This window comes from Pelophylax lessonae, assembly GCF_965119305.1.
Source record: "Pelophylax lessonae genome assembly, chromosome: 10".
In the NCBI taxonomy this organism is placed as follows: domain Eukaryota; kingdom Metazoa; phylum Chordata; class Amphibia; order Anura; family Ranidae; genus Pelophylax; species Pelophylax lessonae.
This window is the reverse complement of record NC_138777.1, coordinates 56,470,874-56,542,962: the sequence shown is the minus strand read 5'-3', so window position 1 is coordinate 56,542,962 and position 72,089 is coordinate 56,470,874.

Sequence of the window (72,089 nt, the reverse complement as noted above, 5' to 3'; positions counted from 1 at the left end):
TTTTCACTTTTACCCCACAAATCCCTGAATATCATATCAGGAACAGACTATTTGTAACCAACTAATACATTTTATTTTCATATGACTATTATAATAACTCATTAGAGACAGGGTCACTTGATATAATATCTGGGCTTCAAAACACAAAACAAAAGGGCTCTTATTTTTTTACCATGAAAAGACCGTATTCCCACTGGCATCAGATGAACACTTTGCACACTGATATCAGGCTATTTTATACTAACTTTAGAACAGGTTAATGAATTAGTGTCCAGACTGACATTTTTTTCAATTTACTGCTTGAAATGTGTAGCTTAACCTATCTCAATATTATGGGGTATTAATCCTTTATTCCATTTTGCAATGAGAAGCTTATGGCTTATACATATATATATATATATATATATATACACACTGTATATGTACATTTTGTAAAACAGAATATCATCAAAAAGGTAAGTTGTCTCAGTAATTCAATTCAAAGAGTGAAAGTTATGTATTATAGATTCATTACACACAGAGTGATAGATTTCAAGCATTTCTTTCTTTTAATTGTGATGCTTATGGCTTACAGCTAGCGAAAAAACATCAATTCAGTATCTCAGAAAAATATATTACATGTACACTATAGTATGCACTCAATACTTGGTCGGGGCTCCTTTTGCATGAATTACTGCATCAATGTGGCGTGGCATGGAGGTGATCAGCCTGTGGCACTGCTGAGGTGTTATGGAAGCCCAAGTTGCTTTGATAGTGGCCTTCAGCTTGTCTGCATTGTTGGGCCTGGTGTCTCTCATCTTCCCCTTGACAATACCCCAAAGATTCTCTATGGGGTTTAGGTCAGGCGAGTATTTCTGGCCAATCAAACTCAGTGATACCATGATCATTAAACCAAGTATTGGTACTTTTGGCAGTGTGGGAAGGTGCCAAGTCCTGCTGGAAAATTAAATCAGCATAAAGGTGGTCAGCAGAGGGAAGCGTGAAGTGCTCCAGAATTTCCTGGTAGAGGGCACTTTACTTTGGACACCAGCAGATGACATGGCTCCTTAAATCATCACTGACTGTGGAAACTTCACACCGGACCGCATGCAACTTGAATTCTGTGCTTCTCGAAATTCCTCCAGACTCTGGGACCTTGATTTCAAAATGAAATGCAAACTTTACTTTTATCCAAAAAGAGGACTTTCGACCAGTCTCCTTAGCCCAGGTAAGATGCTTTTGACGTTGTCTTCAGGAGTGTCTTGACACAAGGAATGTGACAGTTGTAGCCTATGTCCAAGATACATTTGTGTGTTGTGGCTCTTGAAGCACTGACACCAGCCATAGTCTACTCCTTGTAGATCTTCCCAAATTCTTGAATGACCTTTGCTTCACAATCCTCTTCTATCCCTGTTGCTTGTGCACCTTTTTCTACCACACTTTTTTATCCACTCAACTTTTCATTAATATGCTTGAATACAGTAACAACAAGTTTCTTTAGCAATGACCTTTTGTGACTTACACTCCTTGTGGAGGGTGTCAATGACTGTCTTCTAGACAACTGTAAAGTCAGAAGTCTTTCCCATGATTGTGTAATCTGCTGAACCAGACTGAGAGACCATTAAAAGACCTTTACAGGTCTTTTGAGATAATTAGCTGATTAGAGTGTCACACCACGAGTCTACAATATTGACCTTATTCACAATACTCTATTTTTCTGAGATACTGAATTTTGGGTGTTCAATAGCTGTAAGCCATAATCATCAAAATTAAAAGAAAGAAATACTTGAAATATATCAACTTTTTGATGATATTCTAATTTTTTGAGATGCACCTGTATATGTATATATAAAAAATACACCACTGTTCTATGCTTTCAAACTCTACTGTGACCGAAATAATGGGTTGTTGAACAATAACTTATTGATCTAAAGGTCATGCACAAACTTGAGTATGATAAAATGGAATCCAAACCTCATTACCTCATGGGTCATTTTGATCTCTGGACCCAAATGGAAGTGATGGTCTAATAGTGGAGTACCATGGCCAAATATGATTCTCACTGCTAACAGTGCAGTTTGCTTTTGACAGGACTGCAGGGGGTTAAATAGTAGTAATATGGTTAAATAGTAATATGGTCCTCTAAACAAACAAACAGCCATGTCTTTACAAAATGTTATGTGGCGGGGGAGGAGATATTCAACACACCTGAAAGTTTGGAAATACCTTTAGTGGCTATGAAGCAGCAAAGCAGCAACTTTTGAAGAGATTGGCAGAAATGTAATGCAGAAAGTATTATTTTCAGTTTAAATGGAGAGGCTTGAAATGGGCCTGGGAGCAAAAGACAAGGTGTCCCTTTTTAGCTTTTGGAGCACACGGCTTACCGGTCTTGACAAGAGTCCTACACTGGAACAATGACTGCATTGTGAGATTTCAGAAGCACTTAAAGTTCTGGAATGTCTCCCCCTAAGTGCTTCCTATGCCCTGGCCCCCACAGTGAAAGGTTATGTGTCCGTGATGCAGAGGTGGGGGACTTGAGTCACATGACTTGACTTAAGTCAGACTTAAGTCACCAGTTTGAGGACTTGAGACTTGCTTGACTAAAATTAATAAAAGACTCGACTTGACTTTGACTTGGCATTCATGACTTGAGACTTGACTTTGACTTGAGACATATGACTCGAAATGACTTTACTTCTAAGTTATTAAATATTTGCATTTTCTCAAGAAGCGTTAAAGCAAAATTAATGTGCCTGTTATGTTTCTGACACCACAGTCACTTAACCCCCTTAGCGGTATCCCAGAGCGTGACTCGGGGTGGATTTTCTATGCTAGGATCGGTATCCCCGAGTCACGCTCGAGGTAGATGTGCAGAGCGTGCAGTGCTGTCCCTTACCTTCTCCTGGCGATCCAGCGATGATCTCCTATTGCTGTGATCGCCAGCTGAGATCCCCGCCGCTCATCCGTCGGTCTGATGACTTCCTGGATCCGTTCCCTGCAGCAGCAATGCTGCATGGGAGAGGAACTGGGAGGGAAATTCAAACGTTGCACAAAACACAAACACATAACATTTATATTATATATAATATATATATATATATATATATATATATACACACTATATATATATATACACACACAAACACACACACATATATATATATATATATATACATATATATATACACACACACACACACACATATATATATATATAAAATATATAACGCATGAATTATAATCTAATCAATAATATAATTTTATTATATAATATAATATATATATATATTATATTATATTTTATATAATAAAATTATATTATTGATTAGATTATAATTCATGCGTTTGTGTTTCAAATTTATCACATCTGGGATGTCTACTAGAGTCTTGTTTTGGTCAGGTTCAAGTCAGTAATTACTAAGAATTGTAGGCCTATAATACATAACGCCAAATTTCCATGCAAAAAATTTTACCGCTTTTGGTACATAATTCCTGACATAATCATACCGCCAGGAAGGTTAAAACACCTATGTGTGTTCTAATTTTTAGGACACTGGCTGTTTAACAATGGAAATACTTAACATGTTTTTAGTGTCTGTGGTGTTGAAACATGACCGGACGAAGGATTTTGAGCTGTTTGGGCATTCAAAGTGTTTCTTTATTATGCTAAGAAAAAAGCACTAAGCAATTTTGTTAATGTTGAAAATAAAAAAAAAACCTTTCCTGACCACTGACTTTTAACTGATTTAAAGGTGAAAATTGCACTATGTGGACTCTGTGAAACGCCGTTGTGATATCACTACTTCCACTCCAATGGAACGTCTCTGCAACACGATAGATAAACAGACAGGATATATCTCCTCGATATACACTATCCTACACGATGATGAACTCAAGTTGCCTTACATGATATGTTGGGAGAGGGACCTGGGGGAGGAACTTGATAGAGCTGAATGGAATACGTTGGCACAATTTAACTCAAAATCTTTGGTTAACACGTCACTAATAGAGGCCAACTACAAAGTGTTCTTGAGGTGGTACATGGTCCCGGTCAGATTGGCTGCAGTAGTCCAAGAGGCCTCCCCACAATGCTTTAGGGGGTGTGGACAGCGGGGCACGGTCCTGCACATATGGTGGACCTGTCCTAAGGTCGGACGGTTCTGGATAAGAGTTTATAATTTTATATACTCTCTCACCCTCATTAACCTGGTCAAATCGCCCCTCCAGGCGCTTCTCGGTAAACCAATCGAGAATACCTCAAAACATATGAAACGCTGGTGACATTCATTTTTACCGCAGCCAAAATAGCTATAGCCCCCTCCTGAAGATCTCCAGTGGTGCCATTCGAGTTGCTTAAGGCTAAGCTGACCTGGATTATGATCAACGATAGGATGGTGGCCATCCTCCAGGATAAACTACGCCTCTTCGAAAAGACTTGGGACCCCTGGGTGTGATACCTGGCGGGTTCCGGATAAAGGGGATCACCCCCCCCCTAATGGGGGAACTGGGTGGCCTGTGTGGGCTACCTGAGCCCTCCTTCTGTGGGCCTGGACACCAACTTTCTATCTCTTCCTCTTTCTTTTCTTCTACTACATCTCAACCTGTCCCTTGTTTTTCCTTCTTTTCTGTCTCTTTCGTTCTCTACCACACTGTGACTTAGGGTTATGTGATTACCTAGGGCTGTTATTGCCTTTTGCTACCACCTGTTGTGGCTACTATAGAACTTACCTGGTCTGTGATTTAGCGCCATCTATTTCGGATGAGCAGCTTTTCTATATATATATAAACGGTCTAGTGGGTTGGAGACAGGGTGTTCGCTTCCTCCCTCGAGGCGCAGTGTGTTCCCTTGGGGGGCGCTGGAGGGAGCGGGGCGGGGCGTGGTCCGGCTCCAGCCCACGATAAGAGCCACTGACCAACTATCTTTGGGTTTTTTTTGTTCAGTTTGCCATATTCCTGCTTTCCTCTGTTGACCTTGTTACATATTGCTAATTGTATGCTACTTCCCATGGTGATTATTGCCTGTTTATACCATGAGTGTTTCTCTTTTTTCATAAAATCAATAAAAATATTGAAACCTAAAGGTGAAAATTGGGGTAGATCAGTATTTTGACTTGATTTGTGACTTGACCAAAATAAATGACTTGACTTGACTTGCTTGACTTCTAGCAGCGACTCGACTTGACTTGCTTGCTTTTCTCCACGGTAACTTGGGACTTGCTTGAGACTTGAAGGTTAAGACTTGAGACTTGCTTGTGAATTGCACATGTGTGACTTACTCCCATGTCTGCCGTGATGGGCTGGTGGAGGAAGGAGGCGTTTACAGTGTGTCATGGCAGAGGACAAGAGGTGAAGCATGTGGCAGGCGCAGCACTATGAAGTGCCTTGTGCGCTGTGGCATTAGAAGAACTTGATCTCTCTGACTTCAGTCTAACCAGACTGTCTGTTACTCTATAAATTCCTCTAATACCGTTCTATGGAAAGCAGTAGGTTTAAAGAGCACACCAAACGCTTAAGATATCTTCTTTATTAACTTCAACTTTTCTTCATAGATAACACTGACACTTTTGCAGCAGACAGTCCATGTACAACATGTGCTGAATACAGTATAACAAAATGGTGGATATATTTCTCTCTCTATTGCTGTTTGATATTTGATAGTTTGTTTGTGTTCGGGTTCGATTTAAGTTTGTTAGTTTGTGTTTACTAGGATGTATGGATTGTTTGCTATGACGTTAGAGTTTGGTGGAGCTACAAGTGAACATATAACTAGTTCAGTATACAGTTCTAATCACATTACTTACAATAGGAACATATATAACTGTATTAATTACCTATTTTTGGCCACTTGCTTCCATAAAACTGCTCTGTGGATCTGTGTCTGTACAGATCTCCTTTCTCTGGTGGAATGAGAATGCTAGCAATGTGTGCATGAGACTTTAGAAAAAAAAATGGGTGTAAGGCTGGCTGTAATTGGTCAAGACTGCTGCTAAGTGTGAGATTTGCTGTGATTGGCCACAAACTCCTTATGGGTAATAAAGTTTAACTTCTGCTGTGTCTGAGCTTACCTTGCAGGCATATAAATGAATCTTACAGGCATATTTCCTTTTTGGTTCTGTGAACACAACATACAACTGTTATATGACATCCAAACATAAAGTCACAGTAAATAACTGCTTTTGTCTCTCACATATAAACATATGCACTGTATTAAGGTTTTTAGCAGGTCTAGCTGTATATGCATGTAACTCATATTAGCAACCTAGGACAGGTTATAGCTGGCCAGCTACAAAGCAAGTCAGAGGTGGAGCAGACACCCTCTATTCTCACTCATGCTGTGGTTTGAGCTAAAGCACTGTAAAATGCTGGGGAAAAGCAGAGACTGAGTGGCATTGCAATGTATCAAAACACACCCAGCCAAGGGGAGCCAGATGCTGGGAGGTGCTGCAGGGTAAATGTATGCCTCTTTGGAGCAGTAGGTAGGCCCCTTTGGAGCTGCGCAGAGGTGTCGTTTCTGTTATTGACAGCTTAGTAATTACACATATGTGGCAGGCTGGCAGTGGTAGCATTTTACTACTTGTAGGGGACAAATGCCTACTGGGGGTTGGGCCCACCAAAAAATTCCCTGGCCCTTTGGTGGACCATTTCAAGCCTGGTTACATACTACGGTGGGAGGAAAAGGACCAAAATGCCGTAAGCAGCCCTTGCCCTTATCAGGTTGATTCACAAAGAGTAAAACAGGAGAGTTTTTATTTATAGTTCAGCTGGTTCACATTCTTAGCTGAATTCATATAGGCCGTATCTGGCTTTTGAAATCCAAGCATAGATGCCCAACCCACATGGGTAGTGATTTAGCATATCTAAATGCATTTATAACATTGCCAAAACAATTCCTTTATATATAAACATACCTTATATATAACTGCAGTATATATATAGACCTTGGGGTCAAATGCCCTCTGTCCACCTCTTGCCAGCCTTCTCTTTCCCCACTTCGATGTTAATATTAAATATCACAACAGACAGACTACTGTATCTTTGTCACATCCAGGCTTCCTCTTGGTATATTTCAAGTGCAGTTAGCCACAAGCAAAGGATCTGGTCGCCCCATGCTAGATTTGCTCCATTTCTCCCAAGAAATCTATGTACCATAAATAATGATAGTTTCCTAAAAACCCTCCTAAGGACAGGCTAACGTTAACCGTCACAAAGTGGATCTTCTCAATCTGAAACCGAGTCATCATCTCAAGTCTCGCTGATGGAAGGCAGCAGTTGAGAAAGCCTTTGGTATCAGTCTCCAATTAGTAAATTTATTATAAAGATGTTGTATGTCAGGATAGCAAGTCTTGTTCCTGGCATTGACACTAAATGGTGGGCACAAGATATGACTTGGGGAAAACATCACTGACCATCTGCTTGGGCTCGCTCATGCACTGATAAATAACTCACTCCCTCGAGGTCAGTAAATCCATGTGCTTCTTTTGCTGTCTGTTTGATGTCACAAATTGAGGTTGAGAAACAGATTGAAGTTACTATTAGAAAAAATATAGCTACACACATAGACTGACCAGTTGGCTAAAAAATGTTATACAGTAATCCGCAGATAAAAATGACTTTTATTTGTCAGTGTTTTCATTTTCAAACACATTCAAAGGTATTGTATGAACAGTGAGCCAATAACAAATAATCAAGTTTTAAAAGCAAGTAAACATAAATTGTGAATTGGTTGCATTATTTAAAAAATATATATATATTTTTTAGGAGAAATTATGATTTTTAAAGTATACCTTTCAGGAGAATTTTTGGTCTGGGAGGCAAAATCAGCCAACTGACTACTGTGGTCAGTTTTTTTGTGTGCTAAAAACACAAAGTGTGTCCTGATGCTGCAGTAATTGGTGGTCATGATGAAAGTTAGGTGTTGTATTAACCACTTGCCTGCAAGGCACTTTCACCCCCTTCCTGCCCAAGCCAATTTTCAGCTTTCAGTGCTGTGGCACTTTGAATAACAAGTGTGCGGTTATGCAACACTGTACCCAAACAACATTTTTATCATTTTTTGAGACAGATAGAGCTTTCTTTGGTGGTATTTATTCAGTACTGTGTTTTTTATTTTATGCTAAACAAACAAAAAAAAAAACCACTGACAAGTTTTTCTTAGTTCCTGTTATAAAATGTTGTAAATAAGTAATTTTTCTCCTCCACTGATGTGCACTGATGAGGCTGCACTGATGGGCACTGATGAGCTGACACTGATGGGAATTGATGAAGCGGCACTGATGTGCACTGATGTGGAGGCACTGATGAGGCTGCACTGATGGGCACTGATAGGTGGAAATGATGAGCACTGGTAGGTGGCAATGATGAACACTGATAGGCGGCACTGATGGGCACTAATGGGCACTTATGGGCAATGATAGGCGTCACTGTTGGACACTGATAGTGGACACTGAAAGGCGGCACTGATGGGCAGTGACAGACAGCACTGATGGGCACTGTTGGGGCTGCACTGATTATCAGGACACTGATCAGTGCCCTGATTTATCAGTGTAGATATTCACTGTGTGGACTGCCGCTTTATGGCTCCCCCCTCCTCACGCGCTGTAAGCAGGAGGAAAGGGCTGCCGATAACCTGCAAATGTTCTTTAAACTGTTATCAGCTGTGATTTTAAACAATTGATCATATGGTAAAGAGCTGCTGTGAGTGTCTTTTTACCCCGATCACAGAGCACTCCCGATGTGTGCCCGGGGGTGTGCAGGGAGGCAGGGTCAGGGAGGACGTCAACAGATGTCCTCCCAGAAATGTGCAACCACGCTGTAGCCCTCATTTGGCTATAGCGTGGTCGGGAAAAGGTTACAGAAAAATTTGGTTGATTTACTAAAACTGGAGAGTGCTAAATATGGTGTAGCATAGAAACCAATATTTTACATATACGTACTGTATATGATGTATCAATATATCATGAATCATGGGCCAAAAAGTTACTACATCCGTCGATACATTTTTAAACTGACTATATCGGTATAAATGGAGACAAATTTAACCACTTGCCGACCACCAGCAGTACATATACGGTGGCAGGTCGGCTCTGTCTCGTGAAACGACATACGCGCGCGCACCCATTCGCTACAGGAAAAGCCAATTCGCGGATCCGGCGGCCACCATTGCTGCTGGGTACCCACGATCACTCCCTGTGGAGACAGAATGGCGGACTGTTGTTGTAAACACAGCAGACCACTGTTCTGTCAGTTATGGACACAGGAATCCTGTGTTCCTCTCATTTAGGGACACAGGTCTCTGTGTTCATGCAGCAAGCCCACCCCCCCACAGTTAGAAAGCATCCCCTAGGGTAGGGGGTCTCCAAACTATGGCCCTCCAGTTGTTCAGGAACTAAAATTCCCATCATGCCTAGTTATGTCTGTGAATGTCAGAGTTTTACAAGGCCTCATGGGATGTGTAGTTCTGCAACAGCTGGAGGTCCGTAGTTTGGAGATCCCTGCCCTAGGGTAACATTTAACCCTTTGATCTCCCCTAGTGTTAACCCCTTCCCTGCCAGTGTCATTAGTACAGTAACAGTGCATATTTTTAGCACTGATTACTGTAGTAATGTCACTGGTCCCCCCAAAAATATCAAAAATGTCAGTTAGGTGTCCGATCTGTCTCAGTCCCGCTAAAAATCGCTGATCGCCGTCATTACTAGTAAAAAAAAAAAAATAAATAAAAATAAAAATGACAAATGTAGACGCGATAACTTTTGCGCAAACCAATCAATACGCACTTATTGGAATTTTTTTACCAAAAATATGTACCAGAATACAAATTGGCCTAAAATTATGAAAAATTCGATTTTTTTTTTTTTTTTTTTATTGGGAATGTTATATAGCAGAATGTAAAAAATATTTTTGTTTTTTTTTCAGAATTGTCGCTCTTTTTTTGTTTATAGCGCAAAAAATAAAAATTGCAAAGGTGATCAATTACCACTAAAAGAAAGCTCTACTTGTAGGAAATAAAGGACATCAATTTTATTAGGGTACAGCGTTGCACGACCGTGCAATTGTCAGTTAAAGTAGCACAGTGCAGTATCACAAAAAATGGCCTGGTCATTAAGCGGGTAAATCCTTACGGTCCAGAAGTGGTTAAAATGTAATCATTTGTAATAATAATAATCTTTTAAAACATATCTGGACCGAATGGGCCTAAAAAAGTCACACACTAATTCACCATACTTTATGAAAAAAACTTAATACAGCGCCTGTGGATATAAATGGAGGGGGAAATTATGTGTTTTGACCGCTGCCACTCCAAATAATGGTAAAAACCAATAAACAATGATTAGAAAAAAAAAAGAGAGTTTCAGCACTGGTCTATATTGCCTTTTGTGACTAATGTGAGTACAATTTTAATCCTCTTATAAACATGTGCAAGAAAATTTTTTTTTTTTTTGTTATGACGTAATCAATTAAATCCAAAGTGTGCAACACTTTATATACACAATGACTTCCTATAAGCAATATAGGCAATATCTAGTGTAGCACTGCCCCCTTGAGGGTTGCTGGTAATGACATGTTCTTCTGTGCCGTTTTGACCCTGTGAACTGTCCAACCCACCTGACAATCTAGGTTCAGACATGTTGTGTATACCTTTAAATGACACACTGACACAATGCAAATCTGTTTTAACTCTTAGATTTACTACTTTACTCAAAAAAGGAAGGCTTAAAGGAGGTATAAATCAACTAGGTCCTATGTAAGCCACCAGCACTCAGCTGAAACAGTTAAATAACCATTTATAGTACCAAGCAAATAACACTAATACACACATTATCAGACAGTAAGTGAATGAATCTCTCAGAAAGCTATGTATTGCTATATGAACTACTCCTACCAAAGGGGAACCCCAGGCTGACCTACAGTACCTGTATCCTAATGAGGTAATCTAGATACCAGTAGCGTGTCCCCTTTAAAAGCAATAAAATAGCAATGTTCAAAATTCCAGGCCTTGCTATTATTTTCACTGGCAGTTGGAGCTAAAAGAACAAATGATTCCTGTGTAGCACAGTGTGAGACAGGCATTGCTAGCTGGTTCCGATTAACACTTTGCCGACCGCCAACAGTAATATTACTGCGGCAGGTCGGCTCCCCTGGGTCCAGTGACGTAGGCCTACGTCACTGGACTCCTAGTGATTCCGGACGCGCTCGTGTTTAGACACAGCGGGAGTCCGGCCATGGGAGAAGTGGCTCTGATTGCCACCTTCCTCCCACGATCGTCAGGGAAATGGTGAGAAGACCCGCCTGCTTATGTAAACAAAGCAGGCAGATCTTCTCAGTGACAGACAGGAAGAGATCAGCAGATTCAGCTATGCTGAACCTGAACCTGCGATCTCTGTGTCTGTCACAGAACCCCCCCCCCCCCCACACATGTCAGTAAGCATGAGGCATACATTTAACCCCTTGATCACCCACAGTATTAACCCCTTCCCTGCCAGTGTCATTATTAGAGTAACAGTGCATATTTTTAGCACTGATTACTGTAGTAATGTCACTGCTACCCCCAAAAGTGTCAAAAATGTCAGATCTGTCCACCGCAATGTTGCAATCCCGCAAAAAATCGCAGATCGCCGCCATTACTAGTAAAAAAAAAAAAAAAAAACAATAAAAATGACAAATCTTTCTCGTAGTTAGTAAACGCAATAACTTTTGCAATCGCTTATTGCAATTTTTTTTTAAACAAAATTATGTAGCAGAAAACAAAATGGCCTAAAATGTGAAAAAATTTTGATTTTTTAATTTTTTTTGGAAATGTCAAATAGCAGCATGTGAAAAATATTGTTTTTTTTTTTCAAAATTGTTGCTCTTTTTTTGTTTATAGCGCAAAATTTAAAAATCGCACAGGTGATCAAATACCACCAAAAGAAAGCTCTATTTGTGGGAAAAAAAGGACGTAAATTTCATTTGGGTATATCGTCGCACGACCGCGCACTTGTCTGTTAAAGAAACGCAGTGCCGAATCGCAAAATAGGGCCTGGTCAGAAAGGGGGCAAATCCTTCTGGGTTAATGATGATCCACTAACTGATCCAAATGTAAGGTATCTGTATACAGTGTTCAAGAGATGCTGTAGCAAATGATAACTGGACTTTGAGCAGGTGCTCTCTCACCAATCCTGGTGACCCTCTTATAACAAATGGAAGGACAAGCAAAGTCAACTCTCCACACCGTGAGACACTGAGATGGTCATTGTCTGCTGATTCAGAGAGTCCCACTGAGTCCGACATGATCAGCGATGCTGCAGTGATGTCCGTAACGTGGCGTGTGTCGTCTGTCCTGCCTGGGCTGAGTCTGCAGATGGCTGGGGTGGCGTGCAGTAGTCGTCAGTCCTCTCTCTCTGCGGCAGACCGATGCACACACAATGGATCCCGGGAAGCAAGAGCGCGTGGGCCTGGTCAGCCCATTCCTTTTATAGTCCCTCCCAACATTCTCCTTCTGGAGCGAATGGCCTGCTGGGAGGGGTAGACCACAAACAGTTCAGCAGTGCAGTAATACCTTTCAAGGCACTACTGTTCCCACAATGCTCTCTTCCAGTCTCAGGAGTATGATGTATAAAAATCTAAGTCCAACACTAGGGGAGCACAGAGAAAGTCTGAGAGAGCAGAGAATAAATCTGCAGTGTCAGATAACTGTAGTCCACTCCCGGCTACACTAGCATACAAGTAGAAGGCAAATATTATACAAAACATGCAATATAATGCAAACTGCAAAAAAATAAATAAATAACTGTTTTTGTGCAAAATAGCAAATGAAAGTGCTCAAAAGTGCATCATGGTTGTTCTTCTGGAAGGTTCTCCTCTCTCAAAAGAGAAAAGCTAAAGCTCTGTCAGGGTGACCATCAGGTTCTTGGTCACCTCCTTGACTAAGGCCCATCTTCCCCTATCGCTCAGTTTGGCTGGGTGGCTCGCTCTAGGAAGAGCCCTGGTGGTTCTAAACTTCTTCCATTTACGGATGATGGAGGCCACTGTGCTCATTGGGACCTTCAATGATGCAGGAATGTTTCTGTGCCCTTCCCCATATCTGTGCCTCGATATAATCCTGTCTCAGGGGTCTACAGACAATTCCTTGGACTTCTTGGCTTGGTTTCTGCTCTGACATGCACTGTTAACCGTGGGACAGGTGTGTGCCTTTCCAAATCATGTCCAATCAACTGAATTTACCACAGGTGGACTCCAATCAAATTGTAGAAACATGTCAAGGATGTTCAGTGGAAACAGGATGCAGTTTAGCTCAATATGAATGTCATGGCAATGGCTGATTTATGTACATGTGATTTTTTTTTTCTTTCTTTCTTTTTAATAAATTATCAAAAATTTTAGACAAGCTTCTTTCATGTTATCATTATGGGGTATTGTTTGTAGAATTTTGAGTTAAATAATGATTTTAATCCATTTTGGAATAAGGCTATTACATAACAAAATGTGAAGCTATGTGAATACTTTCCAGATGCACTTTAAATCCTACATAATAATATTAATAATAATAATAATAATAATAGTGCGGTTTTTTACAGTGCTTAGGGGACAAGGGGGAAGTTAGAGTGAATTACATGTGTTTTCTGATGGCTTTGGAGGAGTGAGGAGAGCCGACTGCTGTACTGTAATGCCTAGTACATACATTGGAGGTGATTTACTAAAATGAGAGTGCACAATCTGGTGCAGCTGTGCAAAAAAAAAAATGGAAGCTTATTGGTTTCTATGCAGAACTGAACCAGATTTTTCACTCTCCAGTGTTAGAAAATCAACCCCATTGGGTTTTTTCATTCAACCAAGTTGGCTGAATGAAAGCAAACTGAGAGATCGATGTACTAACTAAGCGATGTTAATGCAGTGATCTCTTCCGCTGTGCCTTTGTGTTCTGACAGACACACTAATCAGCCATTGGCTGCGAGTGCTGATCTGATGCTGGTTTTCCAGCATGTCCCTTCAACAAAAGCCAGTCCTTAGACCAGCTTTGATCGGAAGGACAGGTGTACACATGGTCTGAATGTAGGCTGGTTCCTGCTGAAATGGCCGATATTTGGACTATGTGTAGCCAGCTTAAAGCGGAGTTCTGGCCAAATTTTATGTTTTTGCTAAAAATACCCCTAGGACAGTCAGGGCTAGTGCATTTAAGCAACGATAGCCTCTGAAATGTCCCCTGCTTAGTGTACCTGTAAGAAGAAAAACTTACCTTGAAAATTTCTTGTCCAGTGCTGCCATCTCCGGTGTGGGCAGCTGAAGCCGTAGCGTTCCTCTTTGTGTCCCTCTTCCTGGATGTCGGAGTCCCAGAATGCCATGCTCGTCACTTCCGGTGCAGGCGCGTCATCCCGCAGCTGGTTCTGCGCATGCCCAGAAGCTGTTCTAATTCATTCAGCAGACACGCCTTCACCGGAACTGACGAGGGACACCGGTGCAGGCACATTGACTCCAGAGATTAATGATACTCATCTCCCAGGAGTCAATGCAAAGGAGGAAGTGACATCGGGGGCTGCGGCCGCATAAAGAGGAAGAGGAAGGAAGGTAAGTTAATTTTCGTTAAAAATAAGGTAAGTGAAACAAACGAAAAAAAATAATTATCCAATTCTTTTTCATGATGTTTTCATCTAACTGAGGGTGTAAAGTTCAAAAATAGGGTGGAACTCCGCTTTAAGTGCCACATGGTCTCAACATAGAAATTCCAAAAATTACCTCTGGAACCTAAAAATTATAATGTTAAACTCGAGGGACAAAATTTTCATTTAAGTACCTTCGTTAATAGCCACAAAGAATGTAAATTTACTTTGTGTGCACCAAATAATTGCCAACCAAGTTATTACTTTGTAAAAGTGGTGACATCGGGCTCCATTCACAGAATGAACTCACGTGAGATATTTAGGTGTCAGGACACATTTTTCCTAAATATCTCATGCGATCTTGAAACTGTCAATTTACTAGGTCGTTTGTGCAAGAAAAGCTGAAAATGCTAAGTAAATACAGCATGAACAGGCATTAAAATCCATCAACAGAAGGAGACAAATAATTAAATGCATGCGGAAATTAGGTAGTGGTCCAGACATGCAGTATTTGTGGAATATGTACCGGTTGTTAAGGAGCGGGTGGCTACCCACTCCTTAACAACCAGTAAACATCATAGTTGTTAAGGAGCAGGTGACCACAGTGTCCTTAACAACCAATACATTATTAGCTGTCAGCGGGATTCTCCGCAGAAAATTTGCGCCAATAAAAACATTGGGGAAAAACCGGTGTGGGGTCCCCCCCCCAAATGCATACCAGGCCCTTCAGGTCTGGTATAGATTTTAAGGGGAACCCCATGCCAAAATTAGAAAAAATATGGCATGGGTTCCCCACCAAAACCCACACAGGCCCTTATCTGAGCATGCAGCCCGGCAGGTCAGGAAAGGGAGGGGTCGGGTGAGCAGCCATTTTCAAACAATTTGCACTTTAGCAAAAAAGTCAGGAATGCAAAAGTCCCTTTTTTTTAGTGTAGCACTACCCCCGCAGGGGCCGCTGGTGAATATTGGGATCTCCCACCCTGCACAGCCAGGCACACACATTTTCCACTCTCTCTGGAGACAAGAAACAGTCCTTGCAGCTTTGTTTTTTTTTTATTTAGGGGGATTAAACTTGGTTGGGGAAGGGTTTTTATGGGATGCCCACTTGATCAGTAAGAAATCTTCAGGGACTCAACTATATACAGTATATCTGGTATATACACACTTCTTCTTCTACCTCCAGCATAGACTTGCTTGTAGAACTACTACTCCCAGGACCAGCTAGCACGGACAGGTTAGTCTAACACAATCTCGGTTAGAGCGAATGTCCTTTGCAGGCAGGGCTTGCAGGTCCCTTTAGTAGTGCAGGAAAAATAGAGGCCTTTGGTGCTAGCTGTCTTTTTCCTGTGACTACTGCTCCTAGTACCACCTCTTCAGGCACTGCCAGCCCGACTACTTGCACCCAGTCCCTTCAGGCATGCCTCTTAGTCCTCTGACTGCAACACCCACCAGCACTCTTGGCTGTCTTCCTCCCATTGAGATTTTCCCGGCAGTGTGCTCCTGCTGTCCTCTACTTGCTCCTGTGCCTCCTGGTCAGGATCCCTCTTTGTGTCATGAGAAGGGGTCCCTTTCACACCCGGGCCCAGGCCTGAGATCACACCACCCAGACTGGGGTGCTACTCTCAAAGGCCCCGACAGCCTAACACTCCATCTTCCACCCAAACTCCACTGCCCCAGCTGGGCTGACCCTGAGTTTTTGAAGAGGCCTGCCCCCTGCCAACCCATCTGTTGGGGATTGGTCAGGGTCCTCAGAACACTCCAGCCAGCTCCTCTTAGACCACTCCCATTTGCTTCTGGAATATTCTCCAAGTTCCCATCCATCAGGGAGGAGTCACCAGACAAGCTACTGCTGAGTCATTCAGCCTACCTGAGTCACTCAAAACCCCGACCCAGAAAACACCCAGGCTTGGCTGCCAGCCTGACAATTTACATACACTAAACAACAATCCTATTCTTAGCACTCCAGCCATGCTAGGGGGTGCTACATTAGCAACTGGGTTCAGGCTCTGCTAACCAAAGTCCAAAAACCCAAAGGAATAATATGGAGTCCACTCAACTGGTGCCTGCAGTGACACCACCTCTGCAGCATCAGGAGTAACACATCCTCTTAACCTTTAGAAACTTTTAGAAGTTCCTTTAGATGAGCCATCATCTTCCCCTAAGAGCACTGCTCAAACAACATCTCCTGAAAGCTAGTAACAGCTGCCCCCTGCATCGGGCAAACGTTCAATTCTTGTAGATAGAGCATGAAGAACAACAACTTCACAAAGGCCTCCTCTCCTTTGGGTACATTTCTTCTTGGGGCAAGTCATCGCCCGAGCCTACAGCATTGACTCACCCAGACTTACTTTGACAGAACAGGTTGCAGACTTGAGCCAAAGTACCCTGACAATTTACATACACAAAACAACAATCCTATTCTTAGCACTCCAGCCATACTAGGGGGTGCTACATTAGCAACTGGGTTTAGGCTCTGCTAACCAAAGTCCACAAACCCAAAGGAAAAATGTGGAGTCCACTCAACTGGTACCTGCAGTGACACCACCTCTGCAGCATCAGGAGTAACACAGCTCTTAACCTTTAGAAACTTTTAGGAGTTCCTTTAGATGAGCCATCATCTGCCCCCTAAGGGCACTGCTCAAACAACATCTCCTGAAAGCTAGTAACAGCTGCCCCCTGCATCGGGCAACCGTTCAGTTCTTGTAGATAGAACATGAAGAGCAACAACTTCACAAAGGCCTCCTCTCCTTTGGGTACACTTCTTCTTGGGGCAAGCCATCGCCCGAGCCTACAGCATTGACTTACCCAGACTTACTTTGACAGAACAGGTTGCAGACTTGAGCCAAAGTACCCTTCCTCTTCATCACAGGAGGGTAAAGAAGTAGTTTAGGACCAGGGAGTTTCCCCCTTAAAGCGTAACTCCACTTTTGTTGAGAAAAAAACATTCCCCTCTGGGTGATCTCTGTACATTGCAGGGGTTTTAACAAACTTTGTTGCAGATTCCTACCTTTTGTTATTCTGAAGAAATCATTGTTTGTTCCTCTGTGCCTCTATGCTGAGTGGGTCCAATGGGAGTGGTTTCATAATTTTCTGTCAGCTGTGGCAGCTACAGAGCTCTAATGAGGAAATCTGCATCCCTTTAGATGTGCTCCTACTGGGAGTATCTCACCAAAAATCACATTTTATTACAGGGAATGACAGAAATCTGACTTGCATCTTAAGCAGACTTCTGGGAAAATTGGTGAGCCAATCACAAAAGCAGGAAATTATGTTTCTGGGTGTGGTCAGTATACATTCTGTGTACAGAACACCTCCAGGTAGCCATATTGCATTGCAATTTCAGAAAACTACCACAGCTGCAGATTAAAAAGGAAAGGTCATTTTATTAACTTTTAATTACAATATGATTTTTGGCACAATTGTATACGCTATACATATGGAAGTAAAGTTACCCTTTAAGTTGAAGCTTGAAACAGATTGGAGAAGCTTTTAATAAAAGTCTGGCACATTACTTGAACATTAGTGAGCAACTATCCTCTGACACACCAGCAATCACATAAACTTAGCTTAGTAAAGTTAGTGGCTAATTAGTCAAAGGTCTTCGCAAAGTGTCCTTTATCTGTCACTTTATCGCAAAGTGTCCAGTAATAAAGTATCTTCGCAAAGTGCCCCTTTAAGTTGCAAGGTTGTTACCCCCTCCAGGTTGCAGTCCTGGGTGTGAACAGGAGAAGTCCTCATAGTAGAAGTTTTTTTTTTCCTGGAACATAGAACAGACCCCAGATACCCATCCTTCAATTTGCATGGATAGACCGAAAGGGGATTTGGGAATTATGGGGATTGCCCCCCCCCCCGGTAAAAACAAAGAACACTTGAACGGATGATTCTTCCTAAACAAATGCTCTAGGCATGACAGCCTCTTACCTTAACAGAACAAAACAGGGCTTCTCCAGGGCAGGCAGGAACAGCTTGATTATGGTTCAACAGTAAAAATCAGGGTGAGAAATCTGAACCATTTTCCCCTCAGGGCCCCAGATGTTGCTGGACCACACTAGACTTTTCCATCCAGCCCTGTCAACCACCACTCAGTCCAAGTGGATAGATCTCCTCAGACTCCAATTCTCCTTGACTGAATGGAATTCCTTCCAGAGATGGGGTTTGGATCTGTTGCGCAAGGGTTTAGGGATGTACATGAAAATCCACACTGCTTCCTCGCACCAGGAAACTCTCTTAACCTCTATATCCTCCATCATTTCCCTAGGGGTAATCTACCCATATTCTATTGCCACCTAATCGCCAAACCAATCTCTGAAAGCAGGAAAACTTTGGTAGCTTCTGCTTGTCGCCACTCGCAGGTGGAGCATATGGGGTTTCTGCTTTAGTGATCAGCAGGCTGAATGCCTCACATTGAGCATGGGCCTGAGCATAATTATGAGGCGGGATAAATCAGGCCTTTTAGTGGCATAGGCCTCACATAATCCAAGGTTTCTTGCACACTGAATGAGGATTGCCTCCTTTTCACTGTTCTCATTCTGCAGGTCAGAAAACAAGGAATTTTGTCCCCTCTTCTGCCTCACAGTCTCATTCTGTGCCGACCTCTGACCCCCAATCTCTTGCAGCCTTCATTCATAAATTACTGTTAAGATTAAATGTAAAAACTTAATCTTTGCTTTGGTGCCAGAGGACCTTGTTTTGGCCCCGTTGGCAGCAGCTTGTCGAATGTTAGAGGACCTTGGCTTGGGCCTGTTGGCAGGAGCTGGTTGGGAAATCTATATCATACTTCCAAAATCTACTCCACACTTTACTGCTGAGTCACTAACCCCACACTGCTCAAATATTGCTGATTTGCTGGAAAATACAAGTCTTGGCCTCCTTCAGCCTAAAATAGATAGTAACATCAAGTTATAGCTTGCACATCATAGCTAAATACATTATCTGAAATCTAACTTCTGGTACATATATGTGAATTTTTTTATATTTATTTGTGAAATACAAAGCTCTTCTACATAGCTTACAATTTAGCTTTCCTGGAACTTTAAATATGGAAATGAATGATCCAGCTTTTGGCACAAGTTGCTATGTTTATTTATGTTAATGTAAAGAAAAAATAAATCTTGGCACAGAGTGCGCTTGCCAATATGGTCATCACATGTTGAGCCCCACTGACATTCTGGATTCATGGTCCTTTTTCTCTTCTTCATTAAAACAGTTGAGGTTGGACTGATGGGGCTGCCGGCTGCTGATGAAGGAAGGGGGGAGATGCTGAATAAAATACATTCCACAGCTGTACCTGCCCTAGTCTACATGCCAAGCGCCTTTCCACCAGTCTGTTCCTCACTGATTCCTGGTCATAGCCCATCTGTCTCTGGATCTGCAAAGTGCTGAGGAAACCACACATCTGAGCAGATTAGAAGCAGTACGTGGAATGCAGATAAAATTCTGATTATGAAGCCGTATCGATGTGAAGCAAGCAGACACAGACTCATAAGTCAACATTCCACTGACGCAATACCAAATTTAGGAGCTTCTGTGCAATGTGGCTAGGAGAGTCTTGCTGCATGGCTGAAAGGTATGATAAGGGAAGTTCAAATTCAGAATCATATTATATATATAGATCACTATCAGAAGTAATATTTGCTCTAGTCCACTCTATTTTCTCATGGTTAGAGATTTTGAGGTGGAGAATATCATCTAGTATTTAAAGAGAATCTTTGTCTTCACCAAGTTGAATGTGTGCCTGCGGCTGCAGGCTGTTTCTTTTTCTGTTTGTTTCTTCTGCTGAGGCATACCACATCTGGAATAGCCAAGATTGGTCTGCAATTAATTTACCACGAGTGGTACTGCACTCAGTCCCTTTAGCGCAATTGCGCTCTTCAGTTGGTAATTTTTGCTTTGACTTTCAACAGTAATTTGTACCCATAACTACTAAGACTTTACAGTCCCTTATTTGGCTTTACAATTATCATGTACTCCACTCACCTCTGCATCCGCAGTCAGATTTACTAAGCCTACATATCAGCGGGATGGCCTGTCAGTTGGGTGATAGCACCGTGGTCTCTCTCTGGTTATCTCCTATCTTTTATAATATATTGCTGCCTAATATCAATACCTATAGTATTGTGGAACGTTAGAGGGGTGAACAATCCTTTAGAATGCACTTTGATATCCACGTGCCTCTGGAAGTTCCACCCTGCCATAACAGGCTTGAAAGAAACTCATCTGACTAAGGAGACGACAAGATGTTTTCAATACTCCTGGGGATGCAAAGTGTATCACTCTACCCACACCTCCTATTCCCGGGGTGTCAGTGTATTGATCCACAGGCCCCTGATATTTCAGGAACTGGACTCGCGGGTAGATACAGAGGGTCGTTATGTATTCATTTACTGTAAATTGTATGACTTAAACTTGATACTAGCATTTCTCGAGGTTCTGCAAATTTTGATGACTTATTTAACTGACAAACCAGATCTCCCGGTACTAATAAAGGGAGACTTCAATTGTTATCTCGACCCCCTCTTACACTGCCATCCCCCATTAACCAGCCAAGGAGGGTCAGGGGCTACGATTCTGGGCAGATTTCTGTCAGAGGTTAGCCTGCCTGACATGTGGCGTTTTAAATTTCCTACTACTAAGCCGTTCTCCTGTTTTTCCAAAATGCATTTGTCACTGTCCCGGATAGATCTTTGTGTGGGCAATGCTCTTATACTTGGGCGGATGTCTACTATTGCATATCATACTCGAGAAGTTACCAACCACTCCCGCTTGTTGCAGAACTTGCGGTCCGCCCTCCGACAGTCCTTCCTAGAGTGCCCTGGAAATTAAATGCATCCTGGCTACAGTTGTTCATGTCACATGACAGCATTGAGTGCCAGATTACAACATTTTTCCAAGATCAGGCTTCTTATACAGACCCTCTTCGAAAATGGGAGGTGTTTAAAATGGTACAGGATATTTTTTTTCGGAAATTCAGGCAGTTAAAAAGAGATCATCTGCACTCCCTTCTCTTATGGAGGAGCAGGCTAAGCGATCTGAATTAGCTTATGTGTTGCAGCCTTCTGATTCTGCTTTGAAGGAATCTGCTATGGGGAAAGCGCACACCAAGAATCAAACTGGAACAAATACAATGGCTCAAGGATGAGGGGGGCCTTGCCCTTCCTAACCCCTGGCTCTATTATATATCAGCGCAATTGCAGCAGCTAATTGGTCCAAAGTTTGTCCCTACACAAGGTGTTGAAGAATGCATCCCATTCACGACCCGCATTATGCTTGCCCATATCCAGAGAGACTCGGTCTCAGAGGGTCTTGAGGCCCTTGGCTTTAATAAACCTAAAATTGCTCTTACTGACGTAGGACCTCATTCAAAAAATATGGAATAAAGCTAAACACTTACAACGTGTTAACGGATATACAAAGTATAGTCTGATTTGGCGTAATGATAATTATCCGGAGCTTGCCAAGTTGGTGCATGGTGTTTGGTGGAAGATGTATTGGATAGATATGTCCCACATTTTTGGGACGGAGTTCTGCTACCTTTTGCCTCACTGCAAGCCACATACTTTTTACTTGCGCATATGCATTTTTATTATTTGCAACTGTGGCATGCCATCAGGGCACAAGGGGGTGTGCGGGAATGGCATATGTCTCATACCCCTATTTTTATTCTTTTATTATTCCACAAGGGCTATCCTAACAAGGCAGGGTCACTCTGGGAGAGAGACCTGGAACCAATGACAGGTGACCAATGGGAGGAAGCATATCAGTCTGTGGTAACCTATTCCATAAATGTAGCCCAGAAGCTCTCTCAATTATTTATTCTCCTATGCTCTCATTATACTCCCCTAAGTCCCTGTAAGTTACTGTTAGTGAGGTGGAAGTGGCCAGATCCCCTACACACAAGTCCTGGGTGTGTCCACTGTATGCCAGGTTTTACTTCTGAAAAAAACATATTTTCAGACGCCAGGGTTGCCCTGGCAAGTTTGAAAAGGTATGGGAACTATGGTTGGACTCCCCGGGTCTCAGCCCACGGGAACTGGTATACCAGAGAATATTATGCTGTTCAAATAGGCCACAGTTATTGTTTTGCCTTTTATATTGGACTGATAGGATGTCTGTTTATTACAATAAACATTTTCCTGATTTAAAAAAAAAAAAGAGGATCTTTGTCTGTAACAATAATTTTGCAAGCAGGATTTTTTGTTTAGTGCAGATTCAACAGACTATAACTTTCTGCAGAAAAAGCTTCACACTGTCCTCTTTGCAAAAATCCTTTCATGTACACTGAGTTGTGCTTGCAAAGCTCAGTGTACATTCTGTTGCATACATTTGCCAATACATTTGCTTTGGCAAATGTGTGTAAGAAACCAGTTTAAATAGACTTTTTGTGCTGATTATCTGGAAAATGTGCTGGCGGTTTATTGTATTGTTCACTAAGGACACAGCACAGTGCAGAAGCTTTTTTCTTTCAGACTCTCTCTCTCTCTCTCTGTCAAATTAAAACTTTTTACAGCCCAGTCTAGTTAGAGTGGGCAGGGAGACTGGCCTTATACTAGTAGAATTTCATTAGACATTTTTTGGTTTTAAGAACATGAATTCAATTTTCTAATCATTAGTGGGGTCAACCCAATGTTCTTTTTTGACTACAGTGACATTTCAGAACATTTGAAGAACATTTCAAGAAGCATGGTGAAAGGTTTTTCTTGAACAAATTTCTAATGGTGCATGTAGTCTTTGTTAGTGAAATTGCATTATTTCCAAAATTGAATTTTAAAAGCAAACTACATTTTTTAAGTGCTTTTAAATGACATTCATCAATTAATCACGTATACTGAGAATTGTTAAATAAATGTTTGTACGACTATTCATTCCATAATCTAATAGTGTATAGCCAGTTTTAGGAAAACTTGGAAAATGGGTATTGGGATTTTTTTGGTGCTTTACATCAAACGATACTGAATTATATTAAAAGTTCATCATTTATTTCAACATAAACTAAAACTTGTATTTAACTCCAATAAAAAATATATTTGCACTTAGGGTTAATTTCATATTGGTCTTGCTTTACACAATTATACTTTGATGGCAAATTTCCGACACGTTTTGCCCACAGGGCTTCTTCAGGGGATATTTTGTCCATATAATGTTCAATCAAACAAACATACAGTGTAAATATAGTATACACAAGGGAAAAAAAGGAAAAAGAATATACACAGTACAAATGCCATTATATTCAGTGGTGCCACATACATATGCTTACCCCATACAGATTATTTTGCTACTTAAACAAATTGGCTAGATAGTTCAAAGAAAAGAAGTCAGGATTTTGCCATCAAAGTATAATTGTGTAAAGCAAGACTGATATAAAATGAACCTTAAGTGCAAATATATTTTTTTATTGGAGTTAAATGCATGTTTTTATTGATGTTGAAATAAATGATGAACTTTTAATATAATTCAGTGTCCTTTGATGTAAAGCACCAAAAAAATCCCTATACCCATTTTCCAAGTTTGCCTCAAATGTATGGCATGTGGTGCATTGATTAATTGGCAATCCACCCACACTTATTTTTCCTATAGCAAGCTTTAGTTTCAACTAAGATACTGTGTTCTGCAAACAGGCTGTTTTCAGCAAAGGCAAGAATAGCAATGAAAACATGAAAATTTTCCTAGAGCTCCCCTGCTGGCTGGAAATAACACAAACATAGGTATAATCAATATCTCAGTTTTGCCTGACTTAAACATTTTTTTTTTATTACCTTTAGTAGAAAACAGTCACTGTCTAGCAGTAGCCGTGTGTTGACTCTCTAACATGAAGAAAACCCAAACAGGTCTAAAACCTGCAAGATGGAGAGTTGCCTGGGCTCTTTTGAACACTAGAGATGAGCTATAAGTTCTGCTTGTTCAGAGGTCCTGCAAACTGCCAAACTAAATGGGTTTTCGGCCAAGCCAAGTTAAATAGTTAGCAGTGGTATAAGGAAAATACGGATTGAACAAAAGAAAATGACTTGATTTCCCCTTCCCCACACTCAATATGGATGGGGGAATCTCTCCCACTATGCTATTGCATTCTGACAGCGGGGAGATTTCCCTACCGTCAGTACACACTGATCAATACCACCGGCTATAAGATGAACCAGTTGAATTTTGATCCATGTAAGGCCTGTTTTAGTAACTCTGGGGCAGCTCAGATGAATGCATATTCAAGAGATGACTGTGAGGCTGATCCTGTATTTATTTCCTCTTCTGAATGATTCTTTAAGGAGAAGAATTGTAAAGAAACCAAAGTCCAAAGTGTGTAAAAAAAAAAAAAAAAAAAAACATAAAATAAAAATTAAAAATAAACAATAAAAAATAAAGAAAAAAAGAAATAAATAATAACAAAATCAAGATTTGCCAGGGTTAGTGTTAGGGTCAAGGTCGGGGTGAAAGGTCGCAGTCAGCATATTTGGGTAGGATTAAAAAAAATGTAAATTAATATCAGTGTCAGTTATTGTCAGCGTGTTTTACACAGGATAAAAAAAAATCTGCACCAGTACTACGGATATAAACAACAAATAACATACACACATGTGATATCGCTGCAATTGTCAGGAGCAAGAGAATTTATTTTGGGTTTTGGGTTGGGTTCTTTGGTGATAAATTATGATAATAGCAAGAAATATACAGCTAAATGTAAAAAAGAAAAAAAAAAATAGTTTCACTATTTTGGGCCAGTTTTCCTTTGTTAATAAAAAAAATAAATAAAGAGATATCCGTTACCATTTACCACTAAAAGAAAACCCAATTTGTTCTAAAGAAAACACGGTATAATCCATCTGGATACACTAAGTAGTTGTGATGATATATACAGTTTTACTAACTCATGTCAAACTTGCAAAATTGTGCTTAGGTATTTCGATTTGTTTTACCATTAGGTGTGAAGGGGTTAATAGGGAACAGATATATGTCACTGTATCTTGCAAACAGAAGCAGTAGTGCTACTACCCATACAGCTCACCAATGAAAGAGCTCCTGGGTGCCCGATCCACAGCTGTTTAACTGAGTGCATATGTAAAAAGATGATCTGCACATCGGTAATTGTTTTTAAAAAATCTTCATCTTTATTCAGGAACCACATAACACAACTGCTGATAAGATCAGTTGACGTGTTTCAGCCTATGAGGCCTTAGTCATAACTCACTGTATCTTGTATGCCTACCTTGCAATGTGTGTACACAAAATGTTGTAGTTGAAAGGCTTTACTGTAACAGTCACAGCAGCACGAACTGAAAGGAGAAAGGTACATTTTGCTGCTTTTAAAAATTTCTTTGAAATGGAAGGGGAGATTGATGGGTACCTTGCCGATTTTGAACGGCAATGTGCCCTACACCGGGTGCCCACAGAAGAATGGGTTACCATTTTGTCTGTGAAATTGTCTGGCCAGGCCAGTGAAGCGTTCAGGGCCATCCCAGACGAGGATATTAGGAACTATGGGCTGGTAAAAGAAGCACTTTTGGCCAGGTATGCTGTCACACCGGAGGCGGTTCCGAGAGACTAGCAAGCAGACTGGAGACTCATATACAGAGTGGGCCTACACCGCACGGCATCTCACTGGGTCGCTGGATGCCAAGCAGTATCCGGGGGAAGAGGTGCTACAGCTTTGACAAGCTGTCCCCGGAAGTCAGAGAGTGGGACCGAAAACCTTGCACCTTGCCTGAAGCAGCTTGTCTGGCGGACGAATACACTTTCATCTGCATATGCTATTGTAATCAGCCAGAGGGGAGGGATTGTGTACACTGTATAAGAGTGTAAAACTCTGTTCCTATGGGATTGTGAATGGCACGTCCAGTCTTCAACAAAGCCCACCTGGGCAGTAACCTTGTGGGTGAAAACTGTATGTAAGTCTGTTTCTTTTTTTATTCTATATTGTTCTAGAGTTACTTCACCCTCAATCTAGAGTCTCTTACTGGGGGAATATGCTACAAGGGATTGCTATGGTCTTCCATACTCCCTTAGATAATCACTAAGCTCTTGTAAGAGCTTGTGTAAGAGCTTGTTTTGCTGAACTCTCTGGGGAAAGAGGTTCACCCACGGGAACCTGGAGCCTTGTCGTAGGTCCAAGGTGGGTAGGAGATGGCGAGCCCCTAACCAGCTAGCGGCGGTTTGTGGGGTCTGAAGTGGTTACGGTGTCTGGTGGAGTGCTTGGAGCCCTCGGGAAGCACTAGGAGCATCTGTCAACGGAGGTACCCGGTCAGGGTGCTGGTTGATCCGTTACAGTTACTTTAAAAGACAATTCGTGCAATACTGTCCCAAAATAAAAATAGAGCTTTCTTTTGGTGGTATTTGATCACCTGTGCCATTTTTATTTTTTGCGCTATAAACAAAAAAAGAGCGACAATTCTGAAAAAAAAAAAAAATAATAGTTCTCACATTCTGCTATATAACACCCCCCCCCCCAAAAAAATGTTTTTTTTTTAATCTAAATTTCTTAACATTTTAGGCCAATTTGTTTTCTGCTACATATTTTTGCCAAAACAAAACACAATAAGCCTATTTTGATTGATTTGCCCAAAGGGTATCGCGTCTACTAACTACAGGAAAGATTTACGTCATTTTTATTTATTTATTTATTTTTACTAGTAATGGCGGCGACCTGCGATTTTTTGCGGGACTTCGACATTGCGGCAGACAGATCAGACCCCTAACTGACATTTTTGACACTTTTTGAGGGACCAGTGACATTACTACAGTAATCAGTGCTAAAAATATGCACTGTTACTGTACTAATGATACTGGCAGGGAAGGGGTTAACACAGTAAGTGAACAAGGGGTTAAATGTGTACCTAGGGGCAATTTTCTAACTGCATGGGGGCGGGGTAGAAGTATCACAGGCACTCTGTGATCATTTCAGAGAGAAGAATGGTCAGCTGTGTTTACAACAGCTGACCGTTCTTCTCTCTCAGCGGGGAGCGATCACAGGTGGCAGGAGGCAATCGGAGCCACCTGCCCCGTGCATTGAAGTCCTCGCTGATGAGTGGGGGCGGGAGTGCGCCGCCGGCGGTGCGCGCTCGCCCCCTGGCTGCAGGCACGCGACCGACGTAGACCTACACCGGTTCACGCATGAGGGGCTGCCTGCTGCAGTAAAACCGCGGCGGGCGGTCTGAAAGCGGTTGTAGAAATTTTGCACTTGTAATCTTTCACTATAAGCGTTACTAAAATTTCCACTCCACTCCAAATTAATTAAAAACATTATTTGATACATGTCCCCCAGGGCAGTGCCCAGCTCCCACACCATTTGTTTGAGAATCCCTCGCCGATTAGACTGGAAAATGGCCATTATTGATTTATAAAATGTGGCTACCATTGACTTTTATGAGGTTCTGATTGGGCATTCCTACTTCAGAAAAATTCTCTGAATTCTTCCTGAACTAAGCCCAGGTAAGTCTGTCTCATCAATACTAAACACAAAAAACATAGAAGCCCCCTATGATATTTTTTTTTATTCTATATGTTGTCAAAGCCTTCCATTGCACTGGGAAGACAATAAGAAATACCCCAAATCCTCTCCAAAGGGATTTAAACTAAAGTAAATATAAAGAGACCTCTACCTATGCCACATCCCAAATATTATTAGAACAAAAAAGGGGCAGAACCCTGTTCTGCCAAAGGTGGACTTTACTGGCATTAGCATGAGACCAACACACTTAAGTATAAAAGTATCAAATACTTTATTTTAACATGTAATAATAAAACAGGATGTTAGAATGACATCCAAAAACACAACAACAAAGATACAATAAAATCATTGGGACAACATTGAAATATAGGATGAGGCCCTAGTGCAGCATAACCATAGCTCAAACATTTTAATGTCAGTTCCCAAAGGGGGGGTGTTTCCTGTACTCGGTCGCCTCCGCTGGTCAACGCGTTTAGCTATAATGCGTGGCTTCCTCAAGACCAATTTAGGACGAAATCAGCAAGGTCAGCTGGATCTGTAGCAGGTCATAATAAGCATGTCTTTTGGGTGGGCACAGGGACCTCAAAGTATCCTATCTATAAATGCACTATTGTTTGCAGGTAACTGTCTCTAAAAACGTCATCTCTGTCCTTCAGGCATCAAATAGAGTGTATACCGTGACCACTAATCCTTTCTGTGGATGGTGCGAGGCAAACAAAAGTTGATCCAATGCTTAATGCTTTGTATTTAGGGTAATGGGGACACATATTCAACTTGTCTTAGTAGAGCCCTCTATACAGAAAGGAAGAGAACTCACTGCTCTAGGTGATTCCAGAAGCCTGATGATACACCGGTGCACGCCTCGGCTCGCCTCAGTGGATAATCAAATGTAGAAGAAATTGCTGCACTCCAGGTGTGATCAAAATTCAGGTTTATTAGCTGAACATCCCAATGTGACAATGTGGCAAGGTAGACGCGTTTCACACACTAGTATGTGTGCTTAATCATTAATGATTAAGCACACATACTAGTGTGTGAAACGCGTCTACCTTGCCACATTGTCACATTGGGATGTTCAGCTAATAAACCTGAATTTTGATCACACCCGGAGTGCAGCCATTTCTTCTACATTTAGTAGAGCCCTCTGGTCGTGGCCTAGAAAAGGATCCGTCAGCTTGATTCTACTGCCTCACAGCCAGATCCCCATCCATTCAGACAGGATGAACAGACGGGGATCTGGCTGTGAGGCAGTAGTGGCCCTTTAACTTCAACATTTTTTTCTAGCTTTGGATAGAGTGTGAAAGGATTACACCTGTTTATGTTTTATTGTTGTTTGTGTCCTTGCTCAGCAGATTTCTTCTCACTTCTTGCCCCTAAAGTTCAACAGGAAGTGGGAAGAAATCTCCCCAAAGTAAGGGAAAAGCCATATTTGACCATGGCCACCAGAACAAGTGTCCCTAGTCTTATATTTCCCTGTTAATGATTTACAATTTCATATTACCCTTTACTCCTTGTCCAAGGGACAATAAAGAAAGAATCTCCAAAATGGAACCTGAGAGAGATTTTGTCTCTTCTTGACTCTGTCCAAAATTGGGGGGAAAAAAATCATATGGTTAGAGTCCCACTTTAACTCTACCAAAACTATCTGGTACTAAATGACCCTAATAAGCCACCAGAGGCATGTTGTTTCCATCAAAGCACGTGTAGAATTTACTACAGGACAAAATATTTTTTTCAGAGCTGTCTTCAAGTTTTAGCTGTATTTTCTACATCAATAGGTTGATCCTTCTTTTTTCTTCTATATTTTTCTTTGGCCTTCTTTTTGTTCCTGAACTTGCTTTCTTTGACTTTGATAAAAGGATTTAAGATTAGGAGGCTAATCGTGTTTAAGATAAAATGATGCACATGGATGAGCCCAGCTTCAAAAATAAAACTGAAGTAATAACAAAAACAAATTGGGCCATTTGATTCCATCTTTGGTTAAAGAAAGCTACAGCTAGCACTGGAATAAGGACACTTGAATGGACTAAATCTCCTTTTCTTCTTTTGAAGTAGAGGGAATACATCCAAATACTGTCTGGTGCTGTAACTCAACAATACAGCTTTCTAACCACATTGACTGGTTTATGCCATCTATATACTGCCCTTGCCTTGTAAGAAGGGTTAAAGGATAAATTCACCTTTACAAAAAAATAATAATAAATGCACCAAAAAAATATGCATTTAATATTATTTTTTGGAAGGAGCCTGTAAAGCATGGTACCGATTCATGCCACAGTCCTGCAGTCTCTCTATGTAGCTGTCTGCCCTTACCTGCGATATGGACAGGCAGTTACACTTTGACAGGAAGACTCAATGGACTACAAGAGGGCTAAACAGCACCCTAATAGTTTATTGAGAACTACAACCGACAATCTTGGGGGGTATATTTGTATGATAAATTGCAGAGCTATTCGTCCTGTGAAACAGCATGTACATTCTGTGTAAATGGTGTCAAAATGGAATGCTACTAAGCTATTTTCTCTCCATGTTCTTCATTTAACCACTTAAGGACTGCCCGCCGCAGTTATACTGTGGTAGGCAGCCCCTCCTGCACAAACCGTCGTAGGTATACGTCGGTCGCGTGCCTGCAGCTAGGGGGCGAGTGCACGCCGCCGGCAGCGGGCTCCCGCCCCCACTCGGCAGTGGAGACTCCGATGCACGGGGCAGGCGGCTCCGATTGCCAGCTGACACCCACGATCGTTCCCCGCTGAGAGAGAAGGACGGGCAGCTGTTGTAAACACAGCTGACCGTTCTTCTCTCTGGAATGATTACAGAGCGCCTGTGATCCTGCTATATAGGAACACAGGTCTCTGTGATCATTTCACAAGCCCTGCCCCCATACAGTTAGAATCGCTCCCCTAGGCTCACATTTAACCCCGTGCCACCCACAATGTTAACCCCTTCCCTGCCAGTGTCATTATTACAGTAACAGTGCATATTTTTAGCACCGATTACTGTAGTAATGTCACTGGTCCCCCCAAAACTGTCAAAAATCTGCCCGCCGCAATGTCGCAGTCCCGCAAAAAATCGCAGATCGCCGCCATTACTAGTAAAAAAAACCAATAAAAATTACATAAATCTTTCTAATAGTTTGTAGACGTGATAACTTTTGCGCAAACCAATGAAAATACACTTATTGCAATTTTTTTTTTAACAAAAATATGTAGCAGAAAACAAATTGGCCTAAAATGTTAAAAAATTTTGATTTTTTAATTTTTTTTTTTTTTTTTTGAAGAATGTTATATAGCAGAAAGTGAAAAATATTGTTTTTTTTTTTTTTTTCAGAATTGTCGCTCTTTTTTTTGTTTATAGCCCAAAAAATAAAAATCACAGAGGTGATCAAATACCACCAAAAGAAAGCTCTATTTGTGGGAAAAAAAGGACATCAGTTTTATTTTGGTACAGTGTAGCATGACCGCGCAATTGTCCGTTAAAATAACACAGTGCTGAATCGAAAAATATGGCCTGGTCATTAAGGGAGAAAATCTTCCGGTCCAGAAGTGGATAAACGTTGCATTTATTCTCCTTTTTAGGTGTAAGAACATTTTCCGCAAGTACTGAAAATAGGGACTGATCTTGCCTGAAATGCAGTGCCCTGGTCACTTCCTGTGAGATAAACTGAAAGCAAAAAAAAATAAATGCCATTAAGCGCCCATTCAGACTGGCGTGACACGACTTGCTGGGGTGACCTGTGAAGTCACGATGCACAGCGTGCACCGTGACCTCGGCGCGACTTGCAGGGACTTCATACAATTGAAGTCAATGCAAGTCGCCTCCAGGTCGCCTCCGCTCCTATTAGAACGGGTCCTGTACTATTCAATGGCGAGCGACCGACCGCGACTTGTCAGGCGACCAAGTCGCCTGACAAGTCGCGCTAGTGTGAATGGACCCTAATGGTCATGTGCGTGTAAAGGCAGGCGTCCCAATACTTTTGGCAATATAGTGTATGTTAAAGTGGGTGACTCTGTCTGTGGTTCTAAATTTTAAATTAAGGAGAGGGGGAGCCCACAGGGGAGTGTGTGTGTGTGTGTGTGTGTGTATGTGTTGGAGTCTTATATCTAAACAACGGCTGCAAAAAATGTTCAGGGTTAGGAAGATCATCTGTCAAAGTGCTAAAAAATCTGCTTATTTAATACATTTGACAATTAATGAAAAATATGTTTCGGAAGTAACAGACCCTCCATAAGAGCCCCTTAAAACAGCTCTACAGATTTAAAAAAATGCTCTGTAATTGCACAAGCCAAGCAATTGACTAGTTCTAGGCATTAAGCATAAATCATAATGGTAATTCATTAAAGCACACTGCACACTGATGTCTACTTTCAGGGAAATGGCATATCTATTACATTATGAGGGATGAGAATCTTCACTAGATTACCAGTAAAAGTCATTACACTCCACAGCTCCCTGTGTCTTCGTGTTATTCTTATTATTTATGGGAGGTGATTTGTACGCACAGTTCATTAACAATCACTTGCCAGAGGTTGAGAAGCTAATTCACTTTTCACATTCTAAGGCAAATAAAGTGGTAAGGAATGATTCCGCCAGAATCTGCCCATCCAGAGCCGTCTCACAAACACACTATTTAGTTGGTGATCGATGAAACAGCTTTTAAGTCAAACAATGAATTTGTCATTTTTTTTTGCTCTTTGTTCTAGTGTCAGCCAAATATTGACTTTCTGAAATTTCTCTTTTAAATCTATATTGTTCCAGACCATTATTCTCCCTGGCAGTGGATTCAACAGCACCAGTTATAGTAGTAACTCATTCAGGCCAGAATTATTTTCCAAAACCAAGGTGATTATAGCTTGGCAGCTTTAACTGCCAGCCTATATATCTGATAGGATTTGCCATATATTGATGCTGGAGAACCACAAATATGTCTCTTTTTTTTTGCAAGTTTTTATTATTTTCAAATTACAAAGGCGTAGGTTCAAACTTAATGCCATTGTCACGTACAAATAATAAATTTTCAATCACAACTGAGATATAAGTAGATGCAGGACATGGTGTAGATAAGAAAAATGGTCTGGTTTTAGTCCACAGAGCCACTACACATGTGCCCTGAATAAGCAGACTGGGCAAGGGAGTATGCAAAAGTTGAGGTTAGTGTGGAACACCAGAACCTGAACAAGTCTGGTAACACCAGAGCTACAAAACCAAGAAATAGAGGAAGAGTAAAGGAGAGTGGGAAAAGACAGGATGTTATTACATGGTAGAGAAATAAAGTAAGGACGGGAGTAGGCAAGGGAACCGAAACCCCCTTGCTTTCATCAGCAGCTAAAAAATATCAACATCCTGTCCAAATCTGGAGACATATAATGAGTGATCCATGGAGTCCAAATTTTATGGAATTTATGTATCATGGAGTAGAGTTGATAGCTTTTCATTTGTTACCATGACATTTTCGGCTTGACTTGTAAAACAGTTGGTGTGGTCAAATCCTTGCTATTGTCAGGGTCTGATTAGCTGCTGTGAACATAAAGGTTATAAGTTGGAACTGAGCAGTGCTGTAGTTCTTCATCTTTAGGCTTAATAAAAAAGCCCAGGAATACTTCTGTATGCTTCTGCCTAAAATGGTATTGACGGGTTGATAGACCTAAACCAAAAATGTTTGATTTTTGGGCAGTTTCACCAAATATGTAGGAGTGTGCTTGTAATTGTAACAAGGCATCCACAAAACCAGATGGGAAAAATGTGGCTATTCTTTGGGGGGACCTCCTCAGCAGTAATTTATAACTGACTTCTACCGCTATTGAATTAAAAGAGCAGTGGGCCGTGGTGTCCCCAATCTGGGCCCAGTCAGCTGGATCAAAATATTTCTGTAAATTTCATTCCCGTTGACTGATATATAACAAGGGGATTGCTCCTTTCTCAGTGGAGTCTTGCAGACAAGAATATTCCAGTGAGTGGTTTGAGTAAAGGGGAATTAAAGATTGACTCTTAAACGTAGCTCTTGATTTCAAGATATGTAAAGATGTCCGATGATGCCAATTTATAAGATTTTCATAGAGCTTCAAAACTCAAAATAACATCAAGAGATCATTGAAGAGCTAAGTTAGATGAAGAACTACTTTTAGTTTTAAGAGGCAGTGAAGCCATCTGGGCTGGGGCATTTGCTAGGTTCTAGGAATCTATTTGTAGTTTCTATTTATATAGAGCTTATCAGTGATTCGACAGCATGATATAGCGTTTCTGGGATATTCAGGAGACAGAGATCAGTGAAGAAGCTGGTTGCTTCAGTTTCACCAAACTTTATAGTGTAGGCTGCAGATTTGGCCTAGTCCTGCCAGATTAGGGCTAAACAGCTTAACCAATAGTTCTGGCCTGCGGAATGTGATTGCTAATAAAGTGTTGGGTTCATTACCCTTGACATAAAATTTTTTTTTTTTGGCAGTTTCAGTTAGGAATAAATTCAATTGGATTTGTATATCCTCAAAATTGCTTTTTTAGATGGAGGTTGGGATTGGTTTAGAGTTGGAAAGATTGGGTATTATCGGGGGCTTCTTTGACTCTTTGATATGTTCGAGTCTCTTTTTTTGAGAGGCTAATTTAAATATTTTCTTTTGGATTACTGCTTTATGAGCATTCCACAATGAAACAGCTCACAGATTATGTGTTTAAGATTAATTATTTATTCAGGTAGCTAAGAAGAGAGTCATTAAGGGATCAACAATCCTTACATGATGTTTGTAAAAGAAAGAGTGGAAGGAAACCACAAACACATTTTAATCCAACCAAGGTACTAAAAGGATGTTACAGGAACAATTTGAGGAATCAGGGTATGCAACACAAAGACATGATCAATTCATGAAAAACTATTGTGAGGGTAGGACAAGTAAGTATAATCCTGCTTGGTGGGCTTCTTTTTTCTCCAGCATTGAAAAGGTTAGCGTTGTATGAGTAAGACATTGAAGGCTCGGGAAGAGGGGTCTTGCAAGGATTGGAGTGGAAAATTAGGGAAAATCTTTCTATCACATGATGATTTAATAGTAATATAGGAGTCCCTACATAGTAATAGGGTCCTTTGCTTGGTGGGTTTCAGTTCTTTCCATCATTCCAACAGTCAGAAATGAGTGTTGTATGAGTAGATAATGAGTAAATTAGGGAGGTCCTTCTTGTAAAGCAATGATGAAATAGTAATATTGAAGTCCCTGCATAGTACAAGGCGGGGGGGGGGGGGTTCCTTGAAAGTGGATATTAATCAATTGGAACAAATGTTTGAAAGACAGGATTTGGTAAATATTCGGGGCATAACACACAATTGTAGCCCAGGTCCCACCAAAAGAAGGTCTCTGACTGGGTCAGGGATCTCCAGGGCACAGAAAAGCAGGGTTAAAAAAAATGTATTTGAATAGTTACATAGTTGATCTGGTTAAAAAAAAGTTCATCCAGTTCAACCAACAATTGTTGTGTATATTTGTGGGTACGCAGCTGAAAGGTAACCTTCAATTGTTTAGGGAGTTTAACCACTGCAAATTCAATGTAAGTAAATTTAGGGTCCTATTTGATATCGTAGAGAAAGATAGGTCTGTTGGCTCTCAGTCAGTAGCATTCAGGTCATGGGGTGACCTAGATACAGGACAGGGTGTGAGAGGGATGGGGCAGGGGAGTGACCAGCCAAGGGAGTATAAGATAGCTAGAGAAAAGAAATAAGATGAAGAAAAGAAATGGGGATGCACAAAGGAATCATAAATGGGGTACAGCATCTAGTGTAGCAAATCTAGAATCGCCACTGTCACGGATGGCAGCATTAATTGACTTTGGGATTAAATGTGTCAACCATCTGCCAAGAAACCTGGCATAATATAGAAAAACAGTGGTAAACATAACAGTATAACGTGCCTAATAAAAACTTTCAACAGCAAACAGAAAACATGCCTTCTGAAAAATGGATTAAAAGTGAAGAGAGAGGGACCCCAGGTTCTGTTCGATAATGATAGTTATGGTGAAATGCAACATAATGCTGTTAAGATGGTGTGATTTGCACTACTAGATAAGGGCTATGTTAGCATAAAGGCAATATTAGAATAGTGTGGTACATAAAATACCCATAGTCCAACATGCCACCCAACCTGGGTACAGGAACACGAAGGATTACACCCAGGGACACTAACCACAAGAAACAATCCCCATAAATTCAAATACAGAAAAAATATCAAGTACGTAATTCAACCAAGCAGAAGTAGAAAGTCTCAGGCATAAAATAACTATACTTTTCATTTAACTGCTGAATATAGTGGTGGTCTAGTCAGTTACTTTCGTTTTCAGTGGTAAGACCAGTTTTGTGTATGAATAAACACCACTGACCACAAAACTAGATAGTTGGGGTAGCCAAGCAATTACAGGTAGGGGGATTGGGAGCATCAAATTACACCGGATGTGACTGATCAGTACTGTATAGGTGACCTCCCTGAGAGCAGACAGAGCCACAACATCTTCTCTACTAGAGGTGGGTTGCAAGATTAATGTCACGTTAACCAATTCCCGATCACTCCAGTGGAAACTAACCATGTACTATTCATTCAAGTTTAAGCCATGCAATGATACCCAGAGACAACAAGTAATAAGAACACGTAAACTAGTGCATGGATAAAAGTCTACTTGGGCCAGTAAGTGGGGGCTGAGTGAAGCATTTCCCAGAGATTCCAAAAGCAGAAGTGCAAACCATAAGGCTGTCATGGAGCAAGCAAAGCAACATTTTTGGCAGTTCCTATGGTTAGTGCACTGGATTCACTGCTTGGTCATCTCACAATTCAATGTGTCCCAGATGTGTTCCAGAAGTGGTGCGAAGAGTTTCATTAGCGGTATCAAATTAGCAAATGGCAGTGAACCCAGTGGTAAAAGGGTGTCTTCAAAATGGGTAACAATTCGAGTTCTTAAATTAAGTGAAAGCTTGAGCTAATGCCCAAGTTCCAAAAGTGGGAAGATTTGTATTACTGCATCCCACATGTGGCTTTGGAGTTCCTGCTAGTTATCCAAAATAAAACCAACATCTTGAAGTATAAATACTATATGCCTAAAAGTTTATGGACTCCTACCATGTACAGTGGGTACGGAAAGTATTCAGACCCCCTTAAATTTTTCACTCTTTGTTATATTGCAGCCATTTGCTAAAATCATTTAAGTTCATTCTTCTTCCTCATGAATGTACACATAGCACCCCATACTGACAGAAAAACACAGAATTGTTGACATTGTTGCAGATTTATTAAAAAAGAAAAACTGAAATATCACATGGTCCTAAGTATTCAGACCCTTTGCTCAGTATTTAGTAGAAGCCCCCTTTTGATCTTATACAGCCAGGAGTCTTTTTGGGAAAGATGCAACAAGTCTTTCACACCTGGATTTGGGGATCCTCTGCCATTCCTCCTTGCAGATCCTCTCCAGTTCTGTCAGGTTGGATGGTAAACGTTGGTGGACAGCCATTTTTAAGTCTCTCCAGAGATGTTTAATTGGGTTTAAGTCAGGGCTCTGGCTGGGCCATTCAAGAACAGTCACGGAGTTGTTGTGAAGCCACTCCTTCGTTATTTTAGCTGTGTGCTTAGGGTCATTGTCTTGTTGGAAGGTAAACCTTCGGCCCAGTCTGAGGTCCAGTGCACTCTGGAGAAGGTTTTTGTCCAGGATATCCCTGTACTTGGCCGCATTCATCTTTCCCTCGATTGCAACCAGTCGTCCTGTCCCTGCAGTTGAAAAACACCCCCACAGCATGATGCTGCCATCACCATGCTTCACTGTTGGGACTGTATTGGACAGGTGATGAGCAGTGCCTGGTTTTCTGCACACATACCGCTTAGAATTAAGGCCAAAAAGTTCTATTTTGGTCTCATCAGACCAGAGAATCTTATTTCTCACCATCTTGGAGTCCTTCAGGTGTTTTTTAGCAAACTCCATGCGGGCTTTCATGTGTCTTACACTGAAGAGAGGCTTCCGTCGGGCCACTCTGCCATAAAGCCCCGACTGGTGGAGGGCTGCAGTGATGGTTGACTTTCTACAACTTTCTCCCATCTCCTGACTGCATCTCTGGAGCTCAGCCACAGTGATCTTTGAGTTCTTCTTTACCTCTCTCACCAAGGCTCTTCTCCCCCAATAGCTCAGTTTGGCCGGACGGCCAGCTCTAGGAAGGGTTCTGGCCATCCCAAACGTCTTCCATTTGAGGATTATGGAGGCCACTGTGCTCTTAGGAACCTGAAGTGCAGCAGAAATCTTTTTGTAACCTTGGCCAGATCTGTGCCTTGCCACAATTCTGTCTCTGAGCTCTTCAGGCAGTTCCTTTGACCTCATGATTCTCATTTGCTCTGACATGCATTGTGATCTGGAAGGTCTTATATAGACAGGTGTGTGGCTTTCCTAATCAAGTCCAATCAGTATAATCAAACACAGCTGGACTCAAATGAAGGTGTAGAACCATCTCAAGGATGATCAGAAGAAATGGAATGCACCCGAGTTAAATATATGAGTGTCACAGCAAAGGGTCTGAATACTTAGGACCATGTGATATTTCAGTTTTTCTTTTTTAATAAATCTGCAACAATGTCAACAATTCTGTGTTTTTCTGTCAGTATGGGGTGCTATGTGTACATTCATGAGGAAGAAGAATGAACCTAAATGATTTTAGCAAATGGCTGCAATATAACAAAGAGTGAAAAATTTAAGGGGGTCTGAATACTTTCCGTACCCACTGTATGTATATACTGTAAGCTTTTTGGAGTGGTCATTTGTTTGGTGTTCCCCCACTTTGTCAACAGGCTCCATTCTTCTAGGAAGTCTTTTTACAAGATTTTGGATTGTATCTATGGAATTTGTGCCTATTTGGCAAAACAAAAAAGCTTTTATGAGGTCAGGTAGTGATGTTGGGTGAAAAGATTTAGATAATAACTGGCAATTTAATTCATCCTAAAAGTGTTTACTAGGGTTGAGGTCAGGCCACTGAAGTTCCCCCACATCAAACTTGGCTAACCATTTCTTTATGAAATTGGTTCTGTACACTGGGTCCAGCTGGAACAGAAATAAAATGGCAGTCTCCAAAGATTTGCCACAAGGTTTGAAGGGCCCAGTTATAAAAAAATGTCTTTGTATGTTGTGGTATTAAACATACTCATCCCTGGGAATACCTACATAGTTACATAGTTTGTGAGGTTGAAAAAAACACCAGTCCATCCAGTTCAACCAATGATGTGTGTGTGTGTTTGCTGTTAACCGTATATTGTATACCCCTTTCTGTTGTGGTCTTTAAGGGGCCCATCTAATAGTTTTTCGTAACTATCGATGCTCCCTGCTGATACCACTGCTTGTGGAAGAGAATACCACATCCTTACTGCTCTGACAGTAAAGAATCCCTTACGTATTTTAAGGTTAAACCGCTTTTCCTCTAGTTTTAGTGAGTGGCCACGTGTTTTATTGTATTCCCTTTCTCTGAAAAGATTGTTCCTTATGCTAGGGTCATCACCAGTACAGTATTTGTACATTGATATCATATCCCCTCTCAAGCGTCTCTTCTCCAGAGAGAATAAGTTCAATGCTTGCAGTCTTTCCTTATAGCTGATGTCCTCTATTCCTCTAATCATTTTTGTTGCCCTTCTCTGGACTCTCTCAAGTTCCAGCACATCCTTCCTGAGGACCGATGCCCAGAACTGGACAGCATACTCCAGATGTGGCCGGACCAGGGTCTTGTAGACTGGGAGAATAATCTCTTTATTTCTGGAGTGAATCCCTTTTTTTATACATCCCAGTATTCTGTTGGCTTTGCTTGCAGCGGCTTGGCATTGCATGCCACTGCCAAGCCTGGTGTCCACTAGTACCCCAGGTCCTTTTCCATCTCAGATTCACCCAGAGGTTTCCCCCCCCCCCCCCCCCTAGCAATAAGCTTGTTTTCGTGTTTCTAACGCCCAAGTGCATTACATTTTTCAACATTAAACCTCATCTGCCATGTAGTTGCCCACCCCATTAATTTGTTCAGGTCTGCTTGTAAGGTTTCCACATCCTGCATAGAAGATATTGGCCTGCTTAGTTTAGTATCATACGCAAATACTGAGATTGTGCTAGATATCCCCTCCTCTAGATCATTTATGAATAAATTAAACAGGATTGGTCCCAGGACAGATCCTTGGGGGACCTCACTTTCCACACCCGCCCAATCCGAGTACTTCCCAAATTTAAATAGATTTCACTAATATGGAGTGGGTTCACATACTTTTGATCATATAGCGTTTAGCACTCAGTTGTAATTGGAGATATTCTTGCAATATTACATTATTGTCCTTTAACTTTTTTTTTTAATAATGAATGGACTTGACAGAAGCACTTAGAAGAAGCAAAGGTATTATAACAACACAGTAAATAAAAAATCTTAACCAAAGGGTATCTAGGATCACAAAACATGTTTTAATTATGGAAAAGAGGGATGCAAACTCTACAATACTAATCCATATGAGTAAGCACTTCTTTATCTTATGGTTTATTGCAAGGACATTATTTGTTTATTGCTTCTATGTTAAATTTACTGAGCAGAGTAAAATTTGTCATACATGTCTTTTCAGCATTCATAATAAAATTAATTATTTGGAACCAAGCTTTGATTAATTTTTCAATTGACAAGCATCAAACATTGAACCACACTTAGAAAACTGGGATAATAGAATGTCCGACACACAGATACATTAGTTCTATAGAAGAGGAAAGCTTAGGGATTCCATAGCATAGGCTGCTGAGCGAGGTGCATAATCAACATATTTACCTATTTTTAAATTTGAAATTGAAATGATAGATTACAGACTTAAGTCGGCTTGGGCCAGCCTTTTTTAGGGTTCCATACTATTAAAGTTTGGTATAGACTGACCTGACCTGTGCCATTTTAACAACCTTCTTATTTTGCTACATAATACAAGTATATACATTTATTTTCCATTATATGAATTGGTGTGTTTTTCTAAGAGAGAAAATAATTTCCAGCTCTTAGAATTTATCAAGAGATCTTAACTATTTTCATAGGAAAACATTTCCATTCTGTAGAAGTTGAAAAGTTCTATTATCTTGCTCCAGTGGGAATTTATATACTTAGGTGTCCACCTATTGCTCATAAGCCAACAAATGGGTGTTTTTAATGGTATATCCAACAATGAGGTACAGATATTTAGAGAAGAAGATCTTGTTTCAGCATTTACATTTACAGCAGGGATCTCCAAACTTTATAAACAAAGGGACAGTTTACTGCCCTATACACTTTAGGGGAGCTGGTCTGTGACCAGTGGGAGTAGAATATTGTATCACTGGAATGAATAGTGCCCCATTGATGATGTTAGTGAGAAGAATGGTGTCCTATCTTTGTTGCCAGTGTAAGTTTGTGCCACATCATTGATGGCAGTGGGAGGAATAGTGCCCCATTGTTGGTGTCAGTGGGAGGAATAGTTCCTCATCATTGGTGTCAGTGGAATAGTACTACATCTTTGGTGTCACTGGAAGGAATAGTGCCTTATCGTTGGTGTCAATGGGATGAATAGTGCCTCATATCAGTGGAAGAAGTAGTGTTCCAAGGGTCGGATAAAGGTAAGCAAAGGACCTCATCTGGCCCATAGGTTGTAGTTTGGAGACCACTGATTTACAGCAATTAAAATAATAAACACAACAACTTGGTTTCTGCATATAATTTTACTTTTTATCTCTTTAATACTGCAAGTAGTTTTTACCTTTGTGACCAGAATTATACCAGTCAAAAGTATTCAGCAGTTATTTATTATTTTGGATACATGGGGATACTAATTATTGTAGTAAACCCAAAGAAACAAACCCAGTAGTATATTAATGTGCATTTACTAAACATGTATGATGCATAAACAAACTACCTACAGTTACAGGAAAACAATACAAGACATACAGAGTGATACAAATATGCCTACATACACACATGCACACTCTATCTTTCTTTCCCTTGTGAATGAATTGGCACTTGGCAATAGTCTGTATGCAGTAGTGAATCATGGATCAGCTATAACAGAAGCTAAGTGGCTTTTATGCAAGTCTCGTGTTTTTTTTTCTTTAAAATACAAACATGTTATACTTACCTCCCCTGTGCAGTTGGTTTTGCACAGGGCAGCCCAGATCCTCCTCTTCTTGGGTCCCTCTTCACTGCTTCTGGCCCCTTCCTCCTTTCGAGTGCCCCCACAGCAAGCAGCTTGCTATGGGGGAACCCAAGCTGAGTTACAGCTCTGTGTGTCCATTCAGACATTGAGCTGCCTTTTGCCCCTGCCCCATCTCTCCTAATTGGCTAATTGATTTTGATTGACAGCAGCAGGAGCCAATGGCACCACTGCTGTGTCACAGCCAATCAGGAGGGAAAGTCCTGGATGGTCGAAGCACTCATGGACATCACTGGATAGAGAGGGGGCTCAGGTAAGTATTAGGGGGTGCTGGGGTGGCTGCTACACACAGAAGGCTTTTTATCTTAATGCCTTTACAACTCCTTTAAGTGTAGTAAAGTAATTTCGCTTCTGTTACGGCTGCTCCACGATTTCCTTAGCAAACAGGACTCCAAGCTTTAAGATACTGCAGAAAAAATGGGTTCTTGATCTTTGACAGCTCTTCCTCTTGCAGTGTACCTCTAGTGCTATCTCATGGTAGAATCCAACTTTCAGCTTTGGTGCAGGCTTTTTTTTGTCTTGGAAAGTTTGTGGCCCTTCCCGCTTCTCAATGAGGAGAGCATTTCTCCTACAAACTCTTCATGGCACTATAAATGTCACAGGACAGCCATAAAAAACAAAACAAAAAAAAACATCCTGTTAATTATTTTTGACACAGCTGCTACTAAACTTGTTTCCAAAAAAAATGTTTCCATAAGAAAACTGAATTTTTTAAATATATACTGTATATATTATTGCTGTACAATAGAAAGGCATGTATAGATACAATTGAAATACATACCGCATGTGAATTATTTTACTTGCTAATTTTTTTGTAGTTCTTCTCTGCTATATTAGAGATTTATTCACCTCTATCAGCCAGCACAGACAGGTTCATTATATCACTTTTTTTACACTGTAGGGTAAAAAAATACAGCTCGATCATATACTTTTTCCAGCTTGTTATTGGATAGTGAAGATCAGCAACATGCTGAAGTGGCCTTTATTCTACTCTATCCTTGTGTCCTGGTTTACAGGGGATTACAGAAGTTTAAAATATAGACAGATTTAAATACTTTTTAAAACCTAATTGAATGATTTTTTAATAAATGCATATTTATACTAAAGAGGGGGAATTTTATATCTGTGTACACTTTGAATTTAGACTAAACCTAGCAGTAGATATATGTTTTCATATTAATTGCATGCATGCTAGGTGCTGTACAAGTATAACAGAAATGACAGTAATAATGCCTTCATCTGCTTTTTTCTTCAGAAGGATGATGCCATTGTTGCTTACGCGTCATCCACTCACATCTACATCCTGAACTGTGAGTAAATGGCTGTGTTCACAAATGTACGATACAGATCAGTTCATAGTTGCTGTTGGTAAGCTTGGTGACTTGCTACAAATAACAGTCATAGCTCCCAAATTTATGAGATGGGAATGAGGGACCCCTATTAGCAAAATAATATAGGCATAGGACACACCCCCTAGCCACCCCCCCCCAAGTAGAATTGTACACAAAAAAATGATTGGGTAAACCCAAAAGTACTTTACCACTACTATTCCTTTATATTGGCTTTTGGAATTTACAAATGTGGAAATTTAGAATTTGGATGAAAGGTTTAGCACTGGGAAACACTTTTTGAAAGATAAAAAGTGCACTTTATTTACAACTATATGTAGCACCTTACAGGTAGGTGCTAAGTAAAATATATAGTGGGCCTTGTCTGCCTAACAGCAGGGCTGTGATTTAGGTAGGGTGTCAGGACTTCCAGATGTGCCTGCTGAGGGGAGAAGTATCCCCATTGGCTCCTGTGAGAGGCTTCTCATAGGGCAGTGTGGGAAGCCCAATCAGGGGACACATCCCAGCTTGTAACTACCCCAGAAGGCAGATTAGGTTGCAAAGGATTCTGGGAGTGGGTAAAAGTTTGGGGGGAGGTGCGTGACAGATTGTCTTTGGCGGGAGCAGAGTCCCAGGAAGGAGAGTGCGGCTGTCTCTCCTCCTGTCTGAGGAAGGAGGATATCTCGGGGTGTCGCCTGGGTATCCAGAGAGTGCTGAGTTGAGCTGAGGGGATCCGGTGTGCCGAGAGGCTGCGGAGAGAGAGAGAGGGGTCCAGTCTCAGGAAAACCTACACAGGTCGTGAGTACTGAGGATTGCCCCTGGAGTTCGCCTAAAGTGTTAGAGGGGACCACTCCGGAAGAAGTTCTGGGATCCAGTGTCAGCTAGCTGTAAAGGGGGTGCCTCGGTAGAGGACCCTGAAGTTGTAAAGGGGGTACCGGCAGTCTGGGCCCTGAATTGTACAGAGAGTGTCAGTGAAGCGACAGTTACACAAAGTTCTACAAGATACTACCTGAAGCTATACCTAGCGGGGGACAGTATTTATTGACTTCCACAGCACAGCAGTGTCAGAAGTTCTACAGTTCAGTCTTGGATCTACAGGACTATAAGTCGGGGATTCTACACAGAGAGTTCTCAGAGTCAGTGAGCGTTGGCTGGTGCCGACTGGGGTCGAGGAAGCGCCAACGGGCATTTTTCAGTAACAAAGTACCATGTGTATTTAGTTTGAGCCGCAAGGAGTATCCCACTCATTCCCTTCTCCCATCCCCTTTAAATCAAATAAAAACCACAAACAAAGATGCGGGAGTTGTCGCTGCTTCAGGTGTCACACCCAGGGCCCCAGCTCACATGGGCTGGAGAGAGTACCGGTTCTAATGGCAGACCCACATCAGGCCACAGGCCTAGAAACCTTGCTACATATATACACTGAACAAAATAATAAATCCAACACTTTTGTTTTTGCCCCCATTTTTCATGAGCTAAACTCAAAGATCTAAGACTTTTTCTATGTACACAAAAGGCCTATTTCTCTCAAATATTGTTCACAAATCTGTCTAAATCTGTGTTTTTGCATGGCCAGCATACTCACCAGACATGTCACCCACTGAGCATGTTTGGGATGCTCTGGATTGGCCTATACGACAGCGACTTCACACCCATTGAAGAAGAGTGGACCAACATTCCACAGACCACAATCGGCAACCTGATCAACTCTATGCGAAAGAGAAGTGTTGCACTGCGTGAGGCAAATGGTGGTCACACCAGATACTGACTGGTTTTCGGAGCCACCCAGACCTCCCAATACAGTAAAACTGCACATTTTAGAGTGGCCTTTATTGTGGCCAGCCTAAGGCACACCAGCGCAATAATCATGCTATTTGATCAGCATCTTGATATGCCACACCTGTGAGGTGGATGGATTATCTCTGCAAAGGAGAAGTGCTCACTAACACAGATTTAGACAAATTTGTGAACAATATTCGAGAGAAATAAACTTTTTGTGTACATAGAAAAAGTCTTAGATCTTTGAGTTCATGAAAAATGGGGGCAAAAACAAAAGTGTTGCGTTTATAATTTTGTTCAGCGTAGCTCAGACCAAAATGAGGGACAAATGAGGAGGAAAGAAGGACAGAGGGACTTTGCACTGAATGAGGGACAGTCCCTTGAAATCAGGGACAGTTGGGAGTTATGTACGTGTACTAGTCTGATCATTAGGCGAAAGTAGACTAAGGAAATGCCTTCTCCTGTCTGCAACACGCTAAAGACATCATCTCAGTCTGGGCAAAGTCACTGGAATAGAGCTCAAGGACTGCTTTTGAATTACAAAAGGTATGGCTCTTTTTTATATTGTGACATTCAGGGAATTTATTCATGTAGACATGTAAAGTTTCTGAAAGGTCCACTTTAGGTAACACTTTTTTGTCATGTGATCATTGTCAAATGGCAGTATTCACCATCAGTGAGTAGATTGGATCAGCTCATTGCCCCTTTACTAAGACAATAACTATTAACTTCCTAGTCAGAACAACCATTCAGAACATTGAGCGTGCACTTTTGCTTGCTAATTCACAAGCGCACATCTGTATTTGAACCCACCGGCATGCATAGGAATCTGTATACATGTGCACGTGCATATTCACATTGTATTTACGTGACAAGTAACACTGAATTACTAGAAAACATCCACATCCGGGTGAGGGAAGGTTCCTCAGATATTGCCTGTAACGAGGTAAATTTCATTCTTGTATGACTGTCTAGTGTCATAGTAAACACATTCATTTTTGTCGTCCTTTAATGTTCAGTAGAAAATTAAAGGGTGTTTGAGTCATAGTCAAAGATTTAGCAGCAAGCGGGTTAATATTCTAATTGCCCCTTCAGAATTTTATTTAAAGCGAAAGGAAGGAAGAAAGTGTGATTGTTCTCCATATTATGGAGAATTTCATGGCACTTCAGTCTCAAGTGGTTATTATAAAGAGCACTCCGGAAGCAGTGAGGCTCTCAGTCCCACTGACTCTCCAGAATGAATGGAGAGCTGATAGTCGTATTGTTTAAACACAGTCTCATCTTTGCTTGAGCCATCTCAAGGGCCCTTCACTAGAGTTCAAGTACTGGTAAAAGTTAAAGAGTCTGTGTATTGATGTGGCCACTGAGAGAAAACCCAAACACATTATTAGATTAATTGGAAGGAATACGCCTGCCATTGCCAGATAAGCAATTGAATTAACTAAGCAATTCATCTAGAGATGGGCAACTGAAAAGATGGAACCCAAGTGGAGACTTGTTATTGGGATGATCCCACTGAAACACTAGCTCTACACCAGTGGATTAGAAAGGGCAACCAATCTTTGTTAGATCTGAAAGGCAAAAATCTACAGGATCTCATTAATAATAACCAGTCACTGAAGTAATCAACAAAAAAATACTGAAAAAGCGATAGCTAATACTCCTTTCAAACCTCATATCTCTTTTGTTGCTATATTTTTTTATATATCAACCTTAGTAACTGTATTGTAACCTACAAATACATTTATATTTAAGGAATACTGTAACTGATGCAGTTCTCTAACAAAAAGTCCAACTTTTTGTAGAGAACTGCAGCTTCAGAAGAAAATATGGCTTCCGTAATTATTCTGAAGTAGGCACTGTGTTCTGACCCTTTCAACTGGCAGGGTGTTGGCATGAAATGTTGGAGCTAATGCAACACTTGATTTCAACCACATCTGAGAACATAAAAAATATATAGAGCACAATACTTCATACTTCAGCAACCTTTTGTTAGCATTTCTTCCTGGTACCCCAGGTGCCCAGGCCACTGCTGTCTGCCATGTTTACTTTGCTGCTGCAGATTAGACAAACGTGTAGTGGATCTGCTGAGCACAAACTTAACTGTATAAGCGGGATGCAGCTGCATGTGCACAAGTGGAGAAGCCCGTCACCACACACTGCAAGCATTTAAAGGTTAAAAGGGCTGGTTCAGGTGCTGGAAAGGAGACAGCTTCAGAGAGTGAGGGGTACAGAGGCTGCAGAGGTAGGCTGAGGCAGAGTGGTGAGCCTTGGATGGGGGGGGGGATGCAGAGATGAGCTGAAGTGGGAGGGAAGAGATGATCAATGTAAAGGGGTTCAGGGGTAAGCTGGAGCAAGGGATGTGGGGATCGAAGTTGTGAGCAGTAGAAGAGGGTAATAAGTTGAAATGTAGATAGGGGGTGCAGAGATGAACTGTGGGGGGGGGGGGGGGGGGGAGAGAGCTTTGGATGTGTGTGTGTAGAAAACCTGTGGATGGGAGTGTAAAGACGAATAATGAATGAGAGTACAGATGTGAGCTGTGGGCGGTGGTGCAGAGATGAGCTGTGGACTTGGGGGGGGGGGGGGGGCAGAGATGAGCTTTGTATGTGCTAAAAAGCATATTTTTAAAAGGGGAGGTAAAAAAAAAAATAAAATAACATAGAGGTGGGCACTGCCCTGGGAAACCAATGCAGAAAAAAAATGTAACAATTCTATTCGGCCAGGAACAGTGCATTTTTAAAAGCATAAGATGAAACATTAAAAATTGCCAATTACTTTACATACTCTATATTACCAAAAGTATCGGGACGCCTGCCTTTACACACACACACACATGAAATTAATGACATCCTAGTTTGTCTGTAGGGTTCCATATTGAGTTGGCCCACCCTTTGCAGCTATAACACCTTCAACTCTTCTGGTCTTCTGGGAAGGCTGTCCACAAGGTTTAGGAGTGTATCTATGGGAATGTTTGACTAGACAGAAGCGAATTTGTGAGGTCAGGCACTGATGTTGGTGAGAAGGCCTGGCTCACAGTCTGCGTTCTAATTCATCCCAAAGGGGTTCTATCAGGTTGAGGTCAGGACTCCTCTCCAAGTTCCTCCACCCCAAACTCCAAACCTCCTCCCTCCCCAAGTTCCTCCACCCCAAGTTCCTCACCCCAAACTCGTCCATGTTTTTATGGACCTTGCTTTGTGCACTGGTGCGCAGTCATGTTGGAAGAGGAAGGGGCCATCCCCAAACTGGTCCCACAAAGTTGAGAGCATGAAATTGTCCAAACTGTCTTGGTATGCTGATGCCTTAAGAGTTCCCTTCACTGGAACTAAAGGGCCAAGCCCAACCCCTGAAAAACAACCCCACACCATATGATTTGGACCAATGCACAAAGCAGGGTCCATAAAGACATGGATGAGCAAGTTTTGGGTGAGGGAACTTAACTGGCCTGCATAGAGCCCTGATCTGAACTCTATAGAAGACCTTTGGGATGAATTAGAGTGAGAACTGCAAGCCTGGCCCTCTCTCCAACATCAGTGCCTGACCTCACAAATGCGCTTCTGGAAGAATGGTCAAACATTCCCATAGACACACTTCTAAACCTTGTGGACAGCCTTCCCAGAAGAGTTGAAGCTGTTATAGCTGCAAAAGGTGGGTCAACTCAATATTGAACCCTATGAACTAAGACTGGGATGCCAATAAAGTTCATATACATGCAAAGGTAGCTGTTCCAATACCTTTTGTAATATAATGCCTGAGGGTGTCCCAATTCTGATTGTAAAGGGGCACACCTCTTTAATGCATAGAAAGTGCTACAGCAGCACTGGTTGCTATCCACACCAGTGCCAGGATCACCAGAGGCAGCACAGTCAGCACCAGTGTTTCTGATTGCTAGCCACACCAATGCCAATGTCATGAGAGCCATTGCAGCCAAAAACAGTGTCCCTGATCACCGCCACACCAGTACAGTGTCACCAAAGCCAGAGCAGCCAGTAACACTGTTCCTGATCACTAGCCACACCGATGCCAGTATCATCAGACCAGTGCAGCCAACAACAGTGTTCCTGATTAAAAACCACACTCACCAGAGTGTCACCAGAGCCACTGAAGCTAGGTAGTCAGAAAATTAGATGTGTAATTTATGTCCCTTGAAAGCCTGAATGTGCTCCTTGCATTTCTAGCCCTTTCTATGTAGGTAGTTTCTGAAAAAATGCCATGTACTCTGGAGGAGTAGCAGGATGTGTTTTGTTATGTGTTTTGGGGTGCATTTCTAAGTATGCCCATGCTGTGTGTTAGAAATATCTTTTAATGACAACTTTGTGTAAAAAATACATTTTCATTCTCTTTTCGCATTTTCTAAAAACTTGTGGCAGAAAAAAAAAAATGAAGTCTTGAAAGACTTACCATATGTCTCTTGAAACCCTGAAGGTGCTTTTTAGATTTTGGGCCCCCTCTATGTGTCTAGGCAGCAAAAAATGTCAAAGAAAGAGTATAATAGTATGGATTTTACTGGCACATAATATCAAAAAGACAAAATAGATATAAAAGCAATCTAAATGTATTAAAGTACTCATCTTAAAATGTTTCCGTTTCAGAAACAAATACAATCATCACAACATACAATTTCCACACATATAGGCACAAATAACAGCGCTATGCAGATGGATGCCGACTACCATTCTTATATCACACATAGATAGACAACATAACTTTCCTTCATGTATCCATTCAGGATCAATATAGTGACAAAAGGAATGATTTAAAAAAGCTGTGAATTTTTGGTAGTAGGCCATGACCATCGCTTGACGTCTGTATAATCGCTCAGACTCTGGTCGCTCAGGCTCGACATGTTTTGCACTTACGTGCTTCCTCAGGGGCCTGTCAATGAGCGCAATAGAGGAGCAACCATATGCCACAATCCAAGAAAGTTGAGAGTGGGGACACATCCATGGACAGTAGTTCATAAATGAAGATGTCCTGCTTGTGGCAAGGATTCCTCAGGCCCTCTGTGAGGCATATAAGATCCCTCAGAGTGGCTCCTGTTGGTCCGTGAGACCATGGGGGAACCCACACCTCCCCTGCACGTCCACCAGACAGCAAAAAAGTCACACATGTGGTATCCCCATTCTCGAGAGGAGCAGCAGAAATGTGTTTTGAGATGTAATTGCAAGTATGTCCATTCAGTGTGTGAGAAATAACTTGTTAAAATTACAACTTAGTAAAATAAAAAGTTTTTATTTACCTTCTTTATTTTTTTAAAAAAAGTGGCAAAATAATACAACTTGAAAAAAACTCAACATGCCACTTACTAAATATCTTGGCCTGTCTACTTTCTAAAAATTAGGTAATTTTGGGGGTGTTTATACTATCCTTGCATTTTAGGACCTCAAGCAGTCAGAAAATTAGGATTGATAAAATTCAAATACATATATCATCGTTTCTAGACTTTCACACAGACTAAATAATATACCATAAAAATGTAGCAAAATACATTGCACTGGAAATCGTGCGACTTTGGAGTCGTACTAGTGTGAATGGACTCTCAATTTATAAAGAAGTTTATTTATCTGCAAAGTTTTTTAACAGCAACTAAAGGAAACAGTTTTTTTCCTCACAATTTTTGGTCTTCTTTGTTTATGTAGTAAAAAAAAAAAAGTGCGTACTTGATACCAGTGAAAAAAAAAATCATTATCTGTCTCAAAAAATCAATATAAAATAAGTTGGGTACAGTGTTGCATGCACGTGGCAACTTTCAGGCAATGTCTACCACTTATGATGGATAAGGAATCTAACAAATGATCTAAAGCTGTTGCCAAAACAAAACATGACTTTGAGTGACCACTTGAATTCAGTCGATGAACTGGGCAATAAATTGACAGCTTCAACAGAAGTTATTAAATTGATCGACCATGGCAATTTGGTTGAAAGCAATCACAGTTTTTGCCAGGTTTGAATAAAGCAATTTTGATCCAATTTCCTTCCAGTCAATCAAAACCAACATATTATGTTTCTGACCACTTTGTAATTTTTCCAAAAAAAATAAAAAATCTAAACTACAAGGACCATGTGTATGGTCATCCTAAAGAAAATCCATTGGATAGAGTAAAACGATCTGAAAACCAGACGACAGATCGTTCATTTTTCTTTGCATGCTAGTTGCATATAGAAAATTAAGAATTTAATAAAGTTACAAAAATTACCGTACAACAGATTAAAAAATCTGAAGTGATGTCATGTGTTGTAGTGTACTTGTATTGTATTTTTGAACAGCAACTGTACCGATTAACCTCCCTGGCGGTATGATTCTTTTGGATTTTAGGTGCTGAAAGCGGTACCATTATTTTGCATGTAATTCTTGTGAATGAGCAGCCCAAACCATCTGTATACATTATATATATATATACGTATATATATATATATATATATATATATATATATATATACGTATATATATATATAATGTATACAGATGGTTTGGGCTGCTCATTTACAAGAATTACGTATATATATATATATGTATACGTATATATATATATATATATATATATATATACATATATATATATATATATATATATATATATATATATGTATATATATATATACGTATATATATATATATATACTGTATATATATATATATATATATATATATATATATATACATATACATTTACATAAAAAGTACAGTAAAACTGCAGGAAAGGGCACTGGGGGACAGTCTAATATGATTTTTTTTTTATTTTGAATGGTATCAGTGTGTTTGGTGTGTTTTTATATTTGAATTTGCCGCCGGTTCCACCCCCCTGCGAACGTCACGTCGCAGGAGGCGGAAGCCGGGGCACGGAGACGATCGGGAGGAAGAACCGCCGCTAGACACCGCCGGACACATCGTTGGATCCCGGTGACAAGGTAAGAAACCTCTTTTACAGGATCCAGCGATGCTTCTGGTGGTACCCCGAGTGTGGCTCGGGTTTACCGCTTTTGGCTCTGAAATTTAACCCCGAGCCACGCTCGGGAATACCGCTAAGAAGGTTAAACAAAAATCGTACGATCTGGTATGGTACGAGAAAATTTTTTGTGCTTGTCAAATCGGATAATATTGGCTGAACTGTCGTGATCGGCTCTCGAAAGCTCTGTACTTATGATCAGATTATTGTACGATTGTTTCGAAAGCTGTATTTTTCCTCCAATTTTTGGATTGTGTGTACGGGCCATAAGGAAGGGTTATAATCTCATCAGGTTTTTTGCCATCTATGTCCCACTGGGTATATTTCCCTTCACTTCCCATCCCACAGCCAAAACAGGAAGTGAGAGGAAATCCCTACAAAGTGAGGGAAATCCCTGATTGTCACTAGGGACACCCATTCAGAGATTTCCCCTCCATTTCTGTTCTGGTGACAACTCAAAATGTGGGATTATTTTTCACTTCCACTCTTGTTGATCAAAGTAAATTGGCCAAATAGAGAGTGAATCGTCCTAACAGGGACATGGACAGCAATAAAACCAGACAACTGTTCTAATCCCTCTCCACTTTATACAATAACGGAAAAAAATCTTGAGTCCATTTGTAGTTTTTTTTTTGTTTCTTTTTACATTGTTTTTTATACCTTATGGATTAGATGTTATTTTCCGTGCCTAATATAATAAGTAACATTTCACCAGCTTTCTCAAATGTTTTCATTAACGCCATGCAGTTTTAATTCTGCATTAAAAACTCAAAAGTGTAGGAATATTTTTCAGCAACGCCTCTTTACTAAGAGAGAAATATAGCGCCATCTAATGGATATATTTGGCATGATTGGCATGGGGTGATTGCAAGATTTTGTGTCTTTGCATGGAATTTATATTAAACACATTTAAAGACAAGCAGGAAACAATATTTATTAACGTAAAAGCTATGAAATTGTCAAATACTCTTCTAGAAGAACAGGAATAGCTGGCTACTTATCGACAACAGAGAGCATACACAGGAAAAAAAAAAAAAAAGGATTACAGTTGAATTTATATAATGAGACATTTTATTTTTTTAAGTATTCTGTTGCTACTAATAAATAACTAAGGGTCCTTTCACACGGCCGCTCCGTGTGTCCGCAAATCATCCCATCCATTTGCGGATGATTTGCGGACATAATGTAAGTGAATGGCATTGCGGATGTCAGTGGAATACCATCCGCTGACATCCGATTTTCTTCCTTTCAGTTCTGTTCCGTTTTTTGGAACGGAACAGAACCCCATTTTTTCTTCCGTGTAAAAAACGGAAAGGAAGGAAAATCGGATGTCAGCGGTGTCATCCGCTGACATCCGCAGTGCCATATACTTACATTATGTCCGTATATCATCCGCAAACGGATGGGATGATATGCGGGCACACGGAGCGGATGACAGAAATGTCATCCGCTCCGTGGGAAAAAAAAAAAAAAGTCCCGCAGCGGACCTTTCACACGAAGCGGCCGTGTGAAAGAAGCCTATTAAAAAAATAAAAGACAAGGCAGCCTTTAAAAGTAGAAGAATAATACTTACTATCTCTGCTCTAGTTAATAGAAACTGTAAGGACTTCAAATACACTATATTACCAAAAGTATTGATACGCCTGCCTTTACACACACTTGAACTTTAATGGCATCCCAGTCTTAGTCTGTAGGGTTCAATATTGGGTTGGCCCACCCTTTGCAGCTATAACAGCTTCAACTCTTCCATGAGGAAGGCTGTCCATGAGGTTCAAGAGTGTATATATCACGTGTGGCCATGTGACCTTAAGCAACGACCATAAACCTCTTAAAGGGCGGAGAAGCACCGGCGCTAAAGTGGTTGTAAACCCCAGACATTAAATATGAACAAAGTTCTATAGTGTGTACTTGTCTCAATTAAGAGCATCACGTGTCATTTCTGTTTGCTGTTTCGTCCTCTGCTATCATCATGAATAACTTCTGACAAGTTTTCCTGACACCAAGAGAAAAATGGTGAAGGGAGGGAGCTCCGGCACACAGCCTGTGATTGACAGTCTCAGCTCTGTTCCTGTTTGCTGTGTAAGGAGGGGTGTTCCCCCTCCCTCCAATCAGCTCTCAGAGCTCTCCTCACTGGGATCTGCAGAGTGTAATTTCCTGTCTTTGCCCCCTGTTTTCTGAAATCTCAGACAAGTTTTAAAAATTCTGGACTTTGAAAGGATGTATAGAAGAGAAGACTGCAGATAAACTGGGGCAGTCTATGTAGGGAGATTTGTTTCTTTTCTGTGTATAACCCAGTGGTGGCTGGTGCATGATAATTTTGGGGGGGGGGGGGGTAGGGGCAGCAAAACCTACACCTCCTGCGGGGTGGCCAGCAGGTAAATCCACCAACACCCCAAATGCTCTGCCCCCCGAGCCCACCCTTTTTTGAAGCCTATTAGAGCCTCTGGCTCTAATCACGTGCTTAAAAAAAAGCCCCATTGGAATCCATGCATCCGGCGCCCTGCATGTAGATTAGGGGGCTGGATGCATGGATGGGAGGGCAGTGCCCCTGCACCCCCAATGGACGGGCCGCCACTGGTATAAGCTGAGGATAGTTGTTTCACTGTGTATATGTATGGGTATATGTAAACCTGAACCCCAGGCAAACAGCTAAATATACAGATGAAAAAGATATAAGTTAGAGGTTGTAGCTGGCAAAGGATTCGTATTTTATGTTCTGACATTTACACAACTCCTTCACACAACACAGCCCTGTCCAAGGTGACATGATCTTCCAGCTGCAGCTTCACCATTACAGACGGTCACCTTCCCATTGCATCCTGTAAATCAGGGGTGGGGAACCTACGGTTTGGGGGCCGTATGCGGCCCCCGAAGTCATCTGGTCCGGCCCCCCGTGCAGCTGAGCCTGTGCCTCTCAGCTGATCTGTGAGAATGGAGCCGATGCTTCCTGTATAGTTCCTGCTCCGTTATGGCAGTTTGAGTGAGTCACAGGCGGAGTGATATCAAATGCACTCCGCCTGTGACCAATACAGTAAACATCACCTCTCCAGCATGGTGCCGCTACACTTCTCCTAGCCAGCATTTCCCAGCAGCACACACAGCAGTACCAGCCAGAGCCAGCAGTACCAGCCAGAACCAGCAGTACCAGCCAGAACCAGCCAGAGCCAGCAGTACTCACAGCAGTACCAGCCAGAGCCAGCAGTACTCACAGCAGTACCAGCCAGAGCCAGCAGTACCAGTCAGAACCAGCAGTACACACAGCAGTACCAGCAAGAACCAGCAGTACCCACAGCAGAACCAGCAGTACCAGTCAGAGCCAGCAGTACCAGTCAGAGCCAGCAGTACCAGCCAGAGCCAGCAGTACCCACAGCGGTACCAGCCAGAGTCAGCAGTACCTACAACAGTATTAGCCAGCAGTACCTACAGCACAGTACCAGCCAGCAGTACAAGCCTGAGCCAGCAGTACCCACAGCAATAGCAGCCAGCAGTTCCAGCCTGAGCCAGCAGTACCCACAGCAGTACCCGTCTGAGCCGGCAGTACCAGCCAGCAGTACCAGCCAGCAGTACCCACAGCACAGTACCAGCCTGAGTCAGCAGTACCCACAGCAGTACCAGCCAGCAGTACCTACAGCACAGTACCAGCCTGAGTCAGCAGTTCCCACAGCAGTACCAGCCTAAATCAGCAGTACCCACAACAGTACCAACCAGCAGTATCCACAGCAGTATCAGCCTGAGCCAGCAGTACCAGCCAGCAGTACCCACAGCAGTACCAGCCAGCAGTACTCACAGCACAGTACAAGCCAGCAGTACCAGCCTGAGCCAGCTGTACCAGCCAGCTATACCCGCCAGCAGTTCTTTTCAAAACTTACCACCACAGAAAAGTCGACTGCGCTTCAGACTGACCGATGCAACCCTGGAAAACCTGTTGCGAGTAGCATCATCATCAATACCAGCTAACATCACACACCTCACAAAAGAGAAGCAGTTGCAGCCATCACATTAGGGGTGAGTTAATTAAATGTTTGACCAAATATAACAGGCTCATTTTTAAGGTGATACATTTGAACGGCCCCCAAATGATTTTATAAATACCCAAATGGCCCTTGGCAGAAAAAAGATTCCCCACCCCTGCTGTAAATAGACAATGAAAGACAAAGCAGCGTTGTAATGACCTCCTCTCAGTTACTCTCCTCTCCTCCAGTCAGCATGTTCTTTGCATTGCAGCACAACTAATTAGCATCTTGTGCTGCTTCTCCCCTCCCCAATCTGAGCTCTGTTGCAAATGGACTGGAAGAGGCAGATACCAGCTCAAATTCAGGTACTTACACTGCTTCCATTTAAAAAAAAAAAATTTGAGGATACATTCATGAATACAGAGCTGCATTAGCATGAGCTGTTTATATCTACCTGGAGAGGAGCTTGGAAGGTGGCACCCAACAAACTTGTTTGTTAAGATGAGAGCATCCATCTCTTTTTTGCATAAAATCCCTTTTCCCAATTAAACACTTGATCTCTGGAAGATTTACCCCCCTTCCTGACCAGGCCATTTTTTGCGATAGAGGATTGCCTTACTTTAATTGTGCGGTCGTGCAACACTGTACCCAAATAAAATTTATGCCATTTTTCCCCCACAAATAGCGGGGTTTTTTTTGTGGTATTAGATCACCAATGCCTTTTTTTGCGCTATAAACAAAAAAACAGAAAAAAACAATATTTTTTACATTCTGCTATAAAACACATCCAACAAAAGAAAAAAAAAATAGAAAAATCGAATTTCTTCACAAATTTTAGGCCAATTATGCTAAATGTTTTTGGTAAACAAAATCCCAAACAGCATACATTGATTGGTTTATGTGAACATTGTAAACATGTATGGAATTTTTTTTTTTTTTTAATACTAGTAATGAGGCAATCGGTGATTTATAGTAGGACTGCGATATTGCGGTGGACTATAGGACACCAACTGACACTCTGCAGGAACCAGTGATACTAATACAGTGATCAGTGCTAAAAATATGCACGGTCACTGTACTAATGACACTGGCAGGGAAGGGGTTAAACATCAATGGGCTAACTGTATGCCCAGCCAGTGTTTTTGTGTACACAGTGTGCTGCTTTCACTAGGGGAAGAGACTGATTCCAATCCCTGCTTTGCAGAGACACTGGATCAGTTCCCCCCCCACCCCCGTCAGAACTGAGATATACCTTGTTTACATAGGCATATCTGAGTTCTCTGTGTTTTTCTGATGATCGGCAGGTGCCGGAGAACATGAAGTCCCTGGGACCTGCGTATTGGCTTCTGCTGGGAATTATCACAGGAGAAGTGGGCCGCCGGCAGCGCGTGCACGCCCCCTGCAGATGGAAGTGCAGGATTACGTATATATATATATATATAAATATATATATATATATATATATATATATATATATATATATATATATATGAGAACACCTCAGAGAGGGGGTGTGAGGAGAACTCCAAGAACTACCTGAAAGTGACCGAATGAGGAGTTATCATTGGTGCATCCTGTTGCCCTGTAACTTCATCTTCTGTTGCACATATGGCCTGCCCCCATTGGTGTCTGATGTGAGGATCGATCATTGCCGATTGCATCATCTGTGTATCTATTGTGCATTTGGTCTACCCATTAGTTTGGGGGCCCCTTGATTCTGGTAAGCAGCCATCTTTTGTACATCTTAGCCACAGGTGTTTTTTCTTCTCTGATTTCCATCCACGTTGGGGTAAGGCCTCCTATCCATTATATCTCTACTGGGCCTTGTGGTTCATTTCACCAAGTGTTGCACGTGTTTGATATATGGACCAATCTAGTTAATTTTTGTGGTGATTTCTTGGACTTCACTGACATTATTTGTTTGATTTCAGAGTCACAAATTTTTGTTTCACTTATTTTATTTTATTTTTTATTGATTCATGTCTGACATCATTTATATATTATGTTTTGATGTTAGCGCTACACATTGTATATCGTTTTTGTGATTGATTTTTGTCTATAGATCAGTGTATTGCTGCTTCTTTCTTATCATTTATTTATATATTAAATATATCATATATATCACTTATCATATATTTAGTTTCATCAAGCGCAGAAAATTTGGGATTCCTTGATATATATACAGTATATATATTTATATGTGATCATGCGCACAGCTTCCACCTTGTATCAGTAAAAGTGCTATAGGGCTGTCAGCAAATGGTTAAGGTGTTAAATTAGGCTGATGGAACAATTATGCTCTTTTTTTTTTTGTGTTTAACCGCTTGCCGACCGCCGCAAGTAAATTTACTGCGGCGGTCAGCCCCTGCCAGGCAGAGTGACGTTAATTAACGTCACTAGCCTGGGAGGGTCTGGGGAGCTCCCGCGCGCCGCCGGAGGCGCGCTCCCGCTCCCGCGCGGTCACGGACCCCCCCGCGCGTGTGACCGGCGGACCCGATGTCCGCCGCTCACTCGGCGATCGTCGGGGGAGAGGGAGAAAGTCAGGCAGCTAGTGTAAACAAGCTGTCTGTCATTCTCCTCGGTGTTAAAACACTGATCAGACAGATCTACTATGTAGATCTGTTGATCAGTGTCCTTTCACCTCAAGCCACAGCCAATCACAGTAGAAAGCACGCCCCTAGGGACACACACAGCCCCTCCCTCCCAAATAAAGTTAACCCCTTCACTACCAGTGTATTTTTACAGTAACAGGGCATATATATAGCACTGATTACTGTAGAAATGTCACTGGTAACCCCAAAAGTGTCAAAAATTTCAGTCAAGGGTCCGATCTGTCCGCCGCAATGTCGCAGTACCGCAAAAAAAATCGCAGATCGCCGCCATTACGCGTTAAAAAAAAAACAACAAAAATGACAAAAATCTTTCCCTTTGTTAGTAAACGCGATAACTTTTGCGCAAACCAATAAAAATACGCTTTTTGCGATTTTTTTTTTACCAAACATAGGTAGGATAAAACAAATTGGCCGAAAATGTTAAAAAATTTAGATTTTTACATTTTTTTTTTGGGGAATTTCATATAAAAAAAATGTGAAAAATATTGTTATTTTTGCAAAATTTACGCTCTTTTTTTGTTTATAGCGCAAAAAGTAAAAATCGCACAGGTGATCAAATACCACCAAAAGAAAGCTCTGTTTGTGGGAAAAAAAGGACATCAAATTCGTTTAGGTACAGCGTTGCACGACCGCGCAATTGTCCGTTAAAGTCACGCAGTGCCGAATCGCAAAATACCCCCTGGTCGTTTAGCAGGAAAATCTTCCGGGGCTTAAAGAGGAAGTAAACCCTCCTCAGGAAGTTGTACCTATAGGTAAGCCTATGATAAGGCTTACCTATAGGTACTGTAAATATCTCCTAAACATGTACGGTTTAGGAGATATTTACCTTTAATGCAGCCAGTGACGTCACTGGCGCATGCGCTCTGAAGGAACGGCTGATCGTGCCGTTCCTTCAGAGCCCCGTGCCGTGACCGTCGGCTCCCGCGCGCGTGCGCGGGAGTGACGTCACCGCGGCTCCGGCCAATCAGATGGCCGGATGCCGCGATCCCGGAAGACGGGCGACTGAACATGTCGCCCATCATACAGGTAAGAGAGCGGCACGGCGGGGGCTCGTTCTAAGGTAAGTATTTCATAATGAGCTAGTATGCAATGCATACTAGCTCGTTATGTCTTTCTCTTGCAGGTTGTGAAAAAAAAAAAAATTTCTGAACGAGTTTACAACCTCTTTAAGTGGTTAAAGGAACATTCAAAATTGGAATTTTCTAAGCGAAATGAGCTATATATATTTGTTTTTCTAGGAACAAAGACAAAGTCATTCAAACACCACATTTGGTTATTAGAAATTGAGTATCCTTGTAGAAGAGGCTATGGCTCTTTATAATGTCTTTTTTATGAAGTATGCACAGAGCAGAGGTTACAGAGTAATAGCTGGTATGGGAAAACCACATCAATCTGTTGTTAATTGCCACCGACACCAGTGTCACATAGGTAACCTACACACAATATAATTCCATCTCCAGTGACTATTCATAATCTGGGAAGTGTGAAAGGTGCTCTGCTACTAAGTTGTAGCAGTATAAAACAATTAAGCTGCGGAAAATCAGAGGGTAGCAAAGCTTCGTTTCTGTCTAGAAATGTTTTACCATAAAATAGCTTAATTTTTTTTTTTTTCATTAAATATATTTAGAAATTATTTTTAACTAACATTGCATTCACACCTGAGCCAAGCCACTTTGGTCGTTTTGCAGGCTTGAGTGCTTTTTTTAAATTATTTTTAGCCAATGGAAAGCATGTGTTTTTCGGATGCTTCTACTGAAGTCCATTGGGGCTAAAAAAGCTTGAAGTTTGCAGCTATAAAGAAGATCATGTACAAGCTTCAAGCAACACTATACTTGTGAAAACCGTGGGATTTTGGAAGTTTAGCATTGTACAGCTTCAAGCTACAAAATGCTTAGGTGTAAATGGAGCCTAATGGGCCATACACACTATACAATTTTCTTTAGACTTTTTCCTTTAGATTTACCAAAACCATATAATATGAGGTCAAACCTAAACGCTTTCAATATGTATGCAATCAGGTAGGCCCTTGCACTACATAGTTAAAGGTAAATCTAAAGGAAATCTAACCACAAAAGTTGTATAGTGTGTATCCAACTTTAGAATACTGAAAGACCAATCTCTATTTTTTTTTTTGCTTAAAGCAGAACTATAGGCAAAACTTTTTTTTTTTCATTTTTGATATTTTTGAATTTTCCTCCGTTTTTTTTTTTTTGTTGCATGCTAGTCTCATATCGAAAGTGAAGAGGTTACTCAACATATGAAAATTCTCATACGACAGAATTCAATTTCCGAAGACATGTCATGTGTTGCATTGTTTTGTATGTGTTCTTTCATTTCCGAGCATACGTAATAGCGATCGACTGATTATTGGCAAAGCCGACATTTGGAGGGCCGATATGCACTTTTCCCGATATATCCGAATCGGCCCCTGAGGTTACCGATATTGCCGATATTTCGGGAAAGTGCTGTACTAGAGTGATGCCTGCAGCTAGAGGTATCACCCCAGTTCCGACGTCCATAGCCGACGGTCAGCTGTCTTGTAATGACAACAGATGTGGCTGAGAAGCCGCTCGGCTGTCATTGCAAGGAGCGGGAGGGGACGTCCCCCCCCCTCCCGCTGCCTTTCGCGGCTCGCCCGGGTCTCCCATCCCTACAGGAGATCTGGACAACCAGCCTGCACAGCCGCCGAAGACCCAAACAAAGCCGCATTCGGCTCTGATTGGCTCTCCATGCAAAAACCCGGAAGTGATGTCCAGGGCCGGCCTTTGGGGTGTGCGAGCTGTGCGGCCGCACAGGGCGCCATGGGCAACAAGGGCGCCATGCGGCCATCACAGCTCGCAGAAGATCAGGCGATTCAGGCCGCACAGCGGGAGGTAAGCGGCGACCGCGGCCTGGACAGGGTTAACACAGGCAACGGCCGCTGTTTACCTCCCGCTGTGCGGCTGTGCCTCGGTCACCTCTCGGTCACCTCACCTACTGCTGCAGCCTGCAGAGTCTGAGGTGAGCTGTGTATTACACACAGCTCAGCCTCCGATCCACGCACGGTGACAGATCCCTCCTCCCTGCAGGGATCGTCAGCTCCTCCTCGCCCCGCCCTTCTCCTCCTCCTCCCGCCCCGCCCACACTCCACGGGGATGTGTGGGTGGGAAGTTTAACGAAAAGTGCAGACAGCGTGAGGTAAGGTAAGTGAGGTCTCCTTCAAAAAAATGTTAGGGGGGTCTCTGATGTGGGGGGCTCTGTGTGAGGGGGGCTTTGTGTGGGGGGGGGGCTCTGATGTAAGGGGGCTTTTTGTGGGGGGGGGGTCTGTGATGCAAGGGGGGCTCTGATGTGGGGGTGGGCTCTGATGTAAGGGGGATTTGTGTGGGGGGGTCTGCGATGTAAGGGGGGCTCTCTGATGTGGGGGGCTCTGTGTGTGTGGGGGGCTCTGATGTAAGGGGGCTTTTTGTGGGGGGTCTAATGTAAGGGGGGCTCTCTGATGTGGGGGGCTCTGTGTGGGGGGGGCTCTGATGTAAGGGGGCTTTGTGTGGGGGGGTCTGTGATGTAAGGGGGCTCTCTGATGTGGGGGGCTCTGTGTGTGGGGGGCTCTGATGTAAGGGGGCTTTTTGTGGGGGGTCTAATGTAAGGGGGGCTCTCTGATGTTGGGGGGCTCTGTGTGGGGGGGGCTCTGATGTAAGGGGGCTTTGTGTGGGGGGTCTGTGATGTAAGGGGGCTCTGTGTGGGGGCAGGCTCTGATGTAAGGGGGCTCTCTGATGTAAGGGGGTCTCTGTGTGGGGGCTCTCTGATGTAGGGGGCTCTAAATTAAGGGGGACTTTGTGTGGGGGGTCTCTGATGTAAGGGGGGCTAAGTTATTAGTGATCATAAAAAAGAAAAGTCAAATAAAGTGTAAAAAAGGTGCAAGAAAATGCGCGGGGGAGGGGGGGGGGCGCCACAGGGTTAGCTCGCACAGGGCGCCTGAACGCCTAAGGCCAGCCCTGGTGATGTCATGAGTGACATCACTTCTGGGTACTGTCTGGCGCCAGATTTAAAAAAATTACAGCATTCAAAACAGCTAAATTTGGCATTTTGAATGCTTTTAAGTGCAGAGGAGGGGTTTGGGGTCTTTTAGACCCCCAGATCCCTCCACAAAAGTACCTGTCAAAAAAAAAAAGAAAAGAAAAAAAAAAACAATTTTAATTAAATGTACAAAAATATTGGCCAATATCGGCCGATACCAATATTAATTGGCCAAAATATCGGTATTGGTATCGGCAATGAAAAACTTATATCGGTCGATCACTAATGCTCTTACAATTTTTTTGGACGAATACTGTACTAATTAATTTAAAATCGGATGTTGTGTTCACATACAATAAACAATTTTTTCCCTGCACATTCAGTTTTTGTCGTCCGAAAATTCAGAAACGGCTTTTGAAAGCACCATACTAACAATCCAAAATTCGGCAGATTGTTAGTCAGACAAAACTTTACTTATCATGTGTATGGTCCTAAACCACTTACCGACCGCCTACCGCATATGTACTGCGGCAGGTCGGCTCTATTGCGCAAAGCAACACACCTGTACATCATTTTGCACAAAAGCCACTGGGGGTTGTCGGAAGCGCGATTGCACGCTGATTGCACACAGGGGGATGCCAATCAGTGGGTCTGGTGGACCCGATGACCGCTGGCCAACCGCGATCATTCCCGGGAGAGGCAGAACGGCGATCTGCCTATGTAAACAAGGCAGATCTCCGTTCTGACAGGGGAGAAGATAGATATCTTGCGTCCCTAAAAAGCAGGAACATGGATCTCTGTCTTTCCCCAGTCAGAGCAGCCCCCACACAGTTAGCAAGCACCCCTAGGGACACATTTACTGTAACCCTTTAATCGCTCCTGATGTTAACCCCTTTCCTGCCAGTGCCATTAGTACAGTGACAGTGCATATTTTTAGTGCTGATTACTGTATTACTGTCACTGGTCTCCAAAAAAGTGTCAAAAGTGTCAGCTAGTGTCCAATTTGCTCGCCGCAATGTCGCAGTCCTGCTAAAAATCACTGATCGCTGGCCATTACTAGTAAAGAAAATAAATAAATAAAAATTCCATAAAAATATCCCATCGTTTGTAGACGCGATAACTTTTGCACAAAATAATCAATATACACTTATTAGGATTTTTTTTACCAAAAATATGTAGCTGAATACATATTGACCTAAATTGAGGAAGAAATTAAATTTTTTCAATTCTTTTATTGGATATGTATTATAGCAGAAAGTAAAAAATATTGTTTTTTTTTTTTCAAAATTGTTGCTCTTTTTATGTTTATAGCACAAAAAATAAAAAAACTGCAGACGTGACCAAATACCACCAAAAGAAAGCTCTATTTGTGGGAAAAAAAGAACATCAATTTTCTTTGGGTACATTGTCACACAACCACACAATTGTCAGTTAAAGTAATGCAGTGCCTTATCGCAAAAAATGGCCTGGTTATTAACCACTTAAGCCCCGGAAGATTTTACCCCCTTCCTGAACAGGGCCTATCTTGCGATTCGGCACTGCATGACTTTAACGGACAATTGCGCGGATGTGCGACGCTGTACCTAAACGAATTTGACATCCTTTTTTTCCCACAAACAGAGCTTTCTTTTGGTGGTATTTGATCACCTGTGCGATTTTTACTTTTTGCGCTATAAACAAAAAAACAGCGTCAATTTTGCAAAAATAACAATATTTTTCACATTTTTTTATATGAAATTCCCCCCAAAAAAAAGTAAAAATCTAAATTTTTTAACATTTTGGGACAATTTTTTTTTTTTACCATATGTTTCGTAAAAAAAAAATTGCAAAAAGCGTATTTTGATTGGTTTGCGCAAAAGTTATTTTTGTCATTTTTGTTGTTTTTTTTAAACGCATAATGGCGGCGATCTGCGATTTGTTTTGCGGGACTGCGACATTGCGGCGGACAGATCGGACCCTTGACTGACATTTTTGACACTTTTGGGGTTACCAGTGACATTACTACAGTAATCAGTGCTATACATATGCACTGTTACTGTAAAATTACACTGGCCGTGAAAGGGTTAACTTTTTTGAGAGGGAGGGGTTATGTGTGTCCCTAGGGGCGTGCTTCTAACTGTGATTGGCTGTGGCTTGAGGTGTAGGAACAGTGATCAACGGTCCTACATAGTAGAACCGTATGATCACTATTCCTACACAGGGGAGAATGACAGGCGGCTTGTTTACATCAGCTGCCTGCCTTTCTCCCTCTCCACCGACGATCGCCGAGTGACCGGCGGACATCGGGTCACACGCGCGGGGGGGGGGGCCGGGACCACGTGGCAGCGCGCCTCCGGCGGCGCGCGCTCGCTCCCTAGACCCTCACAGGCTAGCGACGTAGCCCTACGTCGCTCTGCCTGTGAGGGGCTGACCGCCGACGTAAATAGTCGTGCGGTGGTCGGCAAGTGGTTAAGGGGGTAAAACCCTCCGGGGCTGAAATGGTTAGGAGAGGGTTATAAGTAACCCCTGTCAGTTTTTTTTTTTCGCCATATGTGTCCCATTGCAGAGATTTCTCTTCACTTCATGTCCCATAGCCAAACAGCTGCTAATTAAGGAAATTCCCTGGGGACCCCAAACTCACCAGAACTAGAGTCCCCATTGGAAGATTTCCCCTCTATTACTTTTCTGGGGACAAAACAATATTTTCTTTTACTTTCACTTTCAATAATAATGTTACAAAAAGGACACATAGAGAGGGTAACTCTCCCTAACAGGAGCCACATACATCAATAAAAACTAACATGTATTCTAATCCCTCTCCATTCTATCTAAAACTTAAAAAAAAAAAGGTTTTGTCTTTAGTTATACTTTAATTGTACAGTACACTCCAAACCAACATGATATTTTGCATTAATAGAGTAACTTCATGTAGCAGGATTCCCAGCCATTGGGCTCGATATGGGTTCCCCTGGGCCATCGGGTGCAATAAAAGTACCCTTGTGCATGCCCCCTTTAAAGAGGAAGTAAACCCTCCTCTGCAAGTTGTACCTATAGGTAAGCCTATGATAAGGCTTACCTATAGGTACTGTAAATATTTCCTAAACATGTGTTTGTCTTTCAGGTGTTTTTAAAAAAAAAAAAAAATTTGAGGTTTACAACCTCTTTAACCACTTGCCGACCGCCGCTCGACTATTTACTGCGGCGGTCAGCCCCTCACAGGCAAAGCGACGTAGGACTACGTTGCTAGCCTGTGAGGCTCTAGGGAGCAAGCGCGCCACCCGAGGCGCGCTCCCGCTCAGTCACGGACCCCCCCGCACGTGTGCCCGGCGGACCCGATGTCCGCCGGGCACTCGCGATTGTCCGTTACACCGGGAGAAAGGCAGGCGGCTAATGTAAACTAAGCCGCCTGTCATTCTCCCCTGTGTAAGAATGGAGATCGTACGGTTCTGCTATGTAGGACAGTTGATCTCTGTTCTTACACTAGTAGCCAGATCCAATCACAGTTAGAAGCACGTCCCTAGGGACACACTTAACCCCTCCCTCTCAAAAAAGTTAACCCCTTCACTGCCAGTGTCATTTTTACAGTAACAGTGCATATGTATAGCACTGATTACTGTAGTAATGTCACTGGTACCCCCAAAAGTGTCAAAAATGTCAGTCAAGGGTCCGATCTGTCGGCCGCAATGTTGCAGTCCTGCAAAAAAAATCACAGATCGCCGCCATTACTCGTTAAAAAAAAAAAAACAACAAAAATGACAAAAATCTTTCCCTTAGTTAGTAAACGCAATAACTTTTGCGCAAACCATTCAAAATACGCTTTTTGCGATTTTTTTTTTACCAAACATATGTAGCATAAAACAAATTGGCCTAAAATGTTAAAAAATTTTGATTTTTACATTTTTTTTGGGGAATTTCATATAAAAAGATGTGAAAAATATTGTTATTTTTGCAAAATTGACGCTCTTTTTTTGTTTTGCTCAAAAAAATCGCACAGGTGATCAAATGCCACCAAAAGAAAGCTCTGTTTGTGGGAAAAAAAGGACGTCAAATTTGTTTAGGTACAGCGTCGCACGACCGCGCAATTGTCCGTTAAAGTCACGCAGTGCCGAATCGCAAAATAGGCCCTGGTCAGGAAGGGGGTAAAATCTTCCGAGGCTTGAGTGGTTAAGTGTGAGTGCTGAGACAATGATCAGTCCAGTATCTTTGGGTTTTTTTTGGTTTATTTGAGAACTTGGATGGGAGAAGAGAATGAGTGGGATACTCCTCTGGCTCAACTATGCACAACTTTCTTGGGACAGCTGGAAACGCTTCTTGACGCTGACTTGAGGCTGACTAGCTGGTTGATGCTGGTTAATGCTGGCATGCTGCCTGTTAGGCTCCATGCACACAGGGCGTCATAAAAACGTGCTCCAAAGCTGTTTACATAACGCCGGGAAACAGCAGCTGTAAAAACATGCTTTCAGTAGCTTTTCCTACTAGCGTTATTGCACGTTTGGCCACAGTAGCTGTTAGCAGCGTTTTTTTCTGCCTCCATTCAAAATCAATGGTTCCCTATGGGAGCCTATTGATTTGAATGGAAGTCACACCGCAGGTCGGATCAGGGTGATCCGACTTGCGGTGCGACCTGCACTGTGAGAATCTTGAGGGGGAACTCCACGCCAAAATGGGGAAAAAAAACGGCGTGGGGTTCCCCCCCAGGTTCCAAACCAGGCCCTTCGGATCTGGTATGGAATTTGAGGGTAGCCCCGCGCCGAAAAAACGGCGTGGGGTCCCCCCCAAAATCCATACCAGACCCTTATCCGAGCATGCAGTCCGGCATGCCAGGAAAGGGGAGGGGACGAGCGAGCGGCCCCACCCCCCCTGGATCATACCAGGCCACACGCCCTCAACATGGGGGGGGTGTGGGTGCTTTGGGGCAGGGGGGGGCTCTGCACCCCGCACCTCAAAGCACCTTGCCCCCATGTTGATGAGGACAAGGGCCTCATCCCCACAACCCTGGCCGGTGGTTGTGGGGGTCTGCGGGCAGGGGGCTCATCGGAATCTGGAGGCCCCCTTTAACAAGGGGGCCCCCGATCCCGGACCCCCTCCCTATGTGAATGGGTATGGGGTACACTGTACCCCTACTCATTCACCCCATAAAATGCAGTGTATGGAAATGACGACAGGAGACGTTTTGGAAAATTTATTAAAAATCTTTATCCGGCTCTTGTCCTCTCCGAGGGTCTTCTGCTCTTTTGCTGTCCGCCCTTCTTGTCTTCTCCTCTCCGGGGTCTTCTGCTGTCTTCTCCTCTCCGGGGGTCTTCTGCTGTCTTCTCTCCGAGGGTCTTCTGCTCTTTTGCTGTCCGCCCTTCTTGTCTTCTCCTCTCCGGGGGTCTTCTGCTGTCTTCTCCTCTCCGAGGGTCTTCTGCTGTCCGCCCTTCTGCTGTCCAATCTTCTTGTCTTCTCCGCTCCGGTCTTCTGCTCTTTTGCTGTCGGCTGTCGGCTGTCCTTCTTCCTCCGGTCCTCCTCCGACGACGTCTTCAGCGATTATGCCGGCCTCTGGTCTCCGCAGCTTATTATATAGCCATTAGGGGCGTGGCCGCCAGATGACGTCATCGGGAGACCACACCCCCTTGTGTCACAGGTGACGTCACCTGTGACACAAGGGGGCGTGGTCTCCCGATGACGTCATCTGGCGGCCACGCCCCTAATGGCTATATAATAAGCTGCGGAGACCAGAGGCCGGCATAATCGCTGAAGACGTCGTCGGAGGAGGACCGGAGGAAGAAGGACAGCCGACAGCCGACAGCAAAAGAGCAGAAGACCGGAGCGGAGAAGACAAGAAGATTGGACAGCAGAAGGGCGGACAGCAGAAGACCCTCGGAGAGGAGAAGACAGCAGAAGACCCCCGGAGAGGAGAAGACAAGAAGGGCGGACAGCAAAAGAGCAGAAGACCCTCGGAGAGAAGACAGCAGAAGACCCCGGAGAGGAGAAGACAAGAAGGGCGGACAGCAAAAGAGCAGAAGACCCTCGGAGAGGACAAGAGCCGGATGAAGATTTTTAATAAATTTTCCAAAACGTCTCCTGTCGTCATTTCCATACACTGCATTTTATGGGGTGAATGAGTAGGGGTACAGTGTACCCCATACCCATTCACATAGGGAGGGGGTCCGGGATCGGGGGCCCCCTTGTTAAAGGGGGCCTCCAGATTCCGATGAGCCCCCTGCCCGCAGACCCCCACAACCACCGGCCAGGGTTGTGGGGATGAGGCCCTTGTCCTCATCAACATGGGGGCAAGGTGCTTTGAGGTGCGGGGTGCAGAGCCCCCCCCTGCCCCAAAGCACCCACACCCCCCCCATGTTGAGGGCGTGTGGCCTGGTATGATCCAGGGGGGGTGGGGCCGCTCGCTCGTCCCCTCCCCTTTCCTGGCATGCCGGACTGCATGCTCGGATAAGGGTCTGGTATGGATTTTGGGGGGGACCCCACGCCGTTTTTTCGGCGCGGGGCTACCCTCAAATTCCATACCAGATCCGAAGGGCCTGGTTTTGAACCTGGGGGGGAACCCCACGCCGTTTTTTTTCCCCATTTTGGCGTGGAGTTCCCCCTCAAGATTCTCACAGTGCAGGTCGCACCGCAAGTCGGATCACCCTGATCCGACCTGCGGTGTGACTTCCATTCAAATCAATAGGCTCCCATAGGGAACCATTGATTTTGAATGGAAGAAAAAAAACGTATAACGTGGCTTAACGCACGTTAAGCAACGTTATGGAGCCTTATGGAGCCTTTAGCAGCGTCAGACGTTTTTTGCAGCTTGACGCTGGAGCTCCTGAACCCACAGTTTTGGGTTTTTTTTGGAGCTGTAAAACGCCTATGCCACTTGGAGCTCCTAAAAGCTCTATGTGTGCATGAGGCCATAGAATAACATGGATGGGCGTTCTGCAGCTGCAAAAAAAAACGTCTGACGCTGCTAACAGCAGCTGTAAAAACGTCCAGTGTGCATGAGGCCTTAACTCTAAAACTGATTTTGGACTGCTTTCTCTCCTACAGAAGTCCTTACGTTAGCTCCCTAAGCATTCCTTGCTGAGGTAGCTACTTGTACTGCTGCTGCGCTGCTAAACACTTCAGGGCCCACACCGGCACCCCTTTCTCTCTATTATCTTCAGGGCTTCACACTGGCACCCCCTTTCTCTAATCCTTCTCCTCAGGTTAGCTGGCTCCTGGATCCCCTTGACCTTCTGGAGTGGTCCCCTCTCCTAGGCAGACCCCTGGGCAGTCCCATATACCCACGATACTGTTTTCCTCGAAACTTCTGCCCAGCAGCTCCACTCGGTCCACAGCACTCTGGATCCCTTTCTGCAGCCCAGTTCAACCTTTGTCCTCTAGGCCGACCACCCAGGACCCTTTCACTTGCGCTGACAGGAGGAGAGACAGCCGTCACCCTCCTCCTGGGACTCTGCTTCTCGCCAAAGACCCTGCGTCATGTGCTCCCCTCAGACTTATATCCTCTCCCAGGATGTTTTGTGGCAGATTCTGCCCTCTGAGATGGATACAAGACCTGGTGTACTAATGGCTAGGTTTCCTCCACTGTCCAACGAGAGCTCCCCAGACCCAACAGACACCCTGGGAAACACATGATAGCCTAACAAATTAATCAGGCCCTCCTGATATGCAGACAGGGCCACCCATATGCTTCTTCCTAGCACCTACCTAGGAGGGTGCTACACTTAATCTTAAAAAATGGTGCAACCTTTGTAATTGTATACCTCCCAAGTTGATGAGAAAGAGGGATACATGTAAGTACGATGTATGTAAGTAAAGGGCACACCCTTGCCACATACTTTGTTACACAAATATGCAAAAAGTGATTGGTTAAACCAGCCTCAACCAGAGTTACATGGAACTCTAAGGTTCCTACAGCGGTTGCTAGGGGTTCCTTGAGCAGTGACCAATTTCTTCTTCTCAAATAAGTATCCATTGAACTCATGGATCTTTTTAGATAGCTGTAGGGGGCCATTTTTTCACTGACCACCAGTGTAATGGGCTTTCTTCCCAGTGACCGCCAGTAGAATGAGGCCTTACCAGTGTGAGGTGGCCCTTCTCCCAATGACCACCAGTGTAAGGGAGCATTTCAATGATCACCAGTTAAAGGGGGCATTTTTACACTAAGCTTAAATGTGGTAGAACACTACAATTTGCAATGTCTACATTTGTTTTATAGTTTATAATAATAAATTATATTACAATTATATTATAATATAATTTGATTCAATTTTTTATGAAAGTGAAAAGACTATTGTCTTATAGAGTACACTATATTACATTAGAAGCGAATATGTGAGGTCAGGCACTGATGTTGGAGAGAAGACCTGTCATGCAGTCTGTGCTCTAATTCATCCCAAAGGTGTTCTATTGGGTTGAGGTCAGGACTCTGTGCAGGCCAGTCAAGTTCCTCCACCCCAAATTTGCTCATCCATGACCTTCGGTGGTGCGCTCACGCCCCCACTAATTGCTACACAAAACAATGTACAGGTACGCCATTTCACGTAACAGATCGGACCTGCAGCAGTATAACTGCAGCGGCTCTTGCGCACCCTTGGGGCGTAATTGTGGCCGAGCAGTGTTCTTAGGACATGGCGTGACCCTGATCTCGATAACAAGCTGATCATGTGGCTCTTTACCCATGTGATCAGCTGTGTCCAAACCCAACCGTCACATGAAAACAAGGACATGCTGTTTATTGGCTCTCCTCACCTCACACTGACAAAGTGTGTGGCGAGGAGAGCCGATCAGCGGCATCCCAGTGCCCTGATTGCAGTACAGCCGCAGAAGTGCCCATCATTGAAACCAATCAGTGCCCATCATTGACACCAATCAGTGCCCAACAGTGACACCAATCAGTGCCCATTAGTGATGCCAGTCAGTGCTGCCTTTCAGTGCCGATCAGTGCAACCCATCAGTACCCAATAGTGCCACCTATCATTGCCCATTAGTGCTACTAATCAGTGCCACCTATCAGTGTCGCCTATAAGTGCTCATCAGTGCCGCATATTAGTGCCACCTATCAATGCCCAGCAGTGCAGCATATTAGTGCCTCCTCATCAGTGCCACCTAATCAGTGCCCTTTAGTGCCGCCCATCTGTACCCACCAGTGCCAACTATCAAAGCCCATCAGTGCTGCTCATTAGTGCAGCCTATCAGTGCCCATCAATGCAGCCTCATCAGTGCACAACAGTGAAGGAGAAAAATTACTCATTTACAAAATTTACTGACAGAAACTAAGAAAAAACATTTTTTTTCAAAATTTTCGGTCTTTTTTTTTAGCAAAACAATAAAAAACCCAGCAGTGATTAAATACCACAAA